Raw genomic sequence first — 72,089 nt, forward strand, 5'->3', positions numbered from 1 at the left:
TTTATTGTTCCATATGAATTTTTGGATTGCCTCTTCTATTTCCTTGAAGAATGAGGTTGGAATTTTGATAGGTATTGCGTTGAATTTGTAGATAGCCTTGGGAAGTATTGCCATTTTCACGATGTTAATCTTTCCAATCCAGGAGCATGGGAGGTTTTGCCATTTTTTAAGTTCTGTGTTGATTTCCTTTTTCAAGATTTTAAAGTTTTCATCATAGAGGTCCTTCACTTCTTTAGTTAAGTTAATTCCTAGGTATTTTATTTTTTGTGGGGCTATTACAAATGGAGTTGCTTTCCTAATTTCAGCCACACTTTTCTCATTGTTGGCATACAGAAAAGCCATTGATTTTGGGGGGTTAATTTTATAACCTGCTACTTTGCCAAAGTTTTGAATCAGCTTGAGTAATTTGGGAGTGGAGTCTATGGGATTCTTTAAATACAAGATCATGTCATCTGCAAAGAGGGAGAGTTTTATTTCTTCTTTCCCTATTTGGATCCCCTTTATGTCTGCATCTTGTCTTATTGCTGTAGCTAGGCATTCTAATACTAGATTGAAGAGAAGTGGAGAGAGTGGGCATCCTTATCTTGTTCCTGAGTTAAGAGGAAATGGCTTTAGTTTTTCACCATTGAGTATAATGCTGGCTGTAGGTTTGTCATATACAGCCTTTATTGTATTGAGGAATGTTCCATGGATTCCTAATTTTTCCAAAACCTTCATCATAAAGGGGTGTTAGATCTTGTCGAATGCTTTTTCTGCGTCTATTGAGATAACCATGTGGTTCTTATTCTTGCTCCTGTTGATGTGATGAATAATATTAATTGATTTGCTTATATTGAACCAGCTTTGCATCCCTGAAATGAATCCTGTTTGATCGTGGTGTATGATTTTTTGGATGAATTGTTGAAGTCGGTTGGCCAAAATTTTGTTGAGAAGTTTTGCATCAATGTTCATCAAAGAAATGGGTCTATAGTTCTCTTTCTTTGATGAGTCCCTGCCTGGTTTTGGGATGAGGGTTATGATGGCTTCATAGAATGTGTTCGGTAGTGAGCTTTCTCTTTCGATTTCATTGAAGAGTTGGAGGAGAATTGGTGTGAGCTCTGCTTTGAAGGCCTTGTAAAATTCCACTGTAAAACCATCTGGTCCTGGACTTTTCTTAGCTGGGAGGTCTCTTATGGCTGTTTCTATTTCAGTGCTTGATATGGGCCTGTTAAGATAGTTTAACTCATCTTGGCTTAGTTTTGACATGTCAATATTTGCTAGGAAGAGGTCCATTTCTGTCAAGTTCTCAAACTTATTAGCAAAAAGTTTTGAGAAGTACTCCCTTATAATGTTCTGAATCTTGGTTGTTTCCGTGGTGATGTTTCCATTCTCATCTCTGAGTTTATTAATTTGGGTGTGTTCTCTTCTTTTTCTGATAACATTTGCTAAGGGTCTGTCAATTTTGTTAAGTTTTTCGAAGAACCAACTCTTTGTTTTGTTGATTCTTTCTACAGTTTTTTTGGATTCTAATTCATTTAATTCTGATTTAATTTTTATTATTTCTTTCTGTCTACTCGATTGGGGTTTATCTTGCTGCTCTTTTTCAAGGAGGTTTAGATGTGGGAGGGAGAGATGTGGGTAAAAAATAGGAATAGATTGGTGTGGGGAGGCACAGGGAGAGTTAACTATGTCCTAATCACAATGCAGGAAATAGGTTCGGCAGGATGCAAGTAGAGAGAGAGAGAAAAAGAAGAAAGGGAAAGGGGAATGAAAAGAGACCAGAAAAAAAAATAGAAACGTAAAAATTAATGTTATTATAGAGATTAAAAGACCATCTATTTAGAGAGGAATGTGAATATGTTGAGAGAAAGGGAGGGACATAGAGGAGATGTGAAAAACTTTAAAAATATGCTTAAAATATTATATAGGTATAAAGAGGTAGTACTGCTATTAATGAATTTAAATCTCAGAGGTTTTGAATTGAGTAATAAGTTTGTGGATTAAGTGTGTACACAATGGGGGATAGGGTCTACTAGTTAACTACGGGTTTATCAGAGGATGTGCAGGACAAGAGTTAAGTCACATAAAGAAGAACAAACGAGGAAAATGTGGAAATGATAGGAAAGTGAGAATAAAAGATCAGAAGTTCAGTAGAGCTAGACAAAAAACAAAAAGATAATTAAGAATGAAAGAAAAAGAGAAAGAAGACAAGAAAAGAAAGGAAAACACACATTCACGTATTCCTAAAATAAAAATTATAAGAGGAGAAAAAAAAAAGTTACTGGAAAACAATTATTTTTTCAGAAGAGGCAAAAATTAAAGATTAATAAAAGTTTTAGAAAAGGAAAAAAATTTTTTTATATATATAAGGTAACAAAAAACGAAAAAAAAAAAACAAAACAAAAAAAGAAAAAAAGAAAAGAAGAAGAAGAAGAGAAAAAAGTTCTTTGATTTTTTTTTTTTTGGGAGGGGTGGGAAGAGTCCTGTATCTCCCTTTTGTCTGTAACCAGAGTCTGGTTGGAGTCTCTGGTCAGCTTGAGGTCCTGTGGCTTGATTGGTTTCTTAAGTCAGTTTGTTGGAACAGGCAGAAAAATGCTCTGCTTCACCCAAGATTTTGAGATCCCCCTCCCAGGTTAGTTTACTGGGAGGGTGATCTGCTTTGAGAATCACAAAAGAGGGGGATGCAGTGATGAGGCTAGGTTCTGGGTAGAGTTGAGGCCTTTCAACAAACAGTAGCTTTTCCCTGGGGCTATTTTGTGAAAAAATAACTCACAGCACCCAGCCTGGAGCCATCTCAAGGTTTCTGTTTTTCAATCAATTGTGATGGCTGCTCGAGGGAGGGGCAGCCTCTGGCTCTGGTTACCCGGTGAGGAGAGCCACTCTTATGGCTGGCGCCTGAGCTGGGTAACTTTTCCCTGGATGGAACTGAGTCTGTGAGGTCACTTCGCCGTTAAGTTCTTGTGACCTGCTAAATGACTTGTTTTATTCCAAGTCCTGAGCTGGAGCTAGCCACTCCTCCGAGCTTTGTCGGTATCCAAGATGGAGATCACCGGTGCTGGGGGGGGGGGGGGGGGAGGGTTGGCCTTCCCTCCTCTGCTCCCTGAGAAGGAGTGAGGAAATCGGGCTTCTACTCATGCCGAGTCTTGGATCCTGGGTTGTCTCTGGTCTGCAAAGTGCAGGATGCAGTTGTCCGCTCCTTGTCGGTTCTTGCTGGTGTTGAGTAGAATCCGCTTGTCCGCTGCGTCTGGCTCCTTCATCCCGGACTGTGTCTCAGGTATGCCCCCGTGGCGGTGGTCGCCACCGTGACCCTGCCGCCGCAGCGGCAGCTGCTGGCAGGCGCTCAGATGTGTCTGCTTGGCTTCCCCTCTCTTGACTAACTCTCTGTCCTGTGATGGCACACTTGGTGTGATTCTCTGGCTTGGGACTGTTCACTGGAACTCTGAAACTGCTTTCTATGCAAGAGCTTGTTCAGATTCCAGCTGCTCCTCCGCCATCTTCCCGGAACTCTCCACAGGGTGCATTCTTTCATCTGGTCCACAAATAAGATGATTGTGCACATAAGAAAGTTGAAGCTCAAATATGTCCCCATATCAGGGCCAAAATTAAGTATGTATTGAACTCTAATGAGTTGTCTCCTGGCTTATTTTTCTCGGTTGTGACCCTTCCCTGTTGGGCTCATGGCTAGTGCCCTATCACGTGGAACCAAGGACCCTAAGCATCTGTAGCTGAGGTCTGTCATCCTGCCTACTCAGGAAGCTGAGATCTGAGGATCTGGGTTCAAAACTATCCGGGACAAAAAAGGTCCCATGAGACTATTATCTCCTACTCACCACTTAGCAACTTGAAGTGGAAGCCAGCGTTGCTGACTCGTGCCTGTTATCCTAGCTACTCAGGAGGCAGAGAGCTGAGGATCACATTCCAAACCAGCCTGGGCAGGAAATTCCTTGAGATGGTTATCTCCAGTGAACCACCAGAAAGCCTGAAGGAGTGCTGTAGCTCAAGTGGTAGAGCTTGAGCTGAAGAGCTCAGAGACATAAACCAGGCCTGACATGGGAAGTGGCACAAATGAAGGCTTCCTGTCAAAACAGAGCACTGGGGAGAGAAAGAGCTTGGGGTACAAAGAGGCCTTTTTCTCCTGGACTTCAGAGCCCACCCACATTCATCCTCACCAATTGCCCCCAGATGAATTGCTACAACGCTGTACAGGAGTGAGGCTTTTGTTCTGCCTGTTCCAACAATGAAGCAGACTTCCTCCAGCTGCCTGGGGTGCACAGAAACACTCAGGCTACACTGGGAACAGTGAGGGGAGCCCCGGAACATGCACTGTCTTGAAAGCACTCTCTGTGCTATGAAATCATTCTATTCAAAGCAAATTTCCTAGCTGGGTGCTTTTCTTCATAGAGAATCTGGATGTTCACCAATAGAAATACATGCATACATACACAGACACGTGGAGTTACTGGCTTTTTTATTGTGTGGCAGGTCCTGCGGCTTGAACTGTGAACCTAGACATTTTCCCTGTGCTCTTTTTGCTCAAGGAAGCATTTTATTGTGTCTTAAACCATGATTACTCTAGGCTGGGGTGCAGCTTTTACACCCACAGATGATCCAGGGATCCTAGGATCCGAGTTCAACTCCCAGCACTGGCAAAAAAAAAAAAAAAAAAATCAAACCAACACAAATGGAGGAGGAAAAAACCAGGAAGTTTTACATAACTGTTTTACCTTTGTTTCCTTTGCACTGTGACCATCCTGGGTCTCAATGACTTGGCTTGAAAATTGAACGTGACCTTGCATGGCTGAAAGCTGGTGGGCTATTAGTGAAGCTCAACTGACACATCTAGGCCCTGAGTTGGATTCTGGGACTGGCACCTACACACTGCTGAAGATCCTAGGAAACTTGTTCCTATGTATAGAAACACTAATAGGATGTTTGAAATGTGCTAACTGAATTACTAATTAGCTTGTCATTCTATAAGTTTGTATGCAATAAATACAACTCATTGATAATTTAATATTTATTAAGTCTTGTACTGTGATTAATTAATGGAGGCATAATTTTAGACCAAATAGTTGGTAGTATTAGAATATATAAAAGTAAGATATAGACATCACTTTATATAGAGTTATACACTAAAATCTACATAAATGTCTATCTGTCTCTGTATACATTTATGGATGCATATACATACATAAATACACACACACACACTGAAATCTACACATCTATGTGTTTGTATATTGGCCACCCCTAGGGCTTGATCTCAGGTCCTCAAAGTTGCCCGACAGCTTCACTTGCATCAGACTGGTGTGCTAACATTGACTCATTCATGAAGTGGGCCTTCTAGGTCCAGAGTTCAAATAACAGAACTGCCAAAAACTTGATCCTGGTGGAAGAAGCCAATTGTCACACTTATTTTCCTTATCGGTGAAAGTCCTGGGTCTCAGGAATGATGTACAATACATAGGCAAATTTATGTCCTACGAAATAGGATGTAAAAAATGTTATATGTGTAATCATACTCACTAAAATACATAATAAATAAATAAAACAGAATAAAATGAATAGCTACACTAGCTGCAATATGCAGTAAACGTGTATGTAAATATAAACCATGGATTTAAAATGTATATGAGTGCTAGGACTTGAATTCCGGCCCTGGAGACAGGTCTGACTTTCTTGTCTTCCAGCATGGTGAGCTTCCCCTTCCCCACAATGCTGCAGATTTACCCAGACCCTGAGTTCAAATCCCAGGCCTGGCAGAAAAAATGGCCTGAATTCCAAGCCAAGGAGCCTCAAAATATTTTATATATTTTTAATGTATGTATGTATGCATATATGTATGTATGTATGTATGCATTTTTATTTTGTCAAGCACAAGGCTTGAACTCAGGTCCGTCAACTCTGCCTCAGCTTCTTTTACTCTAGCCACTGGACCCACAGCGGAACCTTGGTTCCTGGGCCCCAAAGGCTGATAGGAAAAAAAATAACACAAGAAAAAAAAAAACCCTGGCAACTTGCATACGGCTGAAAGTTTTACATTTGTTTTCTTTGCAAGGTGACCTTCCTGGGTCGGAATGACACAGTTGAAAAGTGTTGGTAACCTAGCATTGCTGAAGGCTGGCAGACTATCAGGGAAGCCATAGGCCAACATGGCAACATAGGCTCTGGGTGGGAAGCCCGGTCCTGACCTTACCAATGGCAGGAGATCCTAAGAGTCTTGTTCCTATTCATAGGAATACCGATGGAAGGTTATGAATTTCAAGGTTGAATTGGTTGTTCCTGAATGATACTACTATAAAATTAGAGTTATTTTAGGAGGCCGATGGAGTTTAATGAATATTTTTGGCACACTAAATGAATACTATTAATTACATGGACGCAATTATTTTGGGACAGTGGTTGATTTAATTAATAATTCATTAAGGATGAAAACAATATTAATTACATGGAGGCATAATAAGTACCCAATAATTGGTAGGAAGGTAGCATATATAACTGAATATTATATAGACATCTCTGGCACTCTATAAAGATCTATATTTATTTGTGTACTACCATCTGCATGTCAATCTGTTCTTATTTTGTCAAAACCAGGGGCTTGATCTCAGGTGCTGGGTACTACTTGTGGGCTCAATATGCACCAGGCTGGCATGCTGACATTCACCCATTCATGCATTGGGCCTTGTAGGCTGTGAGTTCAGATGTCAGCACTCACAAAAATTGAATCATGGAGTAAGAAGCCCATGGTGACACATGTTTTCCTTTTCTGTGAAAGTCTTGGATGTCAGGTGTGAAGTTTCATACAAAGGTAAATCTATATCCTCTGTAATAAATGTAATAAATTTTCCATGTGTAATAACAGTCAATAAAATAAATGGCAAATAGATGCATAAAAGAAAAAAATTAGTGAATAGATACACTAAGCACAATATGGAGTCAACATATGGGGCTTGATTTCAGGGCCTGGGAACTGCCTAGGAGCTGAATTGGCTGCTGTGCTTACAATCACTCATTCATGAACTTCTAGGCCATGAATTTAGATCCCAGCACTGCCAAAAGTATAATCTTGGAGTGAGAAGCTGAGCATGACACGTTTTCTTTTTCTTTGAAAGTGCTCAGTGTCAGGTAGGATGTATAATTTGGATGCAAATCTATATGCTATGTAATAGGATGTCATAAATGTAATAAATGGCATAGGTGGAATAATTGTCACTACAATAAATGATAAAGGGTTGAATTAGTGAATCATTCTAGATTAAATTAGATGCAACAATTATAGGAAGTGTGTTAAGTTTTATTAATATTTTATTAAGCATTACCAGAATAAAAATTACATGGAGACATAATTAAATACCTAATAATAGGTAGTGACACATGATGCATAATTTAATTATATATAGACATCTGTCTCATTCTATAAAATATGTAAATATATGTATATATGTACATATATAATAAACAATAACAGGATATTGAGTAATTATTAATTAATGCTTTATTAATTGCTCAGCTGGGACGCATCATTAAATGGAGACATAATTTATTTATTTATTTATTTATTTATTTTTATTTTTATTTTTTGGTCGGTCGTGGGGCTTGAACTCTGGGCCTGGACGCTGTCCCTCAGCTCTTCAGCTCAAGGCGAGCGCTCTACCACTTGAGCTACAGCGCCACTTCCGATTTTCTGGTGGTTTATTGGAGAGAGGAGTCTCACGGTCTTTTCTGCCCGGGCTGGCTTTGAACTGCGATCCTCAGATCTCAGCCTCCTGAGTAGCTAGGATTACAGGCATGAGCCACCAGCGCCCGGCTGGAGACATAATTTAATATCTAATAATTGGCAGTAATTCCTGCAACTACTGCTGCTTCCTTCTTGCCCTCATCACTGGCCTGTCAGTGCCAAAAAAGGCCTCCAGGAGAACCCCTGCACCCCTGCTCCAAATGTATCCTGTACTTCCAGTGTCTCCTGGTGGTCAGTATGATCTACATGACCACAGAAGAGCATGAGGATAAACGTTACACACAGACATGAAGAACTAGTATGATGGCTTGACCTTCATGGCCTCTGAAAATGAAGGTTTAACCTGCATAAATTTTGCTTCACTATGAATTTTCTATTTTCACACTGAACACCATATACTTTCCTTGTGCTTCCTTTATTGGTTTTTGTCTTATTCTCTCCAAACAAGTATATTATCATGGGTTGATACCACGTCTCTGGTGATGGCATCAGCAGATCCAAGTGGAAAAGGAAGTGGGACATAGAGTACCCATCCTTTTCACAAGAGTCCACCACAGGTCAGAAGAGCAAGTATTAGGAGAGTGGGCACAGCTGCTGCTTCCCTCTCTGAAGCATGGCTCAAGTTTGGAGAGGGATTTCAGGACATCTGAAATATTGAATTATTGAAATATTGAATTATCTCCAAGACCAAAGAAACAACCACATCTAGTAATTGAGCTCACAAGTATACCATGGAGATCCAGTGAAAATGATCAATCAGATGAAGATAGGACACTGTTTAAAATACAGAGAAACAATAGGATTGGCACTATTGGCAGGAACAATTTGTGTGCAGAAGATAGGGCCAAGGAAGATGAACTGTAGTTGATTGACTAGAAAATGGTGGCAGAGAAGAAACCAGTAAAGGCAATGAATGTGAAGATGGAGAGGGTGCCATGGAAATCTCAGATGGTGCTTCTACTGCAAGTAGTTATTCTTTGGCAAGTGATAGTAGGAAACCTGAGCTTCCTAAGGCAAGACCTGGCTTTATTGCCTAGCTGGACTAAAAGTCAAGATCCTCCTGCCTCACATTGCAGAGTTCTAGGATTACAGTCATGCATAACCACATTTCTGTTTGAAACATTTAACTTTCATGTTAGATTATTTCTTTTTCACCTGTGGCCTTTATAAGCCTGACTTGGACATTTTTGGACCTTGGCATGAACATTTGTCTGGATTATGAGGAAAGAATAATTATTCCAACAGTTTCCCATATTGAAACACCCACTCCTTGGGTACTTGTCAACTCACTGTGTTCATCTGGCCTGTGTGGAGATTGTCCATTCTGCTCTGGTCCTTAAGAGGTCTGCTAGATTCTCAGCTGTGTACCAGAAGAACACAGAGATGGAGGGTTTTAGATAGCAATGAGAAAAAAGAAATTTACTTCACTGAAACTCGGTTATTTGCCTTATTTTTGCCTGTCATATTTACCTTGCTCACAGTTTACATTCTTTTATGGTATAATGAAGTAATAACATTTATTTTCCCCAGCATTTAAGTTTAATTCTTTGTTTTCATTGAGACAAAATTCTGAGAAAGAACAACTAACCTCATGCTCATTTCCACAAATGGATGTTTTTATTTTCATATTCCCTTGTAAGACAATAATTCTTGGTGTGGAAAGTTAGGAAATAGAAATAGATTAAAATTTTAAACATGATACATTTATTTGTGATGTCAGTAGGCTTTGGAATTTTAGTCACTAAAATGTGTGTGACTACTACGCTTACTCTTGCCCACTCTGGTGAGAGCATCCTTAATTACTAAGTTATTAACAAGTGAATGGATTGCCAGGCAAACTTTGAGAGTTTTTGTTTTCTTGGCAAACCATTAAACATTTCTTTAGAGGAAAAAATACCACACTATTTCTTCTCTTCATAGAGTCTACTATACTTCAGTTAATTCATCTGTAACTATTAGTATACAACTGAGTGAATTTGCTTTTGGGTTTATTGGAGCATTCTAGCAGCCACAAATAAGGGAAACCATGAAGCTTGTGTTCTCTGGGTCTGGATTACTTCCCATAATATAATGCTTTCCCAGTCTTTCCACATTATTACAAATGGTAGTGCATCATGCTCTCTGATGGATGAGTGGGATTTCTCTCTGTTTGTGTGTGTGTTTGTACATACATTTATATATATGTATATATATGTATATATACACACATATATGTATATATTTATATCTATTTATACATATATGTATATAACATGTGGTATACATGTATGTAACCTCATACATACATACATGTATATATATATATATATATATATATATATGTAACCTCATACATGTATGCCACATTTTATTGATCCATTCACCATATGAGGGTTTTCTGGGTACTGGAAAGTGAGAGACATGAGCCTTATCCCTCTGTTTGTGGGAAGACATGAGCTCTTGTAGCAGCAGTACTGAGCCTTGTTACCCTTTTTTATGGCCTGAAGTGGTAAAAGCTGATCAACAATTTGTTCATTTTTGCAATTCCTGGGGCCTGAACTCAGTGCCTGTGCACTGTCCCTAAGCATTTTTTGCTTAAAGCTAACATACTAACCTTTGAGCCACAGCAACACTTCCGGCTTTTTCTGGGTATGTGGTTACTGAAGAATCAAACTCAGGGCTTCATGCATGCTAGGCAAGCACTCTACCACTAAGCCACCTTCCCAGCCCAAGATTTTATTTTTTAAATGCTAACATGTAAAAGAACCAAGTACATGAACAACTGTATTACAGGAGGCGAGCTCCATGACTAGAACCATGACTTCCCTGGCCAGAAACCTGGGAGACCAGGCCTTTGCCACAAGTCTCCTGTGTGGTCAGCTTCCAACCACTGAGCATCGTTTCATTGGCCTGAAAGGAAGGAGAGTTTTGAGATGTGAAACATGATGCAAGCAGACAGAGGGGGCCTCATCCCCCACTGTCAACACTGAGGATGGGTACTCACAAACCCCAGACCCTGTGGCACACATGCTAGTAGACACTAATTATGAATTGTGTGGAGTCATGATCCAATGGGCAGATGGGCTGGGCTACTATGAGAAAGGCATAACCTCCTTCAGAATCATATGGACTCCAAAAGTGTGAACTAGAAAAGGTCTACTTTGTGTTTGAGATTATTGTTTTAACTTCCTTTATCTGCACTCTGTCCTCTAAAGCCAGCTCCCATGTGTGAACTCTTCATATGCAGAAAATGAGCCATAAATAAGGCCAAGTAATTGTTAATCTTATGGAAGTCAGCCAGGCATAGAATGGCTGTCTGGGGTTTCTTTTCCTCTCTGAGTTACAAAAAGTGACTTGTTCCTGAGACACAGAGCCCATGTTCTAATGGCTGAGCTATTACTGCTGGATATCACATTTCACCATGTGGATATAACTAAAAGAGACAAAGCAGCCAGGACTTTGATGTTCCCAAAATTATTGCCATGCTGAGTGAGTCTGACACATGACTTCGAATGACTGCATGAAGGAAGTGGACATTCTTTTGTTTTTACAATATGTAATAGTGTATACATCGATACATGCTTATTCACTTTACACTGACTTTAATTTTGTCCCAGGTTTTCATTTTGGTTTCAGAGGAAAGTGTCTGGATTTACCATTCCAGCAACAGGCTCCCAGATGCTCATGCAGGGTGAAGAGGGGAGAATGGGTTGAAATGATGACTTCCTTCTGTGTTTCCCTGGCAGTGCTGAAAACCAGACCCAGAGATTCTGGGCTTCAGGTAAACAAGCAGTGGATAGAGTCTCCCTTCTCAAGAGATGAAATCTTCATGAAAAGTGCCCAGAGGACACTACAGTTTCCACTGCTTTTTTACTTCCACGCAGTGCACAGAGCACACGAGCAAATGCTGGAGGGCACAGGTATGGCTGACTCACCACCCTTCAAGAGAGTCAAAAAAGATGAACACAGTGGCAGGGGACCTGTTCCTCAGCAGAAAGCCTTGCAAGGTTCTGAACATCACCCTAAGTGAGGCTGGCATTTGAGCACAGTCTTGGACAGGTCATGAGCATCTGAAGAGTGTGGAATGTTCTGCTAATCCACAGGTTGACTAAGCAGCCTCTCCTTGGGGGAAAAGGATCTACTATAAGTAAACACTTATCAGAAATCTCACTAAACCTTGTTCTTTATATTAAGTCAGTCCTTCAAGGCAGACAAGTGAGAATGGATAAAGGAGAAGGGCCCTAGGACCACTGAATTTTCCCATCTTAGAGCATCATTTTCTTTCTCAACATACAGTAGGGAAGCCACAGCCTAGTCCAGCTAGCCAATAGAAATATATTCTCAATAGTATATGCCAACATGTTGAGGTCCAGAGAACTCAGTGATAGTGGTTCCACTCTGTTCTCTCAGTAACTTCTCTTCTCTTTTTTGAGATAGGGTCTAATCTAAGTAGGACTTTGGGCTAAGCTCCCTGTGTATGTAGATCATAGGCATGTACCACCATGACTAGCCTCATTACTTCTTTTTGTTTTCTTCCCTTTGAAAGTCAGCCAATAGCTCTAACATCGCTCTCTTCCATTTACATTCTATTCACGTCCTTATCTGGTTCTCTCCATCTGGTCTAACTGGAGCCATCTGTCTCTAGCCAGCACACTGTCATGGTGGTCCATCTTCCTTCTTCCCAGCTAGCTCCATACACATCTGTTTGTTACTAGGGAGTCTTTCCTGACTTGTGCTTTTCACTTTTCCAAATGACTGGATGTGCAAGACAATAAAAGGAGTTCCTGAATTTTGCCAAGAGTGTGAATGACATGGCTGATTCAAGGCTGTTAACTATTTTCCACTTAAACACACAAGCAGTGGGCCAGGATTGGTGGCTCACACCTGTGATCTTAGCTAATAAGTAGGCTTAAATCTGGAGGATGGTGGCTCCTAGACCAGCCTAAGCAGAAAAGTCTTGAGATCCCACCTTCAAAATAATCACAAAAGAAGGGCTGGAAGTATGGCTTACGGTGAGCATACAATCTGAGCAAGAGCTATCATAGTGTAGGTCACCTTGGGCTGCTGGTAGCACAGGCCCTTTAGTCCCAGGTCTGTACTAATAACATCTCTTCAATTCCAACTTTATGTATGAGTGTGTATGTGTACAACTTCACATACTCATGCACTTGTTGTGTACACTGATAATATTAAGTTGCACGTGCTTATGTTGCAGAGACTTCAAACCAATTTGAATCTTTCCAAACACAATGAACCATCAAGAATTCTACCACTGAAACATTCAGTACAAAGATTCCACTTCCAAAATGCCATTTGGTTAGATGGTGTTTACCTATCCATATTTACTTAGTCTTTCCTCTAGTTGACCCTCATCCTCCCATACCATTGCACCTCCACACATTCCCCCAGATTATTGTTTACAATGATCTTAACAGTTTCCTGGAAATAAAGATTCTTTAGTGGTAGAATTAGCATTTAATTGTTAGCAAGTCACCTTCTTCAGTAATAACTCACAATGAGCTTAAAGATCTACCCTTAATCAGGTAGGGATAGGTGGACACAGCATAGTAAAATGGACAAAACAGCATTTCAATGCCAGGTGGAGCACTATGGGACCTGACCCAATACCATCATGTGCTAAACATGGACCTCCAAGGTGAGGGCAGAATACCCTCTTGTACTTATGGGACTCCTGGATATCAGGAAAGTAGGAGGCTGAGACCTGAGTCCAACCCTTACTCTTCTCAAATTGCTGGCGAAGTTTCAGAAAAACTCAGTAATCTGCCCAAGGAAGGTATGCTAGGCTACAGGTGAAGAAAGACAGGAGCCTAAAACGTAGCATGCAATTTCTGAGAAGACACCTTCATACTTACTAAGAACTTATGAGCTTATAGAAATGGATTGGTTGTGGTCAGACAGTGTGGGTATGCAAGCCAAGGAGGGGACTGACCACTTCCTTACAGTATCATCCTATAGTGACAAGAAGAGGAAAATAACCCCAAATGGGACTGCACTGGTCATCTACTTGATGTCAAAGTATTAGGGCTGAACAATACTGAGTGTTAACCTGGACTGCTGGTCAGAGAGCTGGAAAAGTAGGGAGTAGGATGTGAATTGAATGATAGAGGGATGAGTTGATGGAAAGAATTGTCAACTGCAACATCACATTCAGATCTACCAGAGATCTCTCATAAAGGGCCAATACAGTCAACCATGTGAACCCATTAGCACTGGTCATTCTTGTTTGCTAGCCAATCACTTTCTGACTTATCAGACATACACACACACCACAAATGGCCATGGTTTGGTGGACACAGAGGGCTAGAATATAAATGTCAGTAAATGCCTACATGTTAGCAGAGAGAATCAAGGTTTAGCCACCCTGCACTGTTCATTTCCAAGATTCTCAGCCTGTTAGGTCCTTGTGGCAAACTCAGTGCTCCAATGGGAATAGATGCTGCCTCCAGGCCTCCCTTTCGTATTCTCCAGGTCTCAGAAGTCCCCAAAAGGCTGGTCTGGAAGTGTGGGGGAATAATGCAGGCAAAGCCCAAGTGTTGGAGGCTCCAATTCATAGCAATGATAGGGTGATGCAGAGCTCTGGATTGTGTTGTGCCTCCAAGGGAAGGAGGCACTGTTGGCACATGAGTGCATCAGGGCTTCCTGATCCTCCCTGCCCAACAGCAGCTGTTCTGGATTGAGCAGCACACTGGGATGGGGTATGAGGCACCCTGGGGACAAGTACCCACCAGTAGAGGGATGGATAGGGCAGGTAAATCTACAGACAACAGTGCCAGTACTGGGGAGCTGTGCTCTTTTATCAACTTCTCCACATTTCAGTTTTCAAAAACAACTTAGACGTTAGAGTAAGTTTCAACCTATGGAAAATTTACACAAGTGTGTTTCCCTCACTGCCCTAGCTCTCCCTTGATTCACATGTCATAAAACATATTCAAAGTCAGAACATTTCCACTGAAGCCATATTAGTCATTAAACACAAACCTCATACCAACCTCAACATTGCCTCCTTCTGCCCTTCTCTCACTCAGGAGGCCATCTGGTCCTGCAGATCATTGCTCTCCTCCCCTTTGAGGGGCCAAAGTTCCAACCAAACCTCCATCCTTGGCCATTGTGAGGGGTTCTGCTCAGCATTTGCTGTCTTGGTAGACATAGATTGAGGGATGTCGACGGACTGTTCCTCTTTGGCAGGAGCCTACAGAGCAACAGATGCTGCAGCCATCTCAGTGAATCACACTGGGGCACCGAGATCACCATGCTTACCCTTGTTCATGGTACTCGTGTTAGAACTCAGAGTACTGTACTTGCTAGGTAGGTGAGCTATATGCCTATTTTGTGCTGGTCATTTTTTAGTTATGGTCTTGCTTCTTATCCAGGTACATGCCTGGGCCTGGACTCACCTATTTTAAGCTTCCTGTTGTAGTGAAGTTGATATTCATTGCTAGCTTAAGAGGAGATGTCACCCAGTTTTTGGCCTGGGCTGGCCCTGAATAATGATCATCCAAATCTCAGCATCTTAAATAGTTAGGAATACACATGTGACTTCCAGCTCCAATGTGCCTTCCTTCTCAACCCTACCAACTCAGCAGTGACTGACAGCTTGCTCTCCTCAGTTACTCTTACCCTCTGGAATTTCAGAGAGGAGTCACGCATTTTCTTTTTCATTGTACCCTAATTGCTCCCAAGATTGCTCCTGAAATTGTACTATCTCCCCTCATTGTAGGCTCCCCAAGGAAGTGATACCTTTGGATACTGGATATTTCTACATGAGGAGGTAAACTTAGCTGTGAACCCCAAAGGGAGATCCTGTTATTTCAGTTGTGGGCTGTCAGTTCCTTCTGCAACTCCCTCAGCTACAGTCATTTTCCATGACACAATGGTCTTCCTACACTCCCCACACTGATGGGTACAAAGACAGCATCATGCCAATTGGCCAGGTCAAACTATGGGACACTCAGTGGTGGAGCTGGAGGAGTTGCACTTGTCCCCTATCCAATCTGACATCCAGTCCCTCCCTTCAACAGAATTCAATCTCTGTGCATTCTCCTCTCTGCCAACACTCTCAGTCTGTCTCTAGAACTAAGGAACAAGGTATATGTAATTGAGAAACCACAAACACAATCTCTCATCATGAATGGACCAATTTAAATAGTGAAAAAAATGAACCACAAAATTATACTGAACCCCTCTCCCCGCTTCTTTTATTTGTGCAAGTTTGCTCCCTAATTGCTCTTGTGTGTTTGTTGGGGAAGGTGTGTGGGTACGGGTGTGGGGGACATTGTGTATAATAGGATTGAACTCAGGGCCTTTGGCTCTTAACCTGGCTCTTTTTGTTCAAAGCTGGCACTCTACCATTCCAGCCACTGATCCCTAGTGGCTTTTTCCAAGCTAATTGCAATAAGAATCTCTTGGGTTTCTCTGCCTACACTGGCTTCAAACTGCAATTCTGGTATCAGCCTCCCAAAAGGCTAGTATTACAGGTGTGTGTGAGCAACTAGTGCATGGCCTCCCACTGCCACTTTAAAAGGGCAGCTTTTAAAGTGAAGTAAAAGAAAATTCTTGATTGAAAACTGGATATCAGTGTGATTTAGGTAAATCTGGAGGCTCCTCATGGGAGGAAAGGCCTTCTCCTTGGAAGTATTACAGCACTACATGAACCAAGTAGGTTTGATGAAATGTCCCCAGAGAACACACAAGATACCCTGAGTGGAACAACACCCAAAGCACAGGTTCTTAGGACATTGTCTAAAATAAGTTTTTAACCAAGGTACTCACAGATGTGCCTCCTATATCCTTGGGAAAGATACCAGTAGAGCAGCCATCTGAATCCTGTCCTACGGGTGTACAGGGTATTTGGAACCAAGCCTTTTCCTTAGTCCAAACCACATCACAAAGAGACAATATGGATGCTTCTAGTCCAATGGCTGGGCCCTTTACTGCTACAAAATTAGGCTTCTTAGACTGGATGAAAGTATTCACTAAGTTTCTAAAGTTAAAAACAATACACAGGGAACAAGTAAAAACATTGCATATGTGAGCAGATGACAAAAATATATTCTAGATTGGAAGTTGCCAAGCAGAAACTGTGCAAATCATAAAAACTAAGATTTCTTAAAAAGCCTCCTCCCAGAAAAGGTAGACTGTGGATCTACCTGCTGCAGGTTGTAAAGGCTTACCTACAGCCTGGATATTACACAGGTGTGGCTGCTGCCACCGGTTGTAGGTGACATAGCCAGAACGGCTTTCGTATTTACAGTGGCTCTTGGCCACTCTGACTATTGCATATAGCCTTTCCAACTTTTTCTCTTTGAAGACCCAAAGATCATACTGATTTCAGGGAGTTCTTTTTTTTTTTTTAGGGAGTTCTTGTATCCAAGAAAAAGGAAAATTCAGAGTGAACTTGGCACTAAGATTGTCTGGTACTGACTGAAGGGTTATTGACCAAGGGATATAACCTGCCCCTGCAAGGAGACTTTACACATTGAATTGGAAACACGTATTTTCTAAGGTCTTATAAACTGGACTAAATTAACTTATGGACATGGAGATAAGCTAATTTAAGACATAAGGTTGGAAAGAAAGATCAGCAAGCATCTCAATGCCTGTATCCCATTATGTGTTGGTGGATGCTACTGCCACAGGAAATTGGAGAGCAAAGCAGACATGGGAGAGGGTGGCCTTTGCAGGGGACAAGCACTTGCCATAAAACACAGCCAATGCTGTGCTGGAATTTGTTTTATAGGCTTTGTAGTTCCAGGGAGGTTGATGCTATACTATATAGGGAATCTGCTTCTTCCTCCCTACCATACAGCTGATTCTGTTTTCAGAGGTAGTTTCTTGTTCTGATTTCACACAGTAGATCAAAGCATAAACTTATACCTACATACATATAAAGTTATTCTTTATAGGTAGTTTGAGCCTGACCATTGAAGAATAACTACAACTTTTCATATGCAGAGTTCTAAGCCAGGGCTTGACTGACAACAGCTATTGAAGCACTTGCTACTAGTTCCTCATCCTCTGAATACTATCAGATGGAATATAGTGCTGCATCTCCCCTCCCCCCTCCCTCCCCCCACCCCACCCCTCTGCAAGTCCTGCAGTTGAACTCAGGGTCTTCTGCTTAGTTGGCTGGCACTTGACTACTTGAATCACACTTTCAGTTCTGTTTGTACTAATCATTGGAGGCCCAATTTTAACAGACTTTTCTAATTGATCTGGTCTTAACACAAATCCTCTGGATGTATCTCAGACTTTTGAGTAGCTAGAATTACAAGTGTGAGTCAATGCTTCCAGCTAGATTATATTGTAAGGAGGGAGGTTGGGAGGTTTGTAAGGAACACAGGAGAACAGGGCTTACAGATGCAGATTCCAGCAATTGGTGTGAGATGTTGTCTGTTAGGTGAGGCCGACCTCATCTCAGCCTTGCCAATTGCCCCCAAGGTAAGTTATGTTTTGCATTATGCAAGAATTGATCCTTTAAAAGAACAAGCTGCACTAATATCTAAGGTTTCTAAATGAGATGGCCCAAGGCATTATTTGAAAGCTCACAATGGAGTTTAACGATAAAGCTCTGGTACATGAACACATAAGAATCAAAAACTGTCCACGATTCCATGCTTCTCCCATGATATATTTGTACATATATAAAAAATTCTCATCTCAAGCCCAAAGAAACACAGGTCCCATGGTTTCCCTTATTTGCAATGACTAGTATATGTCTGAGACAAGCAGAAATGTTCAGAGGTGAAATGAACCCCAAGATAAGGACTCACATTTTTTTTCTTTCTTGCTATTGTTTTAAACATATTTATAAGATGATTGCTTTGTGGTTTTTTATGTCCCTCCTCCTCAGTATAAACCCTGTTTTCACTGTATTTGATGTTGCTATAATTTGTGGAGGGGAAGGGAAAAAACAAATTGTTTAAACAGGGATACAGATGGACCCATTGCAACAATGAGATGTACAAGACGTTATGTCGAAAAACAAACTTTACAACTCTGGTGTGGTATGGGGAGGGAGATGGGAAGGGATGGTAAGGGGAAACAAAGGAGGAGGGAACAATGCTTGATAAGAAATGTACTCATTTGGGCTGGGAAGGTAGCTCAGTGGTACAGTGCTTGCCTTGCATGCATGAGGCCCTGGTTTGATTCCTCAGCACCACAGAAGCAGAAATAAAAAGCTGGAAGTGGTGCTGTGGCTCAAGAGGTTGAGCGCTAGCCTTGAGGGGAAGAGCTGAGGGACAGTGACCAGGCCCAGAGTTCAGGCCCACGACCGGACTCCCCAACCCCCAAAAAAGAAATGTACTCATTACCTTGCTCATGTAATTGTAACCCCTCTGTACTACATTTTCAAGATTAAAAAAAAAATTCTGGTTTCAAAGTCTTTGAGGAAAATCAATACGAGGATTTCAATAGGATTGATATATTGTTTTATAACTGGAATTTCAATTTTTGCCTGGAATGGTAATAATGTCAAATGAAATTATGTCTCTATTTCAGAGGTCCATGCTAAATTCACCAGCAGCCCTGCTCAGAGGAAGGGTGCAATGATGATGTGTAAACTCATTTGTAAACATGAGTTGAACAGAAACTCAGTTTGTTAAAACACAGCCACCCACCAAATCTTTGTAGAAATGACCTGTCAGGAGAGACCTCTCCGGTCCACAAAGCTGTACGATCATGTACTACAAAAGTCCAGCGGCAGTGTGGCTAGTGGTAGGAGATCATGATGGACCTAAAGAGGAAATGTGTACAGTTTTGTTAAGTAAGTATACATGTGGTTGTGTTTGCTAGCCATGGGGCTTGAACATAGGGCCTGTGCACTGTCTCTCAGCCTCTTTGTGCTCAAGGCTAGTGTTCTACCAACTAAATCCCAACACCACTTCCAGCTTTTTCTTAATAGTTTATTGGAGATAAGGGTCTCATGGACTTTCTTGTCTCAGCTGGCTTCAAACTGCAATCCTCAGATTTCAGCCCCCTGAGTAGCTAGGATTACAGGCATGAACCAGCAGGCTCCTGGTTTTTATACTTATCCTTTAAAACTTAAAATGAAAGCCCATAAACATTAAGAGGTGTACAATGCAGCATACTCAATTTGTATTTGTTCCCACTGGATCATCTGTGAACTGAGTTAAAGGCTGTCTTAGATATGGAAGGGAAGGAAAGATTTTCCACAAAGTTAGTTTTTGAAGACATTATTATTCAATAGAATTCCTTCTGAGAAGACACTTGACAAGATCAGATGTTAGGTCAAACCCTCATGGAATGGTGTAGGAATTGTCTGGGGAAACCAGGCAACAAAATTTGAATTAGGAGGTAATGTGCTTCCTTCCTCAGCTTACTCAGCTTTATTATCTGAAGAAGAAAGGAATGAGTAGGAAGAGGTCAAGTTCTAGGGCCAGTTTATGGGTTTGTTTTGTTCTCTCTCCAAATCCTGTAAGATAGGAGTGCTGAGTAATAGCCTCTTCCTTTGGAAAGTCCCCACATTATCTCACTCTATCATGAGAGGAGACCTCACTTCTGTGGAGATAAGCTTGCTCTTGGGTCCTTCAGACACATAGTATGCAGACATCAAAAGTCCAATGCTATAAAGGGAACCCAAGATACTCAGTTTTATCAATGATGTAAGGGCCATTTCATGACAATGAATCTGCAAACTGGGTATCATCAATTCCAATAGTGGAAATAGCAGCCCTGGACAGTGGATGATGTAAGATGTTAATTGATCTCCATTCTCACTTCCCTTTCCTTCCATTCTGAATATTTGCCACAATGAAGAGTTTTGCCTCAAAAAGTTTAAGGAATTTGAGTCATGATACCACAGAAACAGGCAAAAATATAATACATAGAAAGATTGTTTTGTGTAATGTCCCTCATAGGCATATGAAGTTAATTTAAATAAACTGAGTAAGAGAAAGGTTAAGTGAAACAGCTTTAAATAAGTAGTTTTTTCTGATTCTCCCATATTCCATTAAGCAAAATTATCACTGATAAAAATGCATTTACTCAAAGCAGCAGCAATGCAGGTTTCACAGAAGCACAATGTTTCGGTTTCCTATAATATCAGTTGAGCCTTCTGTGGGATCTAGGAGAAGGACATGGCATTGTGAGGCTGGGAGAAATAATAGGAGTGAGGATCTGATGAAAACAAGCATCTAAAATCACCTAAAAGTGCAAGAGATGAAGTTTCTACTTAAATATCTGTATCTATCTTTTCTCTTTCTCTAATACTAGTACTATAAGCCTCAGCCACTGTCAAGGGCAGAGACTGGATACCTGAGGAGGGAGCAGACTGGAGAGCAGCAAGATTGGTAAAAAAAAAAAAAAGCTCTAAGATGCACAGGAGAGGACTCAGGTGGTCTCACAGAAGATGTACAAAGTCACCACTGAAGACAATGGCATGTGTGTGTGTTTGTGTATGTGTGTGTGTGTGTGTGTGTGTGTGTAAAAAGTGAGGCTTAAAGTCATGCAACATATCCTGAACTATGATTTAACAATGAGCAGTGTCACACATTGATATGAGGTTCTGATAATCTAGAGCAGAATTATGTCCACTGATGAAGGTTTGTAATTTCAAGTCAAGTAAGAAAGCAGTGCCTTCTAGCACCACAAAACTCCAATCTGAGAACTCAGAATAATAATGGGATTATAATATTTAATGGGATTATAATATTTCAGACCATAGGTATGTTATTCTGGGGAATAACAGAGATGGGGGGGGATTGAGATCCAAGGCTAGTCTAGGCAATGTGTTAGCAAGCAGACCTTATCTCAACAAATTCTTCTGGCTAGGTGGTTCATTCCTGAAATCCCAGCTCTGTGGGAGGTGTACGTGAGGGAAGAGCAAAGCCCAAAAATTACTTAAAATACTTAAAGCAAGAAGGGGGCAGGAGGTGGTAGAATGCATGCTAGCATGTATGAGGCTTTGAGTCCAATCAAACGATAATACTATTAAAACAACCCAACAGATGTAAGATGTGCTCATTAGCTGGATTCAGCTTTTTTCCTCTCTACTAGAAATATTTAGAATTTGGGGAAGCATAGGAGAAGTGTACAGCACAAGTACCATGCAGCTGTACATTATCTATACAGCACTCTTAGCCAACATGCTGAGCACTTGCTGGGTTTCAGTTGTTGGCCTCTGATAAGCAGTCATTAATATCAGACTCACAGAAAGAGCAGATGAGTTAATCGAGTCAACTGACTTAAATGACTGACATTGAAGCCTATGCAGGGCTGTGATCTTCAGTTCTAGTACTTGGAAAACTAACCCCAACCCTGATGCAAACACATTGGCTCTGCAAACCTGATTGCATCTGCCATCTTGGTGCCTTTTCTCTTTCTATCATCTGTGAGATGGTCTATGAAGTAAGTTAAATCCAGGCCACAATAGAAGACGCTGCCCAGTGCACTGAGATACACCTGCTGTCATCGGCAGTGGCTGTTTTCAGGGCACTCTGGACTTCTTTTATCACCTGGAAGTCACCATAAGTTCCAATGATAAGAACCACTTTGGGTACAGACTACTATAAGCGTTTTACTAGTCGACAAACTAGACTACAGAAAACTCATGCCCAGACTGATGTGCTTTGCTTTGCATAGAACAGCAATAAACAGTCTGTACATTGCTTATTTTCTGGAAGGAGAGACATATGTGCTGGGGACAAAATACACTGTAACTATGAAACAAGAGGAATAGCATAGGAAAAGAAAGACCCATCTGTACGGTATTTTCACAATAATAATAAGAAGAAGAAGAAGAAGAAGAAGAAAGCCTTTGTTTCTCTGAAGGTTACAAGAAATGGGTATTTCTGCAGTTTGAACAGCAGGTGGCACTTTTAACTACTTTACAAGTGAGTCCAGTCTGTTTGTTGTTGTTTTTGTTATTGTTGTTGCTGATTTAGCTTAGGATAGAAACCTAAGTGATATGGTGAGAGGGCACAAAATCATTTAAAATGATCTTGGAAACATTAAAAAACCTCACCAGTGAACAGATTGCAGTCTAAAAATGTACCAAAAATCAAGCCCTGAACTTGTTCTGTATGAGTGTAGCTAGCACACAGACCTTCTGTAGGTAGCTTTCCTTGTCTGGAACAACCTACTCAAGCTGTGTACAAAGGAAAAGAAACAATACTAGAACTTAAAATTTGGAAATGCCCAGTGCAAGTTGAGATGTATGCATTTCTAGAGTCTTCCTAGCACTAAGGGCTTTTGAACAACAATCTCTCCAACAACAATCTCCTTGGCCTTTGCAAGCTGCCTTTTCAGGTATTAGTCAATATGCATGCATAGAAAGCCCCCTTGCTGTGTGCTCTGCCACAACACTAAGACCATCAGTGTTGTAGGATGATGGGGAAACTTCTCCCAGGACAGAATGTGGCCATTGTTATGTTTAGCAAATAATTAACCTGTCAAACTGGGCACCAGTGGCCCTTGACTGTAAACCTAGCTACACAGGAGGCAGAGATATGAGTATGCCAGTAAAAAACCAGCTTGGGCAGGAAAGGCCTTGAGACACTTATCTCCAAGAAACCACCAGAAAACTGGAAGTGGCACTGTGGCTCAAGTGATAGAGAGCTAGACTTGAGCTGAAGAACAGAGAGACAGCCCCTAGGCCTAGAGTTCAAGTCCCATGACTGACAAAATAAAGGAAAAAAAAGTAAAAGAAAGAAAGAAAGAAAGGGAAAAAGGAAAGAGAGAAAGAGAGAGAGAGAGAGAAAGAAAGAAAGAAAGAAAGAAAGAAAGAAAGAAAGAAAGAAAGAAAGAAAGAAAGAAAGAAAAAAGAAAGAAAGAAAGAAAGAAAAAGAAAGAAAGAAAGAAAGAAAAAAGAAAAAGTCGAAAGAAAAAAACCTGTCATGATGAGAGATATGGCAAAGCTCCAGCCTCTGCAGATAAAGACATCCTGACCTGGGAGATGGCTCAAAAACAGAGGCACTGTTATCTTCTCCTGGTAAGAACCAAAGCTCCCACTGGAGCCCATACCATTAGAATGGAGCAGATTCCCAGCACATGCCTACAGCCCCAAGTCAGTGTGGCCAGAGTGATTAGCAGCCAAGCTTCCAAGTCCCCTTTGATTCCTGCCTCCTGGGCACATTGTGGGCCAGCTCAGAAGGAGGTTTCAGAAGAGCATAAAGAGCCATGAAGCAAAGCAGTCGTGTAGAAACACAAAGCACATGACTCTCACCCCTGGTCTTCCAGAGTTATTCTCAGATTATTTTGTGGATAAGAAGATGTGAGTGAATCATCTTGCTTCCTGAAAAATATCTCTGTATAGGTAGGCATTCTTTGCCTCACACTGAAAGGCAACCACTTGTCCAAAGGCTGGTCTCATCTGTGGCCAATAAATTTCCTTTTCCCGGCCATCATCCCTTTAACAGACATCTGTATGTTGGCTGATAGCACATCCATGAATGGAGATGTACCTGCGAAGGTTTTGAAACCATAGTGGTCCATGATGTCCTATCACCATTTCTCTCCCACTGTCATCTCAGAATTAGACCAGAAGCTGGTTGCAATCACAGCACATATCAACACAAGACTGTCAATACCTGAACCTTGTCAAAGTCTACTTCAAAGATACCTTTCAGTTTCAATCTATGTCTGACAGAGTATCTACCCCCTACTTTTTTGGTCTAGGATATATGGAGCTATAAACTGGGAGACTTAGAGAATAAGATTAGAGAGAATGGGTCTCCTGGACAGGATCTGCTATAGGTATGACAAGTTGGAAGGAAAAAGAAGCAGCATAAGGAAATATTAACATGGCCAAAGTGGTCAAAAGACATCTCTCCAATGCAAGAATGTGTTTCTGACAAACTTGTTCTTGTTGGGCCATGACCTGGTATGGTGGTGCCACTTTACACTCTGGTCCCAATAGAGTAACATACATGTCATGGCTTCTTCCTTCCACGGCCTAGGCTGACTACCAGAGGTTCATTCCCTGTTTTTACCTCTGCTTTCTAAAAGGGTACACACATCAAGGGGCTCTCTTCTTTCCCCCTACAAATATTCTACCAATGTTCCCTCATTTCACAACTCCTCATTGCCAATCTAGGTGCTGCTGTTCTATGAGTCCTAATGTATCCTCTCCTGAGCCTAACATTTGTTGCCTTTCCTCCTTTTGGTGCTAGGGACTGAACTGAGAGTCATGTGCATGCCAGGGATGTACTCTACTACTGAGCTGCATCTTCACCTCTGAACTTTGTTTATCATACTTGTCAAGAACTCTATTAAGTATTTGATACAATTACTAAGGTACATGAGAATAAGGGAGATGCTGCACTTAGCAATTGGACAAAAAATCACTGATCTATAGGAATCACCTCCACATTAGCTTGTGTGGCAATGAATGCAGAGCTCTGGCTAGGAGAAAACAAAAGTCATGCCTGAGAAATACATGGTGGTCTACTGGTAAAATTATCAACAGGAGTTTTCTAAGGAGTGAGGCATGAGTCATTAATTATGAACCAAGAACTACTTCTTCAAAAGTGTAAAGAAATAAGCCAAAGCCACCAGAAAAGACTCATGAAAAGACTCATAAATGGGTACTTAAGAGAAAACAAAAATGTTCTTAGTCAAACACTGGTAGATAGGATGGGTGGTGCCTCCATCACAGCTTGGCCTCAATCCTTAACCCACTGAGGAATGAGAGTGCCTTGGCCAGGCCTGCCTTCAGTTCTGACCCAGCAGCCTTAGAAGATTTGGGTTCATCCAACCTGGTCAGTTCTAGGACTAGAGACCCAGGGGTATCAGTACTTACTCCATAGGACTCCCACAATGGAAGCTATTTGCACTTTGATCTCCCTGGGGCAAGGACACAAAATAACCTGCTTCTAGTCACAGATCACTCTCTGGGACAGTTTACTTTCTAATGAGTGAGACCAGCTTGGCTTAAAGATCTCTATCCCACCCCTCCCTACCCTACCCCAACCTCAGGCCTGGTAGAGGAAAACTTACGGAACTTACCATCTCCCAACTTTACTAGCAACAAGGTACTTGCACCTCACCCAGAAGTACCTTTTCCTTAGAGCTTTCTATAAGTTGCAGTATTCCCATAGCCCTTTTTCTGAAGAAAAAGGTACTCTTACAGGTTATTGGTGGCCATGGAGGAATGCTTGGCACAGACAACCTGCCTGGAGCCTCACTGAAAGAAGAGTGAAAGATTCTGGCAAAAAGAACCAGTGATTGATTTGGCCTCCAGTGAAAACAGAAGTGTTCACCCTCTTCCTGGCCATTGTAGGTTCTAAGCAATTGAGATTTCTGTTTCACTCATGTAAAGTAAACATACCCAACAGGCTAGATCCATCCATCCCTTATATCCTTACAACACCCTGTGGGCCTCAGACAGCTTTGACTGCTGGAAAAATGAACATGAGAATGGGTCATTGGGAGAGGCCATGTCTCCCCTCCTCTGTTTGACTTGGAAGTACTGTGTCAAGCAGTTCTTGATACACTATGGGATTGGTCAGCTTCTCAGCCTCTCACTCCCTCAAACAGCTAGAATCACTTCTGTACTTAAAGCTGCCAGACACCTTGAGAAACTACCCTGGCAACCAGGAACTTGCACTCATCCTGTGAGTGCTGCTTCATTGCCAACTGAACTCTAAACACAGGGATCAGTGTTCCTGATACTGTTTCTGGGGAATGTGACTGAAATCCCTCTGATGGGACATGAGACAAGAACCTGTGGTTGTCTGAAGGAGAAGTAGCATCTGGATCTAGTTTTCTTTCTCTTCAAACTGCTTTTTTGCTACTTGCATGCTTTTGAGAGATTGAAAAGTATAAAACTGGGCCAGGGGGAAAAACAACAACTTGGCACTTGTCATCCTCCTCTTCAAAATAGCAGAAAAACCATGAATTTAATACTCCTCTTGAGCACCAGTCCTATATTGCTAAGATTAAATCCTTCTGGCCAAATTTATATTTCAAATACACTGAAAGAATAAAAAGGATTCTAAAGAAGAATAAGGGCTCAGGGTATAAAATGTATACTTCTTTATTTATACAAATAGGGTTTTAAAACAATCATATTTAAAAGAAATCTGCATTTTTACATTCACTGTCAGTGAGTTCCTGACAGAGAAGGCTGAGCATGATGATACATAGCAAGGTCCCACTGCAGGACAACAGTAGCTCAGGAAAGCACCATTTATTTGAGAAGCAGTAGGCAGGCTCTGGCATTCCTGTTGCACTGCTAGCAATGGGAAGTCTTAAACCTCTTCTTCCACAAGACTTCTTCAAATTTCCCCTGTTCATCAGCAGTGGCATCTTTGATTTGCTGGTACTTGGACACCGGGTCATTGATGTTGCTTTCAACCTCAGTGAACTCCATCTCATCCATGCCCTCACCTGTATACCAGTGCAAGAATGCCTTGTGCTGCAACATGGCACTGAACTGCTCTGAGGTGTGCTTGAAGGGTTCCTGGATGGCCGTGTTGTTGCCAATGAATGTGGCCAACATCGTGAGGCCATGTGTGGGGATGTCACACACAAGTGTCTTCACGTTGTTGGGGATCCATTCTGCAAAGTAGCTGCTGTTCTTGTTCTGCAAGTTGAGCATCTGCTCATCCACCTCCTTCATGGACATGCGGCCTCGGAAGATGGCAGCAACTGTCAGGTAGAAGCCATGGCGGGGATCACAGGTGACCATCGTGTTCTTGGTGTAAACATCTGCTGGGTGAGCTTGGGCACTGAGAGAGCATTGTATTGCTGGCTGGCACGGCTAGTCAGGGGTGCAAGGCCAGGCATGAAGAAGCGCAGGCAGGGCAAGGACACCGTGTTCACAGCCAGCTTGCGCAGGTCTGCATTCAGCTGGGCAGGGAAGCGCAGGCAGGTGATGACCTTGATCATGGTAGCCAACACCAGGTGGTTCAGTTCTCCATAGGTGGGCATGGGCAGCTTCAGAGTGCAAAAGCAGATGTCATACAGGGCCTTGTTGTCAATGCAGAACGTTTCATCTGCATTTTCCACCAACTGGTGGACAGACAAGATGGTGTTGTAGGGTTAGGTGAGGATGATAGGGTTAGGTGGATAAAGGCTCAGCCCAGCACTGGGAACTAGAGTGTCTGGATGTTAGGGAGGAGGGGTGCCCGTTAGCCATCTCCCATGGACTATGATGACGTATCAAATATGAAGTTGTCTGGTCTGAAACACTGGCCAAATGGTTCCAATCTCACTGAGTCTAAGGTGCCAGTGTCCAACATCTTGGGCAAGGGCATGACACTGAAGGTGTTCATGATGCTGTCTGGGAACTCCTCTCGGATCTTGTTGAGAATCAGGGTGCCCATGCCTGACCTGGTGCCACCTCCCAGGGAGTAGGCCAGCTAGAAACCCTGGAGACAGACACACCTTTCTGCTCACCACTTCCAGCACTGACTCCACCAGCTCGGTTCCCTCTGTGTAGTGGCCCTTGGCCCAGTTATTGCCTGCTCTGTTCTGGCCTATCAGACACAAAGACATGATGAGACACATACTCCAGGAATAATGACTTTGCTATATGCATTGTGAAGACTATAGGCTCCTCTGAGCAACTTTGGCTATTATTTTAGATACACTGGTGAAATAAAGGAAATGTTTTCTTTTTTGGGGTCCAGTTGTGGGCCTGAACTCTGGGCCTGGGAGCTGTCCCTCAGCTCTTCAGCTCAAGGCTAGTGCTCTACCACTTAAGCCACAGCACCACTTCTGGCTTTTTTTCCTGATTAATGGTGCTGAGGAATCGAACCCAGGGCCTCATGCATGCAAGCACGGTACTGCTGAGCCACCTTCCTAGCCCCCAGGAAATGTTTTCAATGTATCTGGGACCCTACAAATCAACCAGGTTCTAAAGAAAGTAAAGACAATGTGGAGGAAGATACATTTTAACCCAAACCACGTACTTCTAAAAATGAACAGAGCCTGGTGATGAGAAGGGGTCTTAATGGTAGAGTGCTTGCCTCACATGCACAAGGCCCTGGGATCGATTCCTCAACACCACATAAACAGAAAAAGCCAGAAGGGATGCTGTGGTTCAAGCGGTAGAGTGCTTGCCTTGAGCTGAAGAGCTGAGGTACAGTGCTCAGGCCCAGAGTTGAAGCCCCACGACCGACCAAAAAAAATGAACAGAGCCTGCATCAATACTGGAAAAGTACTTACTTTCACAGGAGGAACAGGAGAACAGAATGGTCAGAGGGAAGCTAAGCTGAAGGCACTTGTCTGCACCTTGCTCACATATAGCTGTGCTTTGATTTCTGGTGTCCTGAAATGGTTCCCTGTTATTGCCAGGTATTTGAAAGGGCCAGCAGCGCTGAAACCTTGTTGGAGGCATTCCCTGCTCGCTGTTCATTCCCTTCAGAGGCTGTTTGCAGACTGGTATTTATCTGTGCTGATTGAGTGGACAGGGACATGACTCCCGTGGACTGAAATAGGTGGGTTAGGTGAGGATGTTATCTAGATGAATAAAGGCTCAGCTCAGCTCTGGGAACTGGAGTGTCTGGATGTTACGAAGGAGGGGTGCCTGTTAGCCATCTTCTATGGACCATGCTGACGTACTAAATATGAAGTGTCTGGTCTGAAACTCTATGGTTCCGATCCTACTAAGTCTAAGGTCCCAGGCTCTAGGTCCACCATGATGGCCCGAGGAACATATTTGTTGCCTGTGGGAACAAGAGTTGACTTGGGCCTATACTTGACAAGGAACTTAGGAGCAGAGCTTATGATTCTAAGTGGCTCTCAGCATTCATTATAGAAATTACAGCATTTCAGACATGGAAACAGAAAAGATATCTTGAGAATGAATCACCATGCAAGAGGCTTCAGCAACTTTAAGGACGTTTGCAGTTGTCTATTTCCATGCATTTTATTCCTTTGCTTTGGGCATGGTGGCTGAAATCTCAGCTACTCAGGAGGCAAAGATGAGCATCAGGCTTTGAGTCTAATAGGGCAAAAGAAAGATGACAACACCTTTTTTTTGTTGTTGTTGTTCATGGTGGGGCTTGAACTCTGGGCCTGGGCACTGTCCCTCAGCTCTTCAGCTCAAGGCTAGCACTCTATCACTTGAGGCACAGTCCCACTTTCAGTTTTCTGAGTTGTTTATTAGAGATAAAGGTCTCAGGGACTTTCCTGCCCAGGCTGGATTTGAACGATGATTCTCATTTCTCAGCCTCCTGAGTAGCTAGGATTATTGGTGTGAGTCATCATTGCCTATCAGCAAGAAGCTTTCTCTTTTTTGTTAATTTTATTTTTATTGTAAAGGTGCTGTATAGAGGAGTTACAGTTACATGAGTAAGGAAATGAGAACATTTATTGTCGAACATTGTTACCCACTCCTTTGTTGTTCTCCCACTATCCCTTCCATTCCCCAATTAAAAGTAGCTAGGTGCAGAGCACCAGTGGCTCATGCCTATAATCTTAGCAACTATGGAGTTGGAGATCATCACTGTTCAAAGCCAGCCTGGGCAGGAAAGTCTGTGAGACTCTTATCTCCAATAAACTGATAGAAAACCAGAAATGGCACTGTGGCTTAAGTGGTAGAGCTGCTTGTCTTGAACAGAAGAGTTGGGGCACAGTGCATAGGCCCAGAGTTTAAGTGCCACTGACGACAAAAAAACAAACAAATAAAACAAAAGAGCCAGGTGTGGCTCTTCAGCAAGTAGATGTAGGGGAAATTCAAGTATAATGCTTTCCTGGGGAAAATACATAAAATTCATATTTCTTGTGTTATAATTTTTCAATAATTGTTATCAAATAGCACATTTCCCTGTATTCAAATACTCAGAGCAACCTTGGGCAATTACTTGCAATTTGCCATTTAACCTGATTTTTCAAAAGGGATATCAGTTAAAATGATATAAACATGAGTTTGAGACTGCCCCCTTCCTAAACAATGACATGAAGAAAACTGGCCATCCTGCCTGATATACAGGATCTAATAAAGACACAACATAAAATACTGTTCATAGCAGTGATACAATTCCACACAACGACTCTCAACCAAGGAACCACAAGATTAAAGTCTTATATCTTACTTAAGCAATATCACCACAAAATACGAAGGTGAGGACATCCCCAAATGTAGATCTATAAAACTCAAATACATTAAATAGCTCTGTCCTTTTGTTTGCACTTTTTCATTGGTTTATTACACAGGAAAACCAATTATCTACGATTCTGTTTGTATACAATGATGTAGAATGGAAACTCTTTATATAAAATTAAATGAATTTCACATTGACAGTTACAAAAACTGACAATCTACTCTGTAGACTTCAGTAAGGTTGTTTGTGTTAGGAAAGACAATATATATCACTTAAAAGCAGTGTTTACACATTATTATTGGGTTTTTCTACATCACAACAATGTTTTTTACTTTAAAAACCTTAAAAAGAATTTATTGTTGGCTAAGTATTCATATTCAAAATGCTAAAGTCCAGAAGTGTTATAGATTTCAGGGTGAGACACTTTATTTATGCTTTATGATTTGGACTATTCACATATATATTAGTGACTGAACATCCCTCTTTAAAATTTTAAAATTTTCAATTTCAAAATTTTTTTTTAGAAATTTAATCTGTATTTTAAAGAGGGCAATGCAACTGGGCTCTGGTTGCTGAAGGGTGAAATTCTAGCTACTCAAAAGTCTGAGATCTTAGGATCGCAGATTGAAGCCAGCTGGGGCAGGAAATTCTGGGAGACTCTCATTTCCAAGAAACTACCTGAAATAGTTGGTGTCATGCCACCTCCTGCGGAGTCTGCATGAGATCGCGTTAGACAAAGAGCTTTAAGGAAGCATGCCTGCAGGAAGGGGGTGTTGGTTCAAGGCTTCCCATACACTTGGCTGCACCTTTATAGCCTCTACCTTTATTCTTACTATATTCTTCTTGGCTGTACATTCATTGCTTTTATTCTCGTTTTGGCTATTTTTCTATTGATCCGTGAACAGAGCATGTTGTTTCTTTCCAGTCCAATAGAGATGACTTCTCTAAATAATAAAGACTAGGACCAAAGATTAAATGTGGGCGATGCCCCAATCAATCATCTGATGTGATGCTGCCTCCAAAAACTCCTACAACTTCACAAGCGGTTTTGCGGCTCACGCATAGTAAACATAAAAACTTAAAATTTCCAAATATGTTACAACAAGCAGAATTAATGAATTAAACTAAGCTAGAAGGAGTTATCCCAGAAGCACAGAGAGTTCTAAAAAAAGGAACCCCTGGTAATAAAAGGAAAAGAAAGATTGAAGAGATGAAGGACAATGCCTATGCCCAGAGTTGAAGCCCCATGACAAAAAAAAAAAAAATCCAGGTGTGGCTAGTCAGCAAGTTCAGGTAGGGGGAATTCAGTAAAAGGCTTTCCTGAGGAAATTCACAAGTGTATACTCAAAAATTAAAACAAAATATATGGTGGAGGGGCTCAGGTGGATACAGCACTTGACTTACAAGATTGAGGCCCCAAATTCGAACTACAATACCACCCTAAGAAAGGCAGGAACTCCTTCCTTGTCATTAGTATTCCCCAGGGACCTATTCTGCCACAGTATTGGAAGCCAGACAGGAGACACTCACTAGCTGCCTCGTTGTAATATACCTCGATTCTCTAAGCTGCTGTCTACATAATAGTTGCCAGTGCAGTCAATGTTGTGCTCATCGCTTAGCATTTCCCAAAACTGAGATGGAACTAGAAGTGTATTATGGCCTAGAATGTTAACTGTCCAAACAATGGATTTTAAAATAACTATAAGAAATCCAAGTCCTGTTGACACAAATATTTTTGTAAAAAAATTAATTTTTTAAATTAAAAAAAGCACAAAAATTGATGGTATTTTAGTTTTGTTAATCTCTTTGCTATCTGGCTGAATAGAAGACATCTGGGTTCTCCTATGTTTATTCTATCTTACGGGATACAATATTCTGTTTGGATTCTATGATGAGAACCTGGCCTTATATGGACATGAAATTGCCAAAGCAGTAACTTGAAGACTCAGCTAGAAGGGTCTCCAGAACCCCAAGGGTCCTCAGAGCATACACCGACAACCACGGATTTAGAAAACACCCAACTTAAGGGAACTGAGATAGGGCATGAAAACTCAGAGAAATTTGCATTAAGGTTGATGAACTGTTCTCAATTATCTAATACTCATCAGTTGACAAAAAGGGAATCCTCTGTATCTGTCAGCTCAAAGACACTGCACTCCTTTCTTTCAAATCAGACCAAAAATGCATTAGTCTATTCCCAGGAAACTAAGTACAATGACTTGAGTCTCAGGTAAGACTAAGACATGCAAGGGATTTGAAACCACCCCAGCCTTGCTTAAAAAACCACACCCACCTGGGCCACACAAATTAGGGAAATTGGGGAAACTATCTGGGGGACTTGATTTCTAGGAGGTTAGGGACTACTATGGAGCCCCACTTACCTCAGCCTAGACATGACCACCACCACCTGCACCCTCCAACCCCGTCCTCTTCCTCCTTATCCCCCTAAATTTGAGACTAGGATCCTAGGCCAGTGTCATGTTCCCCTTTGAGCCAATCTGGTTGCCACAGTGGCTTGCCTGTATGTACACGATCTCCCTCACGGTGTAGGGCTGCAAAGCAGTTGGATGCGTGTCCTCAGCAGTGGTGTACACCGAGGAAAACAGGTAGGGCTGGGGAGCAGGAATCTGACACAGCCAACTCAGATCCCCATTTAAACCTCTGGTTGTTATGGGGCAGAGGAGATGGGGTGGACTTGATAGGCAGAGCCAGCAGGTGCTCCAACTCAGTCTGCCTACTGCTGGGTAATCAGAGATAGCTACCCGTTATCACTTAGCCCTGGCATCCAGCTGTCAGCCTCAAGTCAATTAGCACAGCTGCCACTCTATTTGGAACCTCTTGCCACACTGCCATCCACCTCCCACCCTGACTCACAAGAGAGGCTGAACCCTGGGATCCAGGAAGCAAGAGGAGGGGCTTCCTCTACACAAGGTACTTGTGCCAGAAGCCAAGAACAAGCCTACCATCTATTTTTGATAGGAGGGCCTAGAACTGAAGGGGCATGTTCTGTTGGATTCCATGACTGATTTCCATTCTGGGAAGAGTCAGGGGCTTAGGGCCTTGCCTTCATACTCAAGTTTTCTTTTCTTTTCTCTTAAAAGCAGCTTGCTTTATTACTTAAGCCATAGGTCTACTACAGTCTACTTTTTGTTTCATTTGGCTTCTGCTCCTAGAGTGAGAACTCAGCTCCTGCTCTGTGTGTGTGTGTGTGTGTGTGTGTGTGTGTGTGTGTGTGTGTGTGTGTGTGTGTTTGGCTGGAGTTAGGCACGTTGGTGTTAGGGCTTGAAATTAAGTCCTGGTGACTCTTTCTGAGATTTTTACTATTATTGAGATTAGGTGATTACCTAAATTTCTCTTATTTCAGAATATTGTGGAATAGTGATATTTAGTTGAAGTCACAAACATACTTTAACCTTCACAATGCAAATTGTCATTATTATGGTCGATAAAGTTTGTGAATTCTATAAGCTTTGACAATACAATTCTATAAGCTTTGACAATACAATTATTTCTTCCAGGTGATATATACATTTCTTTCCTTTTGCTTATTGTAAGACGTTCTGTCTTTCACTCTCATTCCTCTCCTCTCTTTCTGAGGTTTTATTGATTTACTTAGTTAACTGAAGGGTAAATGGCTCTACTACTTGAGCCACAGCTAAACTTCTGCCTTTTTTAAGTGATTAATATGAGGCAAGAATTCCATGGGTAGTCCAGGGCAGTACAGAGAGGCTTGAAATCTGAGGATCAGAGTTCAAAGTCAGCCTGGGCAGGAAAGTCAATGAGCCTCTTATCTCCAGTCAACCTAATAGGTGGAAGATAGTAGAGCTGTAGCCTTGAGCAAAACACTTCAATTTTAAGTCCCTCGACTGAACATACTGAAGCAAGTTTCATGGACTTTCCTGTCCAGTATGGCTTTGAACCATGACCTACAGATTTCTGTTTCCTTAGCATTCAGAATTATAAGTGTGAGTCAACATTTACAAATCTTTAATTACCTCTTCTTTCACCTTTTCAGTTATTTATTATTTCTTTCTTTTTGGCATTTGTTATTAGGCACTAGCTATTATGCTGATTTTTTGTTTCCCTTGAAACTACCATGACCTACAACTTTGACCACAGGTAAACTACAGGCTGTTTTTCTTTTTTGCAGCTGTTTTTCTAGGGCTTAAACTCAGGTCACAGTGACTGAGGTTCTATTTTTTTTTAATTGAGTGGTGGTTCTTAGGTCTTGAAATTAAGTCATGATGACTTTCCTTGAGGTTTATTTATTTTTACCTTAATAGTAGCTGGTTTCACTACTTGAGCCACAGCTCAACTTTTGCATTTTTTTATGGTTAATAGGAGATTAGAATATCAATAGAAAGTCAAGAGCATTACAGAAAGGACTGAAATCTGAGAATCATGTTTCAATGCCAGTCTTGGGCAAGAAAGTCAATGAGACAATTATCTCTAATAACCACCTAGAGGTTGGAAGAAGTAGACCTGTAGCCATGAGCAAAACATAGCAAGTTCAAGCCTCCATACTGAACACAGTAAAATATGTCTCCTGTACTTTCCTGCCTGGGCTGGCTTGAACCAAAGTCCTCAGTTTTCAGTAATCTGAGCAGGTAGAATTACAGTTTTGATTTAGAAGGCCTTAATATGCTCCCTTTCCACCTTTTCATTTATTTGATTGTCCCTTCCCCCTTTTTCAAAGTTCATGTCCTTTATTATTAGGGCCTACTCATTTATGCTCAGTATTTAATTAATCAATTTATTGATATTGTCAGTTTTGGGGCTTGAACTCAATGCCTAGGAACTGTCCATCAGGGACACAGCAGGCACACTACTATTTTCAGACATAGTGCCACTTCTACTTAGTTGGAAAAAACAGTCACCAGGGGACCTTTTAGCCGAGGCTGGCTTCCAAATGTGATTCTCAGATCTAAGCTTCCTGAGTAGCAAGGATTACAGGCATGAGCCAGAGGCACCTGGCTTGTTTTTTTTAGATCAAAACTAGCAGGCTCTATATTTAGGCCACACTACTTCACTGTCCATGAGATTTTTGGCCTTTTGTTTTTTGCTCAAAGCTAGCAGGAACAAAAACTCAACTCCTGAGGTCTTTTTTTGGGGGGAGAGGAGGCTTGAATTCAAGGCCTAGTGACTCTCGCTGAGGGTTGTTTTGTTTTGTTGTGGGTATTTTGTTTTTCATTTCAAAGCTAGCAGGCTCTACTACTTGAGCCTCAGCTCAACTTCCGCCTCTATTTTTCTTTTAGTGGTTAATAGTAAATAAGAGTCCCATGGGAACCAAGGCACTACACAGTATCCTAAAATCTAAGGATTACAGATTAAAGCCAGCCTGGGCTAGAAAGTCCATCAGTCTCATCTCCAATTCAGCACATGATACAGGAAGTAGTATTTTTAAACTTGAGTAAAAACCCTCAAGTTCAAGCCCATGTCTAGCACACTCAAAAAGAAGTTAGTTGGACTTTCCTGCCCAGGCTGGATTCGAACTGTGATCTTTACATTTCAGCTTGGATTAAAGATATGAGTCTATATTATAAAAAACTAATTGGCTCTTTTCTTCTTCAAATACATTTATTTATTTGTTGGTTCTCTGTCTTGTTTTTAGGGCCTCACCAATCCTGCTGAAGGATAGAATGCTCTAAAACTTTAGTAACAGTTGCAATTTGGTTCATTTTTTGGTTTTGGTGGTTAGTAGGAGGTGAGTATAGACACTCCCACAAAGTCCTGACTTATACTGATTGCGGTTCATTGTCAGGAGACAAGGAAAGTTCATGAGACTCTTATCTCAAATTAACCTCCAAAAGATTGGAAATGGTCAAGCAAAAACTTGTAGATCATATCCCAGAAAGGAACACACACACACTCATACACACACACACACACACACACACACACACACACACACACACACACACACACACACACACACACAATGGGCTTTCCTGTCCTGGTTGGCTTGGAATAGTAATGCTCAATTTCAGTGTTTTGAGTAGCTAGAATTTCAAGTGTGAGCCACCAGTTTCTTGTTAATTTTTATCATTTTTAAGACTCTTTGTGCTCTCTTGCACTTTTTAAAAAAATTTATTTTGTGGTTGTCTTAGTGCTAGATCTGTTTTTCACTTACCTTTTTTAAAACTTTTTTTCTTAGCTTTTTCTTAGCTTTTTTTATGCTCAAGGTTGCTGCTCTACCACTTCAGCCACAGTTCCACTTCTTTTTGCTGATTAGTTGGGAATAGGAGGCTCATTGATTTTCCTGCCCAGGCTGGCTGTGAACCACAGTCTTCAGGTTTGAGGATACTGTGTAGTGCCCTTGGCTTCCTGTGGGAAACTTCTGTCCTATTTACCACCAGAAGATAAAGAGTGTGGGGCAGAAGTTGATCTGTGGTTCAAATAAGAGTGCCTGCTAGCTTTGAATTAAAAAAAAATACTTGGAAGTCTAATTCTGGTACTAATTGTACACTATTCAAACAAAACAAAACAAAAAAACAAAAACAACTTATGCACAGTGACCAGGTAATAAGGATTCCTAACTGATAACCTGAACTCATTTCCCAAAGCCTTTTTTAGATATATGTGGTCATTTGTGTCAGCTGAGGAGAGATTAAAGAACAAGGCTTTACAGGCCAGTTACTCAGGACTTGGAAATCAGGATCCATTGGCAAAGCTTTTCAGAAAATGACTAAAAACTCACTCTTCACAATTCCAAATGGTTCTTCCCTCTGTGCAAGGGAAAGAGGGATGAGAAGGAAGAAATATGGGAACTAAGAACCCTCAAACAAGGTAAGTTATGTTAACTTTATTAGATAAAGTAAAACATAGGTGTACGGTGTGCAATCCAGAAAAGGACATGTCACCTCTGTGTGGATCCCAGTTAATTTAGTTAATCGATGGTAAGGAGTAAAACCCACTATTGTATTTATAGAAAGGAGGTACATGGCAGGCAAGTCAGTTCACTAACCTCAAGGATTTTGAACATAAAGGAGTGAAAATGTTGACTCTGTTTGGGTAACAGGAAGGAACAGAGCTGAGGAGGACTGAGATGTGCAGACATTCCCCAAGAAAGATCTCACTGACATCAAGTCTTCAGATGCATGCTGGTTGCCAGTGGCTTATGCCTGTAATCCTACTCAGAAGGCTTAGATCTGAGGATTGTGGTTTGAAGCCATCTGGGATAAGAAAGTTTGTAAGTCCTTTATGTTTTACAACTCAAGAATATTCATATTTGTTGCTAATTGCAACCCAAGGCAGTGCAATAGGATACCAAGCTGAAGAAAATTAGAAAATACACGGACAGGTATAGAGAAAAAGAAAAAAAAATCAATGAGGACCTGGGGTCCCAAGGCTTACTGGCACTTGGGCCCCAGGTCATACAAGCAATCATATTTATTTGGATTCACACTGGGAAGGTTACCATGGATACATGCAAAAATGAAGCTTCTATATTGCAATCAGAACCACCACAGTGAGAGAGAAACACTGGTTCCCTTTTTGTTTTGAGAAAGGAGAATGCAACCTAGAGAAAATCCAGACATTTGGTCTATTTTATCTAGCTTCCTAGGTTAAGTTGTCAATTCTTTTACCTCCCAGGCTTCAAGGCCTTTAAAGCACTATGGAAGGGGGCAATAGCTTAACACTCTCCACAGCTGTGCTTTTTTTTAAAATTGTGAAAATACCATACAGAGGAGTTACAATTACATTGACAAGATAGTGAGTACATTTCTTATCAAGCATTGTTGCCTCCTCCTTTGTTTCCCCTTACCATCCCTTCCCCTCTCAACCCCCCTTCCTTACCCCCACGCTCTACCGAAGTTGTAAAGTTCATTTTTCAACATAACATCTTATACATTTCATTGTTTTAATGGGGTCACCTGTAACCCTATTTATATATTTGTTTTTTTTTTTTATTGTGAAAATACCATACAGAGGAGTTACAATTGCATGGGCAAGATAATGAGTACATTTCTTATCAAGCATTGCTGCCTCCTCCTTTGTTTTCCCTTCCTATCCCTTCCCATCTCCCATCCCTCCCCATGTCGCGCCCCCCACCCCTCCCTCCAGCTCTTCCTACCTCCCCCTCAAAGTTGTAAAGTTCGCTTTTCGACATAACGTGTTGTACATCTCATTCATGCAATGGGTCCACCAGTATCCCTATTTAAACAATTTGTTTTTTTTCCTTCCTTTCCACAAATTATACCAACATCAACTACAGTGAAAGCAGGGCTAATTCCATGGGGAGGTACATACAAAGCAACAAAGAAATCATTTTATAAATATGTTGGAAACAATCTCAAGAAAGAAAAAAAAAACATTTGAATCCTTATCTTGGGGTTCATTTCACCTAACATCAACTTGTCTGACAGTTTCTGTTTGTCTCAGACATATACTAGTTATTTCAAATAAGGGAAACCATGGGACTTATATTTCTTTGGGCCTGGCTTACTTCACAGAGCTGTGTTTTAACCTTTGCATAGTCAGCTCTCAGCTTTCTGAGTACTATTCAGGTGATGTTCCAACCTCTCAAACCTTTTCCAGGTTCAACAGCTAAGCTTGAGTCTCCTACACCTATTAATATTAATAGTATGGATTACAAACAGTAAAAAGAGAAAAATAACATTATACATTTAAGCAGAAATAACTGACTTCATTCATTTATACAGGACAAAAAATTTAGCACTGCTGTTTAAGTCACTAATAACACTTTTTTAAGATATACTTTCATGGCTTTCATAAAACTTCCTATATAGTCCTTAGAGTGTCTTTTTACCTCCTATTTTTATTTATTGCATTTGCATAGTAGTATATCATCCTTAAAATCATATCACCTCATAATTAAAGTTTATCTTGTAAGTAAATACTTGTGAGACTTCAATAAAATATCAAAAAAGCTGAAAGTGGAGCTGTGGCTTAAGAGCTATAGTACAAGCCTTGAGCAAAAGAGGCTCAGGGGCACTGTCCAGACCCAAAGTTGAATCTCTAGTGTCCACACATACACCCCCCACCCCACCCCAGACCCCACACACAATCAGATGATAATGTCTATGAAGTTCTTCCTTAGGATGATCTTGGTGACGTCAGCAACTGTATCAAGTTTCTCTCTCTTACATGCCTTTGTGGTAGTAGACAGCAGAGTCACTGTAGTATAACACATGTCTAAGACCTGGCATTAGCAAAGGCTATCATGTAACATATCCAACATATAGTCCAGCTCTCTTGATGGTAGATCTGCACATCTTGGGACTTGATGGGACCCATGTATTCTTCAACTAGCTTTCCCATCCTCTGTGCCACCTGCTGCAATGATTCATTATCCACACCAAATAGGCTTTCGTAACCTTTCCCTAATTATCTGAATACTGGATGCCAGAGATGTCACGGAGACACTCTGTGGCTATTCCCCTCCCTGACAGTCCATTTTACCTCCTATGCTCTCCTCACAGATGTGGGCAATGGTCTCTGAGAGACTTCATGCCTGATCTTGGAGAGATTTAGTTTTATTGTATCCATAAGCTTTGGGAAATCATGCAGTGAAGGTCCAGGTTAGGAACATAGCTCCTCCTTCTGGAGGTTTTCCTGTATGTTCTCTTGGCCATTGAACAGAAGTGGGGTCTCTGAAAGGGAACTTATATGGTGTTCTCTGTCTGTCTTGGTCCATATAACATAGAACCACTTTCCCATCCCTTTAATGATTTAGACATGCTCCATGTGATTTGTGCTGCACTGCTCTCAATGTAGTAACAATGTAGAGGACACAACTGGATGTTGTGTGGATAGCTGTCCATACTTGGGCATGAGTCCCCTTCCAGGCAGGACCCATAACTCCATGCTGGGAAAGTGAGAGGAAGATTAGCTGGCTTATATCTGTGTAATCTGAATGACCCCAGGAGGCATTGAGGCCTCCTCTTCATGCCCATGGCCCCTCAGCATATTGATAAAGAATGACACACCATGCCCAATCATCACCAAAATGCTCACCTGGTCCTGGGCATTATCACCACTGTCTCACCCACTTCTAGCAAATTCTCTTTTTCAAGGCCTTGCCAATCCTCCTCCTTGCATTCTCAGTTAAAATACTGCTGTCCATGAATAAAGAGCAGAAGACAAGGAAACAGGTACCCTAGGGAAAGTAAATACTGGACCTCTTCCATGGTGAGAAGATAATGCAACCTGCAACTATAGAATAGCGAAGGAGTTAAGATGGTTGTGCACACAGTTTGTGCAGAAAAAATGCCAGACCTAGTATGCCCTGTTCAGAGTTTCAGTCCATAATCGTCTCTAACAAGGACATCTCAGGTACAGATAAACCAAGTTCATAGTGTCTTTCCTTCTTTTATTCTGTGCCTTTCTGGGGCTTGCACTCAGGAAATGGATACTATCCCTGTAGTTTATGTTTTTCCCCTCAAGGCTACTGCTTTACCACTGGAGCCACAACTCTACTTCTAGGTTTTTTTGTACATAATTGGAGATAAAAGTCGTATAGGCTTTCCAACCCAAGTTGGCTTCAATCACTGATCCTCAGCCTCATGAATAGCTAGGATTACAGGCTTGGCCACTGAGCCTGGCAGCAATACTCTTCCTTTTTTATTTCCTTTTCTTTATTTTTTTTGTAAGTTATGGGCCTGAATTCTGGGCTTGGGCACTGTCCCTCATCTCTTCAGATCAAGGCTAGTGCTCTACCACTTGAGCCACAGTGTGCCTTCCAGCTTTCTTTCTGCTTATATGGTACTGAAGAATTGAATTCAGGGCCTCATGAATGCAAGGAAAGCACTCTACCATTGAGCCACCTTCCCAGACTCATCTTTCCTTTTCTTAAAAAAATATTATTAGGAATATGACGTTCAGAGGGGTAACAGTTAAGTCAGTTAAATTAAACAGTTGTCAGGTAATGAATACATTTTTTGGGGACAATTACACCCCTTCCCTTGCTCTCAGTTTATCCCTTCCACTGTGGCTTTTTTGTGGTTAACTGGAGATAAGAGTCTTCCAGACTTTGCTGCCCAGGGTGACTTTGAACCACAATCCTCAGACATCAGTCTGCTGATGTGCTAGGATTAGAGGCTTGAACTTTAAAGTCAGGATGACTGTTCTGAAGATTGTTCTATATTGCCTATGGGCTGTGGGCCTGAATGGACTTAGGCAGTGAATGCCAGGCAGGTCTGTCATCCGGAAGCATGTGTCCTACTTAAGCCTGACTGGCTCTCAGAACAGATAGGTGATGCTTTCAGAGCAAGAACCAGTGTGTACTAGCTCAACAGAAGTCCTCACTATATTTATCTCATTCAACAACTACTGGGTTGCTTATATTATCAACACTTTCTTTCTTAAGAACATTTGTATTGTAAGATTGAAGTAACTACAGATTTGTAATGGCCTAGGAATATATGTGTGTTATCAGATTTAATATCCAAACTACATAACTGCTCTGAATCATGTTTTATTTATCTTAAAGTAGTTCTTGAATAATACTCTTTATTAGTAATGATATTATTAATATAAGTATTAAAGTTCTTCAAACAAGTTTCTCTTATTAGATGAATCCTTACAGTGACATTGATATTACTTTCTTTTTTTTGGGGGGGGGGTCCAGTCGTGGGGCCTGAACTCTGGGACTGGGCGCTGTCCCTCAGCTCTTCAGCTCAAGGCTAGTGCTCTACCACTTGAGCCATAGCGCCACTTCCAGCTTTTTTCTTATGTGGTGCTGAGGAATCGAACCCAGGGCCGCGGGCATGCAAGGCAAGTGCTCTACCACTGAGCCACCTTCCCAGCCCCAAAGATTCTTTTTTTTTTTTTGGCTGGCCGTGGGGCTTGAACTCTGGGCCTGGGCGCTGTCCCTCAGCTCTTCAGCTCAAGGCGAGCGCTCTACCACTTGAGCTACAGCGCCACTTCTTACAGTGACATTGAAAGCATCTTCTGGAGCAGCAATGGAAAAGATACTTGGTGAATACTAAGAATGAGGGATGAGAAGTGTGAAAAACAGAACTAAGAGACTTACAAGTGTGACTGGAAAACATCTTCCACAGAGCAGAATCCCAGACTTTTGAAGGTTAGTCAGTCTGAGAATAGGTCTTCAACCAGTTCAAGTGACCACATGGGTGAGTCTCAATGTTGCCACATGGATATTATTTTGATTCCTATATGAAACACTCATGTCTGATGGGCTTTCACAACACCAGATTTATGAAAGTTTGCTGTCTTCTTTCCTTCAATATTACTTCACACTTCAATATTGAGTGCATTTTTTCTTTTAAAACATGAAAACGCAACACCATCTTTTGGACTGAGGTGTTTCCTGTCTCCCTAAAAATAGCTCTGTTATTTAAGAGGCTTCCTGACAGGTTCCAGTGCCTCACTTCTTTAATACTAGCTACTCATGAGGCGGGGATTTGAAGATCAGAGTTGAAGCCTGCCATGGTAGGAGAGTCCATCAGAATCTCATCTCCAATCAATTAACAAAAAAGCCAGAAGTGGAGCTGTGGATGAAGTGGTAGAGCAGCAAAAAAGGCATAAGGGCAGGTTGCACTCAGCCTCAGCCTGAGCCCCAGCCCAGCCTTCAGGCACACACACACACACACACACACACACACACACACACACACGTGTCTTCCTGCCAGGCTTGTCCATGGGGTCCCATTAAATCGTTGGAGACCTGTCTTCAAATGGACTCACCCTTGTATTCACATTAATGTGGAAATTGGCTCTCAGTCACCTATAGATCTATTGGTTCAGGTTGTGTATTTTGCATCCCACTTCCTCTGCTTGTTTTCTGAGGTGAGTTTTGTAGCTCAAAACAGCTGTCCATACACTTCAAGATGCTGCTTATGGTCCCAGGGCCTGCATTCACACTCCAAATGGAAAAATAAAATATAACCTGAGACACTCTGCTTACTTTGAGGACCATCTATCCAGGCAAGGGCAGCTCCCTATGAATGGCATACTGGAAGCCAGGCTCAGGGTGTTCAAACAGACAGAAGCGAGGTGTGGAGGGCTTGAGTTGTTCTGAGGAAAAGCAGAGAATGGAGGAAGACAGAGAAACTGGGAAAAGACAATCTACCTTCCCATGTTTCCTTGCAGTTCCTGATCAATAGTATAACCTTTGCTAATTGTTCTTCTGTGTGTGTGTGTGTGTGTGTGTGTGTCTCCGTGAATGTTTGCATGTACACAGTAGTTCTGGGCCTTGAATTCAAGGGCTGGGCACTGGGATGTCAGGATGAATGTGAGCAAGTATATCATATGCGTGTGTGGAAGTAACTCCATCAAACCTCTCAGTGTGTGCAACTAGTATATACTAATGAAAGTGAAAAAATGATTAAGCAATGCTCAAACTCCTTCCTAAGCTATTTAGAGATAACTTTAAAAAGTATGAGAAAGCATTGTTGGTAGGGGATATGAAAACAGCTAGTTAAAACTATGGGATTATTCAAGCCAGGTCCTAGTGGCTCATACTTGTACTCCTAGATGCTCAGGAAGCTGAGAACTAAGGATCATTATTTGAAACCTGCCTAAGCTGGAAAGTTATGACACTCTATATAAGATATACTACTCAGAAAAAGCTCAAAGTGGTGCTCTGGGACTCAAGCGGTAGAGTGCCCTAAGTTCAAACCACAGGCTGGCAGAAAAAAAAGAAACAGTCCAAACTTAAGATGTCTAGGGAGTTTTAGAATAAATATCCTATAAAAACAAATTACTATATCTTGGGGTTCATTTGTTGTTGTTGTTTTAGATTTATTATGTAAGTGTTTGGTTTCCTTTGTATATTCTTCCCCCTGTGGTATATCCCCTGTTGTCACTGTGCTTGACTTTGATACCCTGCATCTTGTAGATACATTTTTCTAATTTGGGGAGGGGAAGGGAAATAACAAAATGCTAAAACAAGGACACAGGATGACCCGTTGCAACAATGACACCCATAAGACAGTATGTTGGAAATGAACTTTACAACTTCGGGTGGGGAGGGGAGGAGTGTGGGAGGTGGGGGAGGTAAGGGATAGTGGAAGATAAACAAGGGAATGGGTAACAATGCTTGACCAGAAATGTACTCATTGCCTTATTTATGTAACTCTAACCCCTCTATAGACTCTTTACAATAAAATAAAATTTAAAAAATGAAAAATAACTAGTTACAGCTAAAGTAGGAAAGGAAAAAAAAACCTTTCACCCACTGGCCTGTGGCAACAGTAATTAGAAATATACAGTCAGTACAAATAAATTGCAATCCCCCTACAGATTCATGCCTATGGCTACTTCACCTTCTTTGTCCCCAGGGGAAAGTCAGGAGAAATCAGTACAAGCTTCCTATCCTGTGACTACTCAATACATGTACCAAGATTGTCATCTGTAGGATATCAGATGGAAAAAGTCAACATTCCTTCCAAAAGGGTCTCAAATGAGTCTTATAAACCATAGCCTCCTACTGTCCTGATTTAAATCTTATTTCCCTTCCCAAGCTACAAATACATATAAACTTGTGGAGGCCTCTAGAGAGATGGACAAAGACTTATAAAATATATACTATATTTCACACCTGTAGAAAACTAAAACTAGATCCTTATATAGCACCCTGCAACAGAATCAACTCCAAATGGATCAAAGACCTTGGAGTCAAAGCAGATAGCCTGAAAACATTTCAGGAAGGAAGAGGAAAACCTCTAGGTCTCCTTGGCACATGCCGAAAATTTCTTAATAAAGGCCCAGAAACACATAAAATCATAGAAAGGTTGGACAAATGGAATTGCGTGAAACTGCAGAGCTTCTGCATGGCAAAGGACATAGCTAGCAAGATCAATAGAAAGCCCAAGTACTGGGAGAAGATCTTCACTAGCCATACAATGGACAAGGGTCTCATATCTAAAATATATTTAGAACTCAAAAAATTAAATTCCCCAAAAACCAATCCTCAAAGAAACAACTGCCCCATGAATAAGTGGGCTAAAGACTTAAAGAGAAAGGTCTCTGAAGAGGAAATAGGAATGGCCAATAGACACATGAAGAATAAAAATGAAAATCAAGACAATGTTGAGATTCCACCTCACCCCAGTTAGAATGGCTATAATCAAGAACTCTAATAATAACAGATGATGGAGGGGATGTGGTCAAAAAGGAACCTTACTGCATTGTTGGTGGGAGTGTAAACTTGTTCATCCACTTTGGAAAGCAGTATGGATATTCTTCAATAGACTCCACATAGAGCTTCCCTATGACCCAGAAATACCACTTTTGAGCATTTACCCAAATGATCGCAAACAAGGCTATATTAAAGCTACCAGCACAATTGTTTATTGCAGCATTATTTACCATAGCTAGGATATGGAACCAACCCAGGTGTCCCTCAGTAGATAAATGGATCAAGAAAATGTGACATATATATGTATATATACATATATATATACATATATGTATATATACATATATATATATAATACACACACACACACACACACACACACAAACACACACATACACACGTACACAATGGAATTCTATGCCTCCATTAGAATTACATCACCCCACTTGTTAGGAAATAGAAAGACTTGGAAAAAATTATATTAAGTGAAGTAGGCCAGGCCCCCCCAAAACGTAGGTCTTATAGTTTCCCTTTTTTTCAATATCTAGTATATGTCTAGGACAAGAAGAAAAAATCAAAAGCTATGTACATATGACCATATAGGATGATGTTAAGTGAAATAAACCTCAAGATAGTAACTCAAGTGCTTTTTTCTTTCTTGCTATTGTTTTTAACATATTTATAATGTACTATGTGATTTTTTTTATTTCTCTGGTATGTTCTTCCTCCAGGGTATTACTCTGTATTCACTGTATTTGTTTCTGGTGACCTGCGTCTTATATGTACATAACAAGATGTTTAAATAAGGATACAGTTTAACCCATTGTAACAATGAGATGTACAAAACACTATGTTGAAAACAAACTTTACAACATTTGTGGTGGATGGGAGGTGTTGGGAAGGTGGGGAGGGAAGGGATGTTTGGGGAAAAAGAAAGGAGGAGGTGACAATGCTCACTAGGAAATGTGCCCACTACTTTACTCATGTAACTGTAAACCTTCTGTACAATATTTTTACACTAAAAATATTTTAAAAACAGCTTAAAGAATATATACTATGTTTCAATAAATTGAAAGAAGATTCATAAAAGGCATGTTTTGAATTTTATTTTTAAAATAAAATGAGGGCTGGGAAGGTTGCTTAGGGGTAGAGTGATTGTCATGCATGCATAAGGCCCTGAGTTCCATTACTCATCACCACATAAGTCGGAAAAAGCCAGAAGTGGTGCTGTGGCTCAAATGGTAAAGCACTATCCTTCATCTAAAGAGCTGAGGGACAGTGACCAGGCCCAGATTTCAGAGTTCAGGCCCCATGACTGACAAAATGAAAGAGAGAAAGAAAGAAAGAAAGAAAGAAAGAAAGAAAGAAAGAAAGAAAGAAAGAAAGAAAGAAAGAAAGAAAGAAAGAAAGAAAGGAAGGAAGGAAGGAAGGAAGGAAGGAAGGAAGAAAGGAAAGGAGGAAGGGAGGGAGGGAGGGAGGAAGGAAGGGAGGGAGGGAGGGAGGGAGAAAGTTGAGATAGTGTCCAGGGCCAAAGTTCAAGCCCTGAAAAAGTACCCCCTCACCAAACACAAAATCATACACAGGGCTGAGATTCAGCTTAGCAACTTACCATGCATGAGTTTTGATCCCTAAAACAAGGAAAGGGAGGGATTGGGTGAGGGAAGAGAGAGGGAGGGAGAAAAGTATAGGGAGAAATAACAGCATATAGAAAAGAGGGTAGCTCTGCATAATAAATGATATTCACTAGGGTACATGGTCAGGCAAACATTTTCTGTAAAGGAACAGAGTAAGTACATCCAGGCCTTGGGAGTCACATGATATGCCTTAAGTATTCCATTCTTCTGTGGCAGTGTGACAGGGGACACATAAAATGAATGCATTATAACTTTACTAACATTCACTGAAACTTGAATTCTATTTTTATTTGAAATATGGCTAGTGGAAATGTGTGTCTGAATTTTTAATTTTATGTAATTTTGCTTACTGTAAGTATTGTCACTTACAACTTTGTGGCTGGCTACTCCACTGAGTAGAACAAGTCTGGCCTCTGATGAAGTCTTAGAGCACCTCCAAAGTAATCCAGGAATACAAGCCACGGAAGTCACTCAGCTTTTTGGTAGTCACAGTAAGAAACAGTAAAATAAGAAAATAAATAAAACCTTCAATTAAAAACACCAAAGGAGCTTTAATAAAAATTCAGCAAAATTTATCTAGTATTTAAAGCTTAATCCTCAGATTTCAGCATTCTGAGTAGCTAGGATTACAAATGTGAACTACTCTCATGTGTTTGTTAGTTTTTTAAATACCAAGTCAGCCTTGTTACTTACCTGGCACTTGTTACTTACCTGGCAGGGGAGATACTATGATCATGAAGATGGTTTTCCCAGGGCCAGGCTTATCTATTGCACTTCAGATGTGCTGACCCCTGAGATTTCCCCAAATGTGGGAAATTCGACTGTATAATTTGTGGTAGTGGGGGACTGCGTTAGTTCTCTCCACTGGATAGATAGATAGATAGATAGATAGATAGATAGATAGATAGATAGATAGATAGATAGATAGATAGATAGATAGATAGATAGCATTGTATTTTATATTGGCCTCATCTGCTTTCCTGCACTCAGCAGTCACTTGGTCCTAAGGACTACTATAAAGGATGAGGTACCTCTAGGACTACTTTGTAGTTGCTAGGAACTACAAGGAGTAGGGAAATCAGCTACAACTCACCATGAGAAAATAAATGAGGAAGTTGGGTGCAGGTGGCTTACACATGTAATCCTGAGATCTGAGGATTGCAGTTCAAAGCCAGCCCATATAGGAAAGCTCATGAGATTCTTATCCTCAATTAACCACCAGAAAACCAGAAGTGGGCTCTGGCTCAAGTGGTAGAGCACTTCACTTGAGCTGAAGAGCTCAGGGACAGTACCCAGAGTTCAAGTCCTATGACTTACAAATAAAAAGAAAGAAAACAAATGAGTGACCAGAGCCAATGGCTCATACCTGTAATTCTAGCTAGTTAGAAGGCTGAGATCTGAGGATCAAGGTTCAACACCAGCCTAGGAAGGAAAATCTATGAGATTCTTATTTCCAATTAACCACTGAAAACCGTAAGTGACAATGTAACTCAAAATGGTAGAGCACTATCCTTGAGCACAAAAGATCAGGGACAGGATCCAGGACCTGAGTTCAAGCCCCACAACCGACCAAAAAACAAAAAAAAAGGAATGAGAAGCCACCTTAATGAAATAGCTAGGCAAGTACAATATACAGAATAACTTTTCCCTTCCTTCTTTTCTTCCTTCTATTCCTTCACATCCTTTCCCCCTTTCTATCCTAGAACTTAAACTCAGGGCCTCATGCATTTTAGGTAGGTACTTTACCAGATGAGCCATACACCTGCTTTTTTTGGCTTTAGTTATTTTTCTTTCTTTCTTTCTTTTTTTTTGGGGGGGAGTCCAGTCGTGGAGCCTGAACTCTGGGCCTGGGCACTGTCCCTCAACTCTTCACTTGAGCCACAGCGCCACTTCTGGCTTTTTTCTTTTTGCTTATGTGGTGCTGAGGAATCGAACCCAGGGCCTCAGGCATGCAAGGCAAGCACTCTACCACTGACCGCCTTCCCAGCCCTCATTTTTCTTTTGTTGGTTATGTAACTTGAACTCTGTGCCTGGGAGTTGTCCCTGAGTTCTTCAGCCCAAGGTGAAAGCTCTATTGTTTGAGCCACAGTACCACTTCTGGTTTTCTAGTGGTTTATTGGAGATATGAGTCTCACTGGGCTGCCTGGCCTGGCTTTGATCTGTGATCTTCAGATTTCAGCCTCCTGCGTGGCTAAGATTACAGGCATGAGCCACCTGCGCCTGGCTTGGCTTTAGCTATTTTTGTGGTAGGGTTTTATGTCTATGACCAGACCAGCATGGACCATAATCCTTCTTTTTACCCTTTCTGAGTAGATGAAATAAGAAGCACAATGCATTGGGTTCAATATTGATTGAGATCCAATATTTTGAATGTTTTTCCTGGGCTAACATCAAATCATAATCCTCTCTGTATCTGTCAAGACCCAGCAGCTAGCATTACAAGTGTGAGCTCCCATCCCTGGCTCAAATTTCTGATGACTAAAACATCTGAACAGAGTTTTAATAATTTTAAATGTTGAATTTGGGGGCAATGGGTGCTCTACTTGCCTAGTTGCAAATTGCACCAAAAATTCCAAATATTAACTTTTGATTTCCTAGAGTACATTAAATAAGCAGATAAACTTTAAAAAGCAATTAACTAAAGAAAAAAGCTAAACAGAATACATCCTTACCATTGTAACTTTGGACTAACACCTTGTCAATCATTGCTTCCATCATAGGTTTTTGTCTGGGCAGTATATGGCATACACGGATCATGCCACCCCCAAGGTTGTGGGCTAAACAGCCTATATCCACAGGAGTGAAAGCCAGGCTCTAGGCAAACACACCAAAGGAAGGCAGGGTCCAGCAGCATTGTACGTGGCAATGTCCCAACATATGACCCAAAGTTTTAAGCCAGCTTAAATAAAGCTTTTTCCTTAGGAATAATACTGTATTAAGGCATACCTCTTCTTCTGGGTTTATCACTGCTTAATTGTAGACAAGTCTCATGGACTTTCTGCTTGGGCTGGCCTGAACTCATGTTCCTCAGATCTCAGCCTCCTAAGCAGCAAGGATTATAGGCATGAGCTACCAATGTCTAAATTGATTATTCCTTTAATACAAATCAAAATGGCTACAGTATGGTTTAACAGAGAGCTTGAATCCTTTTCTGAGCCTTATAAATTTTCTGACTAGAAGCAGAATGACAAACTGACATATGGGAAACATTGTACCATATTAAACCATTTTTCAGAAGAGTATCTGGCTCATCAGTTTGGCTCTTGCCCTCCTATTCTAATGTTGACTTTTCTGCCCGGGCTGGATTCAAAACACAATCCTTACATCTCAGCCTCTTGAGTAAGATTATAGGCATGAGCCACCTGTCCCTGGCACCATCCACATTTCTGTACAAGTGAATAAAACTCAGTGATATAGTGTCTACCTCTTTAACCCAAAGCAGGTAAGAAACCAAAATTGAATTTGAAATTCAGTTGAATATGAGTCTATATTCTTAACAACAGGGTTGTAAATTATTTGGTCTTTGCACAAGTCTCTTAGTAGATACAGAGCACATGTCATGATTTTTCTATTTCAAATGGTCCATGAGAGATAGCTCGGCATGGTATGGTAAGCCTGTAATTCCATCACTTGGGAAGCTGAAGCAGAAGCAAAATAAGTTCAAGGCCATCTTGGCTATGTAGTGAGATGCCATTTCAGAAGGGCAGGAAGTAAATGGCTCCTGATTATATAAGCCTTGGCAATTACTTTCCCATCTTCTGTGTCTACAAAGAGAAGCCTAAGACTCCAAGGCCAAACAGAAAACATGACCCAAAGACTAACACAAAACAACTGGATACCAGCTGTGTCGACTCATTCTTGGGCCAATAATGTCAACCAAAGGCACTCTTGAACAGTTGAGTCTATGTCCCCTCCTCTTCTCTTCAGAAAGGGTCATTTCAAAATCATCATTCCTAGAAATTAAAAGACATCAGTGATATTAGGATTTCCATTCCAGCATATTTACAAGTCAGTGAACACTTAAGACATTGGCAACTATACAATTAAGTGACTAGCAAGTGGAACATGGTACATGAAGACACTAATAGTTCATAGTATATGGTCTGTGAATTAGAACTTATTAAATTTGCTACCATAGCTGCAGCAGGTGGAGTAACAGTTGGGGGAGGCAGCAGCAACCTTGGCTCCAGCCCCTTGACCTCCGGAGTGCATCATGGAACCTAGCAGCCCTTCACAAAGGCTGGGAGAGAAGAGAGCTGCCATGGAATGCTAGGATCATGCCTCTGGTGTGGCATGCGACCATCACCTCACTTCTGCTTCCTGGCTAGATGAATAGGGGCCGCATGCCTGTGTCACCTCACTCCTGCTTCTGGTCTGGGTGGGTAGGAGCCGTGTGCCTGCACCACCTCACTCCCACTTCCAGTCTGGGTGAGTGTGGGCTGCATGCCTGTTTCACCTCACTCCTGCTTCCACTCTAGGTGAGTGGGGGCCACGTGCCTGTTTCGCCTCACTCCTGCTTCTGGTCTGCATGAGTGGGGGAGTAAGGGCCATGCTGCCTGTGTCACCTCATGACAACCTCCGGTCTGGGTGGGTAGGGGCCATGTCCCTGCATCACCTCACTACTGCTTCCTGGCTGGATAAGTCTGGGCTTGGTGCCCTTGTCACCTTACTCTGTCTTCCGGTCTTGGTGAGTGGGGGCTGCTTGCCTGTGTCACCTCACTCCTGATTCCAGTCTGGGTGAATAAGGAGTAGGGGCCATGTGCCTGTACCAACTCAATCTTGCTTCCGGTCTGGGTTGGTCTGACTGGCTGTGAGCTAATTACTATGTCCAGATGCTGTTTACCAGCCCACGCCAGACGTTAGACTTTTCCAGTTCTCATAACAAAGCATGACATTAATGGATTAGGATGGCACCTTGCTAGGTTTGAGAACCATGTTATTAAATTGTGTGTGTTTGCATGTGCACTGGTCTTGGGCCTTGAACTCAGGGCCTGAGGTCTATCCCTGAGGTATTTGATCAAGGTAGAGCTCTACTTCTTGAGCCACAACTCAACATATGGCATTTTTTTGTGGTTAATTGGGACTAAAAGTCTCCCAGATTTTCCTATCTGGGCTGGCCTTGAACCACTATCCTCATATCTCAGACTTTTCAGTAGCTAGGATTTACAGGTGTGAGCTACTGGTGCCTCAGTATTTGCTTGATTACCATCGAGAGAGAACTGTGCTTGGTAAGTGTTCTGGAGGAAAAAGAATTGAACTCTTCTAATGAGCAAAGGTGAAAATACTCAGGTTCTAGCCCGGCATTGGTGGATCAGGCCTCTAATTCTACCAATTCAGGAATGTGAAATCTGAGAATTGCAGTTAGAAATCAGTGTGTGGAGGACAGAGTTCTTGAGACTCTTTATCTCCAACAAACTATCACAAACCTGGAAGTGGCACTGTATCTAAGTGGTAGAGCACCAACCTTGAGGGAAAATGCACACAGACAGCACTCAGGCCATGAGTTCAAGTCCAAAGACCACAAAAAAAAAAACAAGAAAAAGTTGGGTTCTTCAGTAGAAGTTTATCATTATAAATATCTCTTTCCCATTACATTTAGATCTGTCATAGATGTATGAATCTTAGGGGAATAAGAAACTTGGCTAAAAAATATAGTAAGCATTGTGTGTGTGTGTGTGTGTGTGTGTGTGTGTGTGTGTGTATGTGTGTGTGTGTGTGTGTGTGTGTGTTTGCCAGTCCTGAGGCTTGAACCTAGGACATTAATCTCTTGATTGGCTTCCTTCCATCAAGGCTGGTACTCTGCGACTTGGTACACAGTCCTACTCCCAGATTTTTAATTGTTAATTGGAGATAACAGTTTTACACACTTTTCTGCCTGTGGTGGCCAATTTTGGAATGTGATTATTTTGAATCATGCTGTAAAAAATGTGTGTGCAAATAGCTGTACTATAAGGCTGACTTACATTTCTTCAGGTGTATATGTAGGATTTCTTGTGTGGAACTTCCACACTGATTTCTGTTGGGGCTGCAATGATTCACTTAATTGCCATCATTGTGTAGGGTATCTTTCCCCACCTCCTTGCAAGTATTTCTGTTTTCTTTTTTAATAGGCATTCTGATTAGGCAGACATGAACTTCAACATAGATTTGATTTGCATTTCCTTGATTACTAACGGTGTTGAATATTTTCATGTATTCCTTAGACACCTACATCAGTTTTGGGGAACTATCTAGTCAATTCACTTGCCTATTTATTGATTAGATTATTTGTTCTTAGGGTGTTTCATTTTTTGTCTATATATTCTAGATATTAGGATTTCTTCTGTTACTCAAAAGGCAGGAGTTTAGGCTTATTTTACTTAATCTTAACAAAAGATGCCTGTGAGCTTCAAATTATTTAAATGATGATTGATTTAAAAATGAGAAGGATGTGGCTCACAGAATAGAGTGTCTGTCAACATGTACAAGTTCTGAACGCAGAGTACAGTGTCTACAAAAAAAGAGATTCTATTATTTTAGAACAATAAAAGCTAATAAGCTACATTTTCTCAAAATATGTAATTCTAAATATTTCACTATTCTTCGTGGTAAAACTATTGCAAATTTTAGCACAAAATAATAATTTTAGGTTCTATTTTTTCCTTGGTAATCATTCAAGCCAGCAAAACTGAAGAAAATACAAGTTTGGCTAGGTGCTGATGTCTCATGTCTGTATTCTTATCTACTCAGGAGGCTGGGACATGAAGATTGCAGTTCAAAGCCAGCCTGTGCAGGAAACTCCATGAAGCTTATCTACAAATAACCACCAGAAAACTAGAAGTTGTGCTGTGGCTCGAGTGCTAGAGTGCTTTCCTTGAGCTGAATAGCTAAGGGACTGCCCCTCGGCCCAGAGTTCAAGCCCCACGACTGACAAAAAACAACAAAAAAACAACTTTGTATAAAGAGTAGAATCTCCAAGTTTTTATTCAAGTTTTTTAATTCTTGTGGCAAATGTTTTCATTGGATAGAAAGTGGACAGATTATATGTCATTGTGATAAACTTGCTACTATGTGGTTGCTTTTCTCCCATTTATAATTTCATCCATCTAACATTGTTGAAGATGAAAAATCCATCAAGGACAAGACATACTATTTGGAAAAACTGTTAAGTTGAAATGACTATTACTTTCTAGTTTGGCAAAGAAGCTGTGATTTTCCTTCCCTCCCCAGGATTTGAACAATGAAAAAAAAATTGTCTTGGTTTTTCCAAAAAGTGAGGAATACAGCTCATATTCAAATAATTAGAAGATAATCAAATGAATGTTTAGGATACATAATATGCTTAATTTTGAACCTTCCTCTCAAGAAACTTCCAAGAAACTTAGCACACATTGGTTAGATATTGATATCAAAGAGCCCACTGCAGGTACTTCATACCTATAATTGTCTACTCAGAAGGATGAGATCTGGGATTGAGATTGGTGCCAGCATGGATGAAGTCCCCTGCTGTTAGATGATATGTCTCTTCCTCCCATCCTCAATGTGAAGTTGTCTCCCCAGATTACCATCTTTCTGATTCATTGATATTATCATTGGGATTTCTGGTTTTCTCCTTCAGCATGAAATTTGCATGGAGAAGGCCATTTATAGCTGCATTCACATGTTTCTCCAGTTGCCTACGGCTTAGTAGCTTTGTGTAGAGATGAGCCTTAGTGCTTAGTACTCTTGTATAGAGGTGAGCCTGCTCTGCTCATGTAATATCAGAATTCAGTCAGGAAAACTCATCAAGCTGTGGTCTTGTAGTTAATAGTCATTTCTTCTAATTATTTTTTTCCTCCTTGTGTATCTAAGTCCACATAAGGGTGAGATCAGTGGCTGACACCTATCCGTTGTGATGGAAAAAGAGGTTGTGACATCATAGAAGTTATTGTGAAGCTGCAGGATGACCCCACCATGAAAGCACCCAAAATGGCAGGTTCCCACATTCACGAATACATTAAACAAACCGTCATTCACTCTCTGCTAGGTTTAGACTCAGCGTTTCCCTTTCCTATTTAAATTAAAGAAAAATTCAAGACATGCCTTTTTTGATTTGTCATTGAATTATTGATATGTCCCTCCAAACAAAAGAAGTAAGAATGCCATTTAATGGAATGTAAATGTAAGGCATGGAAAAAAACAACATAAAAGTTCCTAGGGAAAACATCAAAAGTGGCAGCTGCTACAAAAGTTGGTTCTTAAAACCAACTGGTGTCTCACACCAGTAATCCTAGTATAATATAAGTTAATGAAAGTTTTCTTTTTGTGCCAGTCCAAGGGTTTGAACTTGAGACCTGGGCTCTGAGTTTTTTGCTCAAGTCTAGCAATTTACTACTTCAGTAATATCTTCACTTCTAGTACATTTGGTAGTGTAGTGGAGATAAGAATTTCCAAGATTTTTCTGCCTGTGCTGGCTTCAAACTGTGATCCTCGATGTCAGCCTCCTGAGTAAGATAACAGGCATGAGCCACCAGCTAAACGTTACTTTTGTGAGATATAAAAATTTACTTATGTAAGATATAAAAAGCAATATAAACAAATGAAACATTAGAACAAAACTGGAACAAGTTATATAGAAGACATAAAAAGACCAACACCAAAGCCCCAAGTTAAAGCCTAAGGACCACCACAAAAGAAATAAAGAAGTGTAGAAGAAAAGTAATAGACAGTGACAGAGTTTTAAATTAATCAATCACAGGTGGCTTACACATGTTATATTAACTACATAGGGGATTAAAGTCAGAAAATACCATTTAAAAGGCAAGCCCAAGCAGGGAAACCCATTGGCCATTTTTCTGTGTGTGCCAGTCATGAGAGTTGAATTTGTTCTACTTTATTCAAGGCTGGAGTTCTATCAATCTCAGCTTTTTGGTGGGATCACTACCAGCTAACTGGAGATAAAGAGAATCATGGAATTTCCTTTGCAGGCTGGCTTCAAAACTGTGATCCTCAGATTTCAGCTTCCTGAGGTATTCTGTGCATTGCATGAGACTCTTATCTCCAATGAACCACCAAAAAAATAAAGAAAAGAACAAAAAAAAACAGCTGGAGGTTGAGCTGTGGCTCCAATGGCAGAAATGAGACTGATTTCTGGGACAGCACCCACATCTTGAGATAAGCTTCAGGACCAGTACAAACAAGAATAAAATAAATAAATGAAATGAAAGGTAGAAGAAGAAAAGGGAGAGCAAATTTCAGAGGATAAAATAAAAACTGAGGTAGCTTACACTTGTTATTAAAGTTACTCAAGGGTCACACATCTGAGACTCAGTGTTCAAGGCCAGCCAAGGCAGGTGAGTCCATGGACTCATCTCTAATTAGTCAACTACAGTTTTTAAAAAAATCCACAAATTGTGCTGTGGCTCACGTATTAGCATGCTAGTATTAAAAATGTACTGGGACGGGGCTGGGAAGTTGCCTCAGTAGTAGAGTGCTGCCTTGCATGCATGAGGCCCTGGGTTCAATTCCTCAGCAAAAAATAAGAAAAAAAGCCAGAAGTGGCACTGTGGAACAAGTGGTAGGGCTCTAGCCTCAAGCTGAAGAGTTGAGAGACAGTGCCCAAGCCCAGAGTTCAGGCCCCATGACCGGCAAAAACAAAAAGTACTGGGACAATACCCAGGCTCTGATTTATAGCCCTAAGCCCAGCATACATATAGAAATAAAAAATAGAAATTAAAAAATGTATTGGAAAATCCAATTAAATTTTCCAAATGAGCCATGAGTTTTTGTTTCATGTGTGTAATCCTAGAAACTAAGATAGATGAAATCTTAGGATTATGGTGTCTCATCATCAAATCACCAACAAAACAAACAAACAAGAAAAGAGAAGTGAGGCTGTGATTGGAGTTGTAAGGCACCAGCCTTGAGTGAGAAAGCTACAAAACAGTGCCCTGAGTGCCTCAGAGATCCAGCCTCTGGATCACAAAAAAAAAGATAAGAAAAATAGAACCCAGGGCTGGTGACTCATGCCTGTAATTCTAGAACCTCAGGAGGCAGAAATATGGGGATCCAGTGTAAAGACCAAACTTAGCAAGAAAGCCCAGAAGACAGTTCTTTGTGGCACATCCTAGGGCTGGAACTGTACTACTCCCAGATTTGTGGCAGTTAATTGGAGGTAAGGATCTTAGACTTTCTGCTCAGCGTGGCTTTGAACCATGATGGTCAGACTTCAGCCTCCTGAAACAGGCCAAGCCTTGCATGAGTTCTAGCTCCAGGACCATCACCCACAAAACAATGAAATGAATAAATGTAAAGAAGGGTAGAAGAAGAACCAATAACCGAGGCTTCAATGAGCCAATCAGCCAATCATTGGTGGCTCATAACTGTAATTCTAGTTACTCAGGAGGCTAAAATATGAGGATAATATTTAAAGACCAGACCAATTAGGAAAGTCCATAAGACACGTGTGTGTGTGTGTGTGTGTGTGTGTGTGTGTGTGTGTGTGTGTGTGTGTGTGTGTCTGTATGTCTGTGTGAGAGTCCTGTTGCTTGAACTTGTACTGTTTTTCTCAAGGCTCTATTATCCTCAGCTTTTTAGTTGTTATAATTGGAGATATCATGGACTTTCCTGCCCAGGCTGGTACAAACGTTGATCTTCAGATTTCAGCCTCATGAATGTGGACTGGCTCTACTCATTTCTAATTAACCACCAAAACAGAAAAAAAAAAAAAAAAACCCTGGAATTGAGCTGTGGTCAACTGGCAGAACTGGGCAATAGTATCTGGTACAGCACTCAGACCCTGAGTTCAAGCTGCAGGACAAACACAGAAGAAATAAAAGAAAAGGAGGATAGAAGTACAAAACCTCTATCAGTGATAGAGGTTGAAATGAATCAAACATTGGTTGCTCACACATGTTATACGAGGTACTCAGGAGGATGAAATCTAAGGATCACAGTTCATGACCAGCCAAGGCAGGAGAGTCCATGAGACCCATGAGACTCATCTATCTAATTTGCCACCAAAAATAAGCTACAAGCTGTACTTTGGCTCATGCGGTTGAGTGGTAGTCTTAAACAGTAAGCTTGGAACAGCACCTAAGCACTAAGTTGAAATCCTAGACACATATTTCAAAAAACAAAAAAAAAAAACACAAACTAAAAATGATGGGAAAAGAGAAAGCCAGTTTCAAAATGAGCATTGGTTTTGGTTCATATGTGTATTCCTAGCTATTCAAGGTTCAAAGCTAGACTGGGCAAGAAAGTACATGAGACTCTTATACCCAACTACCCAGTGTAGATATCATTGTAGTTGTAAAACATTGTATTTGTTGAAAAAGCTAAAAAAAAAAATTGTTTATTGATCCAGGGATCAATTCCTGGTGCTAAAAAAATGTAGGAGAAGAGAAGAAAGGCCAATTGTAAATTGAAACATAAGCCTGGTGCTTGTTGATCGTGGGGGCAGAAATCTGAGGATCAACTTTCTTTTTTTCTTTTTCTTTTTTTTTTTTGGGTCCAGACGTGGGGCCTGAACTCTGGGCCTGGGCACTGTCCCTTAGCTCTTCAGCTCAAGGCTAGTGCTCTACCACTTGAGCCACAGCGCCACTTCTGGCTTTTTTCTTTTTGCTTATGTGGTGCTGAGGAATTGAACCCAGGGCTTCATGCATGCAAGGCAAGCGCTCTACCTCTGAGCCATCTTCCCAACCCCTGAGGATCAACTTTCAAGGCCAGGTCAAGAAGCAAAATCCAGGAAACTTTGGGTGTATGTGTGTGTGTGTGTGTGTATGTTTGTTTGTGTGTGTGTGTGTTTGTATTTGTGATGTGTGTGTTTGTGTACCATACTTTGCTAGTACCCTAGCATTATCAGATTTTGGGTGGTGAATTGGAGATAAGAGTGTCATCGATTTTCTGCCCAGGCTAGCTTTGAAACGTGGTCCTCAGATTTCAGCCACCTAATTCATCTGGAATTTGAGCTATGACTTAAGTGGCAGAACTGGGAAAATATTTTCTGGGACTCCACCTAAACCCTGAGTTGAAGCCCCAGGACATGCACAGAAGAAATAAAGAAGAGTAGAAGTAACCAAGGAAGAGTGAGTGACAAAGGCTTAAATGAATCAAGCATTGGTGGTTCATACATGTTCTACTAGCTATACAAGTGGCTAAAATCTGAGGATGATGGTTTATGTCCAGCCCTGGCAGGAGAGTTCATGAAAATCTTGTCTGTAATTAATCACCCTCCCCAAAAAAGGGACAAAAAGTTATAGTGTGTCTCATGTAATAGAGGATAGCCTTGAATAAAAACTTCTGGGACAGAATATGAGCCCCAATTTGTAGACCCAGTAACAACACACACATGCAAAAAAAGAGTAAACAACAGTAGATAGTGGAAAGCACATATTAAAGTTTTAAAATGACACAAGGGTTGTTGGTCCTGTGTATAATCCTAACTCCACAAGAGGCTGACATCTGAGGATTGTGATATCAAGTCAGCCTGGGCATAAACGTGCTTGAGATGCTTATCCAAGCTACCTAGCACAAAGCCCTGAGCTGAAGCTGAGGTGATAAAGTAGCAGCCTTTGTTTAAAAAGCTAAGAAATAGTCCCCAGAGCCAGAGGTCAAGCTGTAGGACCACTAAAAATTACAAATAAAAACAATAAATAAAAAGGACAGTGGAAGAAGAGAGACTGAAATCTGAGGATCAGAGTTCAAAGCTAACACAAGCAAGAAAATCCATGAGACTTTGTGTGTGTGCATCTCGGTGCCATCCTGCAGCTTGTGTGTGCCATCCTTGAACTTGTGCTGGTTTGTTCAAGGATAGAGTTCTACCACTCCCAACTATTCAGTGGTTAATTGGAGGTCATAGTCTCATGGACTTTCCTTCCCAGGCTAGCTTGATTTATGCTAGGCTTTGTCTCAGACTCTTATCTCCAATTAATTGTCAAAAATAAAAGAAAAAAAAACCTGGGAATTGAGTTATGGCTCAAGTGGCAGAATTGGGCAATCAGTTTCTAGGACAGCAACCAAGCACTGAGTTCAAGCCCCAGGACAATCACAGAAGAATTAAAGGAGGGTAGAAGTGCAGAAGGAAGATCCAATGACAGAGTTCAATGACAGATCCAATGACATTGGTAGCTCACTGATGTTCTATCAGCTACTCAGGAGAATGAAAGCCTAGGATCACAGTTGAAGGCTAGCCCAGGTAGGAGAATCCCTGAGATTCTTATGTCTCACTTGTCACCAAAAATATGCCACTAGCTGTGCTCTAGCACATGTGGTAGAGTGCTAGTCTTAAACAGAAAGCTCTGGGACAGCACACAGACCCTGGTGCTGATGCCCTAGCACAGACACTTACAAAGAAAAGAAAAAAAAGCACAAATTATAAAAGATGGGAGAATGAGAAAATTATAGTTTCAAAATGAGTCATGAGTTATTGGTTTATGTGTGTATTCCTAGCTACTCAGAAAGATGAAATATGAGGATCACCGCTAAAAGCCAGCCTGGGCAGGAAAGTGATTGAAATTCTTTTCTCCCACTACCCAGTAAAAGCTGGAAATGAAGGTGTGATAGTAGTTGTAAAGTACTGAAATTTCATGAAAAAAAAAACTGGGAAATAGTTCCCTGGTCCATAATTCAGCCCAAAGTCGACCAAAAACAAAACTGAAAGAAGAGGAGAAATGACCATTTGAGATTTGAAAATAAGCCTGGGGCTGGTGGTTCCTGCTTATTATTTTAGCTATTCATGGAGCTGAAGTCTGAAGATACATTTTAAGACCAGTCCAAACAGGAAAGTCCATGGGGCTTTTTTACTGTGTGCCTAGGGCTTGAATTTGAGTATTTAGTTGATGCAAATAGTCTCATGGACTTTCCTATCCAGGATAGCTTCAACTTCAATCCTCAGATTTCTGCCTCCTGTGTCTTGCTGGGCTTTACATGATACTCTTATCTCCAATTAACCACCAAAAGGAAGAAAAATAAAACCTGGTGATTGAGCTGTGGCTTCAATGGCAGAAATGAGAAAATAATTTCTGGGACAGCACCCAGATCTTGATATTAACTTCAGGACCAACATACACACAAACAATAAAATAAATAATTGCAGAAAAGTTAGGAGAATAAATGACCAATTCCAGAGCTTAAAATGAGCCAAGCATAGGTGGCACACATCTGTGATGGTAGCCACACGGGAGGCTCAAATCTGAGGATCACAGTTGAAAGCCAGCCCCGGTAGGAGAATTCATTGACTCAAATCTAAGTAGCTACTTAAAACAAAACAAAAACTAATAGCCACAAGTTATGCTGTGGTTCATGTCTTAGTGTGCTAGTCTTGAATAAAAACTTCTGGGACTGCAACTGGGCTGATTTTTAGACCCAGGACCAGCATACACAAGAAAATAAAAATACAAATAGAAAGGTGTAAGAATGGCTGGGAATGTGGCTTAGTGACAGAGTGCTTGCCTACCATGTTTTAATCCCTGGATTTGTATCCTCAGTACCTCATAAATAAAAAAGGCTAGCAGTGGCACAGTGGCTCAAGTAGTAGAGTTCTTACCTTGAGTAACAGAAGTTCAAGGACAGTGCCCAAGGCCTGAGTTCAAGCCCCAGGATTAGGAAAACGAACCCCCTCCCCCCCCCCCCCGTGAGAAAATCCAATTAAATTTTCAAAATGATCCATGTAAGAATATTTGGTCGATATGTGTAATCCTACTGACTCATAAGAATGAAATCTGAAGGTTGTTGTTCATAGCCAGCCTGGACAGGGAAGTGCATAAGTCTCCAACTAACCAGCAAAAAACGCCAGAAATAAAGCTGTGGTTGTAGTTGTAAAGCACCAACCTTGAAAGAATAACTTATTGAAACAGTGCCCTGGCTCAGAGATTCAGCCTCAGGATCACAATAAGAAAATTAAATGCTTGGAAGTAGAGAACCAAGAACTGTTGGCTCATGTCTGTAATTCTAGAAATGCAGGAGACTGAAATATAAGATCCTGTGTAAAGGCAAACCCAATCAAGAAATTACAGTAAACTGTTTTGTGTGTGGTGGCCACACTGGGGATAAGTTTTTGTTGATTGAAGGGAGATAAGAGCTTCATGGACTTTCCTGCTCAGGCTGCTTTCAAACCATGATGGACAGATTTCAGGCTTCTGAATTAGGCCAGGCCTTGCATGAGTTCGAGCTCCAGCACCAACACACACAAAAGGAGTGAAATAAATGAAAAGAAGGGTAGAAGAAGAAGAAAGACCAAGTAACAGAGGTTTTGATGAGACAATCATTGGTGGCTCATGTCTGTAATTCTATATACTCAGGCTGACATATGAGGGTACTCTTTAAAGCGCAGCTCAGGTATAGGTGTTCATAAGATACGTGTGTGTGTGTGTGTGTGTGTGTGTGTGTGTGTGTGTGTGTGTGTGGGTTTGCCAGTCCTGGTGCTTGAACTTGCACTATTTTGCTCAATGGTCTACAACTCTCAGACTTTAGTGGTTACTTGGAGATAGGAGTGTCATGAACTCTCCTAAATTTTCAGCCTCCTGAAATTGGCCTAGCTCTATATGATTCTTTTCTCTCCAATTAACCTCCCCTCAAAAGCCAAATGTTATGGTTGGTCCCATGTATGCCATGAGACAACATCTGAGCTTCAATTTCTACTCCCAGGACAAGCAAAAATGGAAAAAGAAAAAGAAAAAAAGGTGGAAGCAAGCACATATTAAAGTTTTAAAATGACCCAAATGTTGATGGCCATGTGTGTAATCCTTACTACACAAGAGGCTGACAACTGAGCATTGAAGAGTCAAGTCAGCTTAGGAAGGAACGTGCTTGACATTCTTATCTCTAGCCACATGGCACAAAGCCTTGAGCTGTGGATGAGGTGGTAAAGCACCAGCCTTGAGTTTAAAAGCTAACATATAGGCCTTAGAGTCAGAGGTCAAGCTACAGGACCAATAAAATTTTCAAAGGAGAGAGGATGAAGAGAGGCTGAAATCTGAGAGCATGGGTCAAAGCTGGCCCATGCAAGAAAGTCCATGAAGCTTTCTCTGTATGTGCATTTGTGTGCTATCTTGTGGCTTGAACTTATGTTGTTTTGTTCAAGGACAGAGCTCTACCACTCTCAGGTTTTCATTGATTAATTGGAGCTAAGAGTCTCATGGGCTTTCCTGCCCTGGTTGGCTTTGAACCATGATCCTCAGAATTCAGCCCACTGATTCATGCTGGGCTTTGCATAAAACTCATCTCCTATTAACTACCAAGAAGTAAAAAAAACAAAAACCTGGAGTTGAGCTGTGACCAAAGATGCAAACTGGGCAATCACTTTCTAGTACAGCACCCAGGGCTTTAGGTCAAGCACGAAGACAAAACAAGTATAGCCACAAATTATAGTTTGGCCCATGTGGTAAGCTACTAGTCTTGAAATAAATCTCTGGCATTGTATCAGGCCCTGATTTGTAGTCCCAGGACTAGAACATATACAACAATAAAAGCAAGGAAAATTTTAAAAATAAAAGTGAATAAAACATATTAATATTTTTAATTGATCAATGGGTTTGTGGTTCATATGTATAATCAGAGCACCTCAGGAAGCTGAAATCTGAGGATCATGGTTTGAAGCCAGACTACCCAGAAAAGTACATTTGAAACTTATGTCCAATAAACCAAAAAAATCTAGAAGTGGAGCTGTAGTTGAAGTTGTAAAACATCATCCTTGAGTCAGAAAGCTAAGAAACAGAAGGGCACTGCTGGTTCTAGCCTGTAATCCTACTACACAGGAGGCTGAGATATGAAGATCATGGGTCAAAGCCAGCCTGGTCAGGAAAGTTCATGAGACTCTTATCTGCAATTAAACACCAGAAAACCTGAAGTGACTCTGTGGGTAAACTGGTAGAGCATTTGCCTTAAGCTGAAGAGCACAAAGACAGCACCCAAGCTGAGAGTTCAACCCCTACCTCCCTTCAAAATAACTAAGAAACAGCAATGTGGCCCAAAGATCAAATCTACTGGACAAAATTTAAAAAAGTATTGAGGTTGAAGGCAAGAAAGAGATGGTTAAAAATAGTAAAATAAGCTGGGTACCAGTGGCACACGCCTGTAATCCTAGCTACTCAGGAGGTTGATATTTGAGGAACAGTTCCAAGCCACCCCGGGCAGGAAAGTCCGTGAGACTCTTAACTCCAATAAACCACCAGAAAACTGGAAGTGGTTCTATGGCTCAAGCGGTAGAGTGCTTGCCTTGAGCTGAAGTGCGCTGGGACAGCACCTAAGCCCAGAGTTTAAGCCCCATGAACGACCAAAAAAAATTAATATAAGTCAGCAGTTGGTTCCTAACTACCCAGGAGGCTGAAATCTAAGGGCTGTAGTTCAAAGCCAGCCCAAGCAAGAAAGTCCATGAGACTTGTTTGTGTAATTACCAGTATTAGGGCTTGAACTTGCCCTGTTTTACTCAAGGCTAGAGTTCTACTACCCACCGCTTTTTGGTGATTAATTGGAGATAAGAATCTCAGACTTTGCTGCTCAGACTGACTTCAAACCAAGATCCTCAGATTTCATCCTCCTTAGTTGTGCTGGGCTTTGCATGAGACTTTTCAAAAGAATGAATCTGGAAGTTGATCTGTGGTTCAATTGGCAGAACTGAGAAAAATCTCTGAGAGAGTGGCCACTCCCTATATGCAGAAAAAAAAATGCTAAAAGCTTTCAAAAATAAATAAAAGTAGTTGTAATATAGAAAAAATAAAAAAAAGTTTAATATGATATAAAGAAAAGCTATGTTTTTTTTAATGTGGCAAATGAGAACATAGTACAAAGTTTCAAAATGACACTGAGAGTAAGGGAAAAAGGAAAATTTTTAAAAATCATGTAAATATTAAATACAAGCTGACATGACCAAAATATAATGTGATCAAAAGCTTATCTCTCTCTTATCTCTCACTTGTAATTGCTTACAAATAATTATCCCTCCAGTTTCAGCAGATACCACAGTGATTTAGACATGACCTCTCTATGAAGCCTTAACTGTGTAAGGATCTTCCTGCTTTAGCCTCTTGAGTTAATACTGCAAGCATTGCTCTCATTTTAATATATGAGGTTTCCTTTAAAACTCAGAATTAATATTCAAATAATGGATTTTCTGTAATGAATGACTAAACATCAGAGATCCACCAGAGATCCTCTGAGGAATACAATCAAAACAGTAGAAAAGCACCTACCACTCAAGGTAGGTAACAGAAGGAAGATTTAGCGTTTTTTTTGGATGTGCTGGGGGTTGAACGTAGGGCTTCATGCTTGCTAGGCAGGTATAAAATTCAGTGACATTAATTATATCCACACTGCTTTGTAACCATTACCTCTATTTGTGAACTATCTTTTCGATACTGATGGAATCCACACAATCATTGAGTAATAATCACCCCAATGACCTGCCCCAGAAATTGTAATCTTCCAGTTTCTCTTATGAAATGGTTTAGTCAATATGTTTCACATAAATAGTAGATTATTGTCCATCCATGACAGACATATATTAAATTGCAGCTTTTCTGTGGATGTCATAATCCATTTATGCATACCTCATATTTTATAAACCTGTTCATCTGATAGACACTCTAGGTATTTCCAACTTCTGACTATTGTAAATGTTGCTGTTATCATTGGCATATGAGCTATTAGTTTTTTCTTTTCAGTTCTTTTGGTTATGCAATGAGCAATGGGATTGCTGGGTAATGTGGTCATGCTATGTTTTGTTAGAAGAATGTGTCAAATTCTACCATAATTGTTATATCACTTTTCATTACCACAGAAATGTAAAAATGGTCAATACAATACACAAGAGTATTTCAAATCTTCCACAGCTGTGCCCTAAAGGATCATTTTTGTTACTTTTTACTTGTTTTTATTTAGGTCATGCAGGCCTGGAACTGTGAAGCATTGTCTAGAGCTGAAGTGAGAACAATACCAAATGCCACTTACCTAGCCTCCAAAAAAATTTAATCTGGTAGTCATTTTTTTCTAGAGATAAATTTTAGTGATTATTTGCATTTTTTACTCTTTTAAAATAAGATTTTGAATTTTAAAATGACTTATATAAATGTAACATCTCTGTGTACCTTCTTTTTAATAAGAAGAAAAATTATATTTACAAAAAATATAAAAGGACAAAATAAGCTTCCCAGCAGGAAAATACATTACAATCACAGTCTGATTCTGACCCAAGCAAAATAATACAATAAGAACTCATCTAAAGTAAAATGAAGTACAGGGGCTGGGGACAGGGGTCAAAGGGTAGAGCACTTGCTTGCCCAGCACCAGCCTCTGAATCAAAACCACAGTACTGCCAAGGGATAAAATAAAGTATTAAACTTAAGGAAACATGCAAATAATAGTATGAGGGATAACATAGATGTACACACCTGTAATCCCAACACTTGGGATACTAGGCAGGAGAATTATGAAGTTAAGATCAGACTTGGCTATATAATGAGACTGCAAAGAATAAAATAAATCAAACTATATTTTTAAAGACTAGGGTGTATTTCAAGTGTAATTCAAGTAGTTTTGAATGTGCAAGGAACTGATACAATGCACAAAAATTACATGCTTTGATAACTACAACGTTCAGTTACACTGCAGTATAAGGTGCCCCTTGGCTGGAATCTCTCCTGAGGTAACCTAAGGCAGTTGATGCATCTGTCTTCTTGGCTGGACTGAGGGTGTTGCTGGGCAAAATGTTTTGATCTCCATTCTTGAATCCCACTTACAACTCTTTTTTAGTAGACCACCTACAAATCTCTCCCATCTCAATAACAGGGTCTTCTGTGTTTCAAGTGAAGTTATCTTTGATATCTCTTAGGGCTCTCCTCCCCTTTGTCTGGAACTGCTCTGTTCTTAGGCCCACATTCAATAGCTTGTTCTGAGAAGAGTGGTAGTTATTTTGCTAGCCTCCTCTATCCACTGCCATTTCCTCCTCAAATTAGTCTTTGGTATCAGTATGAGTCTGCTCAGAGGGTACAGCCAGTCTGGGCTGGCTTTGAACTGTGATCCTCAGATCTCAGCCTCCTGAATAGCTAGGTGTGAGCCACTGGCACCCAGCCATCATTTCTTTTTTCCAGGAAAATTTAGGGGGATTGAATAGCACAGCAGCACATATATTTGATAGCAACTGCCCCAGGGTGAACCAGATGCTCAGACCAAACCGCTGACCTTGTTATTACCTTTGGTATCCAACAAGATGTTGTTGGACTTAAGGTCTTGGTGTGTGATTCTATTCTAGTGTGGGTAGTGAACAGCACTTATAATTTGTGTGAAGAGCCTCTTGGTTTCATCCTCATATAGGTTGCAGAATTTTCAGATCCAACCCAGGTGGTATCCTCTACTGACCAGTTCCATGATGAAATACACATACTCTTCCTTCTCCATCACCTGGTACAACCTCATGATGTGTTTGTGCCATACCGTCTTAAAAATGTCCACCTCATTCTTTAACTGATGACTGGAGAACTCTCCTTTCAGGAGTATTTTAACTGCCACTGCCATGTGTGTGAGGTGAGGATGGGCCAGCTTCACTTGTCCATTAGTACCATGGTCAATGAGCTCTTTCATCTGGTATTGTTTGATGATCTCCTCCTTCAAAGATCTGGAGGATGATTCTTTGTATTCTTCCATGCTTCTGCTATGGTGGCAGGCAGCAAGTCTACCTAAAATTAACTGAATAAAATAATGAAAAACCCAGAAAAAGTAAAAATAAATACTAAAATCCAAATAACAACTCACCCCCCAGCCAAAAATATCATGGATTTAGCTTTGAGACAGTCCAGTGGGTCACCAATCAAGAGCTCCTAAAGGTGTTAACTGACATAGGTTGGAGTATAGTGGCTTCCTATATATCCTGCATGACCTCTCAAAATGGAGCTATCACAGCCCAGCATAGTGACATCATAGAGGAAATGGACCAATCAGAGTCTGGGCCAGTGAGGTCAGAGAAAAAGTGGACCAATCATAGCTTGCCAGCATTGCTACTGTAGCTCATAGGCTTCAAAGACTGTGGCTAAGGACTCCATGTGGGCTTGAGGTTGCTCTGGTCATATTATGCCATTCCTGAAACCACTAAGACAGTACTCAAAGTCCTCTGACCTTATAGAAGACTCCTGAATCTCATAAATTGCTTCTGTGGAGACACTAACCAATAGCCTCCATTCTTGATGCCCACCTTATCCTATATCTTGTTCCACCAATGAAATGGCAAAAAGGCCTCTGCCTTCTCAAGGACAGCTGTCCTACAACTTGCTCCTGAGGGGACAAGGTCCAGAATATCTGAGCCACAATCCTCACAATTCACCTTCCTGAGTAGTTAGGATTATATGCCTGAGCCATCGTTAGGTACTTAGCTCATCGCTCACATTTGGAGGAAGTATATATATTTGTTAGAAAGGTTGGTATTAGATATGTCCTTTAGCACCTTAAATTTGTTGCCCTTGCTGTCTAATAGTTAATCTAGTGTTGGATGAGAAATTTGTCATAATATCATTGAAGATCACTTGTGTGTGATGAGTTGTGTCTCTGTGCTTTGGGAGATATTCTGTCTTTGACTGTTTAATTAGAATGGGTCTTAGTGTGGACCTGTGTAATTATGTTAATTGACTTCTTTAAGCTGCTAGATTCCTGCATAGAAGGGTTCATGCTTTCAATCAAATTTGGGATGGTTTTGGTAATTATTCCTTCAAATACTATGTATTTTTTTCTCCCTGTATGTTATATATATATACACACACACACACACACACACACACACACATTATACATACAATACATATTCACATTGCGTATGTGAATACACATGTATATGCCTACATATTTATATTATATATACATTTATATACATTTTTTTTTTCACATGACATCCTCTTTTGTGATTGTTTATGGAGGAAGTCTAGATTGATCCCAGCTACTCCATCAGAGTTAGAGTTAGAAGTTTTCCATTTTATTTCTTGGTGAAAATTTTCTCAGCAAGGATATTTAAACTGGTACAAATCAGAGCTAGCCTCTCTCTCTCTTTCTCTCTCTCTCTGATTTCCTGCCTGTCAGGTCTCTGAGCACAGGACCATGGCTTACCAAGTTCTTCTAGTGTGTGCTGTGATCTTCTAGTGTGTCCACTGTCATGTTGTGCTTCAAAGGCCACCATGCCTGCACCTGGAAGAGGAGCTGTTCCAAAGTCAGCCTACACAGGTGTGCCTGCCTCTTTCTTTATGTCAAAGCCCCCATAGCTACTGGGGTGGACATAGTAGATGCCAATGTGCCAGGACTGCTGACTGCTGACTGTGGGCGACTCAAGCACAGCCTTTTTTACCCAAGTCAGAGGTCTGCGTTGGATCCTGGGGGCATTGCCCTGTTAGTGACTGTGCTAGGAGCAAGGCTGTGCACTGCAGAAGCCTCATTGTGGCCTGACTTCTGGGGAACAACATATGTCAAAGGCTTCTCTGGGCTCTTTTCAGAATACATGGGCATGTTCAGGAAGCAGAAGCTGACTCAAGGGGCCCCTAAACACAGGGTGGGCAATGGACCTTGGAGGAACAGGGCTATCCAGTTTGGCAGGGGGACAGGTGATGAGCCTGTATTAGTAGACTGCCGGCTTCCTAATGAAAAGTTAGACTTTCTTGCTACCCAGAAATATCCCCCTAAAACTGGATGCACCAGAGAGTCCCATGCTGGTGAGGGGCAAAATCCCAAAGACCAAAGTAGACAGACCAGGAGTACATGGTGCTCTTGGTGGGCAATTCAACGCTGGCACTGGCAGGAGGAGCTGCGGGTTCCCTAACACTGCATGTCCAGGGAAGCCAGAGCTCAAGCAGACACCAGGATTGGCTAGCTGTACACTAGACAGGCTGGAAGGTGAAACCTTGCTGGATAGCTTTGCAGAGTCTGCAACTTGAGGCACCTGAAGGCACAAGAAGCTGCCTAGCATCTACTCAGACAAAGAACTTGGGGACAGCAGCTTTCCCAACTTGGAAATGAGTGTTCAGCTCACTAGAGGATGCTTGGTCAGTTTGGGTCTGGGAGGAATGGCAGGCCTGCTGCTGGATGGAGCAGATGCCCCTTCCAAGGCTTCTGGGGAAAGGGGAGCTCCTCAAAATGGGCTCATGGGAAGGCTGGTGTGTCTTTCCCAAAGAGAGCACCTCCAGCTTGTTTGGCTGTTTGCTTGGGTAGGGAGTCGCCCCTAGGGGACAGTGATATTAGGAGACAGTGTTTGTGAGATTATCCCCAAATGAAACAAACCCCTGAGGGAGCAAAAGAGTAAGGATTGCTGAACTGCCCACAGAAGGTGGAGTTGAGGTCATGGCTGCTTCTGTCTTGAAGGACCCTGAGGCTTTGTCACCAGAGGACAAATGAGTGGACACTGGCATGGAGCCTGATAATTTTAGGAAAATTATCAGAGAGCCCTACTTAGCTTGCATGTCACAGCAGGACTAATACTGGGTGGGGAGTTTGGGCTGTTGTCGGGAGCCCTAAAGGGAGTCTTTCTGCATGATAGGCTTGACTATCTCACTGGAACATCTCGAGGCTGTTTACAGAATCTGGTCTTTTCATCCTGCCCCAAACACCAGGTAGCTGCTAACGACCACCTTTTCACACTGCCCTAAGCAAACATCCTGCAGCTGCTACCGCCAATGAAAAAGCTTTCTTATTCTAAGCATATAAATACCCCTGTGTGAAAAATAAAAATTTGCATCTTGATCAGAATCCTTGTCTTGCTGTCATTCTTCGTGTCTCTTGTCCCTTCATTCCTTCTTGCTTAGGTTCATTGCCCTCCTTGAAGTCCTGCGGGTGGGGATAGGCTGTAAAACTGGGTATTACAGCTTGTTCTTTTTGAAAGGCTGAGGACTCCTTCTGGCAGCGGTTAGAACTTTATGAGGTCTGAAAACATTATGTGATTAGGTGTGGTCCTCTGAGCTTCATCTTTGGGCTGTTATAGGGCTGAGCCCTCCCTCCCTGCTCTCCTGGTGCTCTCAGGATGTGGGCTGGTGTCTGGCGGGTAGAAAAGGGCAGTGTGTTTACCCCCTGACACTCACTGTGAAGAACTATAGTTGGCAGGGAGGATTGTGCCATTGGGAGGTCTGTATGTTCTTTGAGTAAGGGAATCTACACACCTCAGAGCACATCTTGACTTTCTCTCTGAACATTTGTTTTGTTTTTTTTTTTGGAATAGTAGTCTCTGAAATGCTTAAGAGTTCTAAGGCTCCAGAAGCTTTCTTGATTTCCAGACATGTCCCGGGCTTGTTCTTTTTCATCTTACACAGCTCTAACTTCCTCCTTTAGTCGTGGTCTACTGAGCCCTTTGGTTCTGGCATAAATGAGAAAAGACAGGCAGGGCTGTCTTGTTGCTAAGGAAAAACAGACAGGGCTGTCTTGTTACATAGTTTCATTTTATTCTCCAATGTTGGTAAATAAAGCCATCAGATTGGACTTCAGGAGCTGCCCAAGATCATTGCTCCATCCTTTTTCCCTGCTCTTACCATACTGCCTTTCCATTTAAATTTATTTTCATTTTCAATTTTTGTATTGGTGATTGAATTTAGGGCTTCAATAAGCCAAGCATAGTGATGTGAACCTAAAAGCTTAGCTTTTGGGGAGGCTGAGACTGCAAAAGTTGTGTTTTCAGATCAACCCAGGCAGAATTCTTTGAGACCTCATCTGAACAGAAGAAGCTGTGTACAGGGGTGTGCACCTCTCATCCCAGC

The 72,089-nt window shown here is 41.2% G+C and overlaps 1 non-coding gene and 1 pseudogene across 1 annotated transcript; one reads left to right on the plus strand and one right to left on the minus strand.

The window, feature by feature from the left end:
* Window positions 1–26,909: 26,909 nt before the first annotated feature.
* Window positions 26,910–51,975, minus strand: LOC122126903 (annotated as a pseudogene).
* Window positions 48,128–48,291, plus strand: LOC122126918. The gene has a single exon (XR_006151042.1). It is a non-coding gene; the product is annotated as a U1 spliceosomal RNA (small nuclear RNA).
* Window positions 51,976–72,089: the final 20,114 nt, after the last annotated feature.

Source organism: Dipodomys spectabilis, unplaced genomic scaffold, assembly GCF_019054845.1.
Source record: "Dipodomys spectabilis isolate Male_0828 unplaced genomic scaffold, ASM1905484v1 ptg000290l, whole genome shotgun sequence".
Classification (NCBI taxonomy): domain Eukaryota; kingdom Metazoa; phylum Chordata; class Mammalia; order Rodentia; family Heteromyidae; genus Dipodomys; species Dipodomys spectabilis.